The 65,926-nt window shown below is 41.7% G+C and overlaps 2 protein-coding genes across 4 annotated transcripts in view; both read right to left on the reverse strand.

Moving 5' to 3' along the window:
- Nucleotides 1–7,765, reverse strand: part of LDLRAP1 (low density lipoprotein receptor adaptor protein 1) — a 33,049-nt gene extending 25,284 nt beyond the window's left edge. The window contains exons 1-2 of one of the 3 annotated variants that reach the window (XM_026062474.1): nt 7,688–7,765; nt 2,774–2,964 (exon numbers count right to left, since the gene is read on the reverse strand). In XM_026062474.1, coding sequence (XP_025918259.1) covers nt 2,774–2,813 — 40 coding nt within the window. In that variant the 5' untranslated portion in view covers nt 2,814–2,964; nt 7,688–7,765. The remainder of the gene's footprint in view (nt 1–2,773; nt 2,965–7,687) is intronic. The other 2 variants (XM_026062473.1, XM_026062472.1) reach the window with 2 other exon arrangements.
- A 27,185-nt stretch (nt 7,766–34,950) lies between these two features.
- On the reverse strand, nt 34,951–58,706 carry MACO1 (macoilin 1). The gene is made up of 11 exons (XM_026062432.1): nt 58,699–58,706; nt 56,261–56,402; nt 55,431–55,557; nt 53,343–53,466; nt 50,890–51,068; nt 49,918–50,416; nt 40,721–40,879; nt 40,321–40,500; nt 39,380–39,500; nt 37,692–37,866; nt 34,951–36,569 (listed from the first exon to the last, which is right to left on the reverse strand). The coding sequence occupies exons 1-11, from the start codon at nt 58,704–58,706 to the stop codon at nt 36,367–36,369; spliced, it is 1,917 nt and encodes a 638-aa protein (XP_025918217.1). The 3' UTR covers nt 34,951–36,366.
- Between the last annotated feature and the right edge of the window lie 7,220 nt (nt 58,707–65,926).

The following is a 65,926-nucleotide window of genomic DNA, read 5'->3' on the forward strand; positions in this document are numbered from 1 at the left end:
TCCCCTGACTGCTAACCAGATTGGAGCAGCTCTTGAAGGAACCTGGTAAATAACAGCCTGCAGATATCGAAATGCTTGAAAACTCCTTGTGTCAGGAACAAATTTTAAATGTATGCATAGATCCAGCTCAGTACAGCAACTCACTTAAGCATCTGTGCTTATTTTTAAGCATATGCTTAGACCTAATTGAAGTCCAGGGTTTTAAGCACATCCTTAAATGTTTCAATAAATCATTGATGAAGCTCAGCTCCCACCCAGCAGCCCGCATTTCACTGGAGGGCTTCCCGCTTGCCAATATCTGATGAGCTAAGGCAGACACCTTTGCAATTAATTCATTGATAAAAGAGCCTGAGAGAGCTGCACAGCAGCTATTTGACRCACCAGTGATTTATTTTCCTCTTTCTGTGTTTTGCACCAGCATTGGCTAAACATATCGCCATGCTCTGGTTAGCTCGGGCAGCAGCTTCTGCACTTGCGTGCTGCCTCCTTCCCATCGTTTCCTCTGTAGCAATTTCACAAGCCGGTTACTGGTYGTTATCCCACCAGGGTAGGCGCCGGCTCACACGTGCTGCCTTCTCATCGCCGCGATCCTCCCCTGCTAGAGCGGCTCCTGCACGTCACTGACCTTTTTAGCTCCTTTCGAGGTGCGTTTCGTGCATCCCTGAGCGCAGGGGGTTGACGGTTTGGCCGCACAGGGCTCTTTCTCTGGCTGTTGCTGCAAAGAGCGTAAGCCCCAGCCGCGGCGTGTCTTCCCCTGCTGGTTTTTCCCCCAATGAACTCCCCAAATCAGTGTCAGTTTTCGCCTCACTTTGCCGACTGCGCTGTCTCAGGCACGTACATCTGCGTGGGAGTAGCCGAACGTATTTCTTGAAGTGTCACAGCAGTTGGCGAGCGAAAGACCGTGACAGCGTGGCAGCAGCCCGAGACAGAGCAGTAATCAAATCAAGGTCTCTAGCGTGACTGTGCCATCCCAGCCAGCCTCCCTGAAAGTCATAATTTGAGTTTAAAGTATCCCTGTAATAGTGAGAAATTACTGGTGTCATCTCTCCCCAGAAAGGCAGAGCCTCCAGCATCTTAAGATTGCAGCGCTGCGCTGATCTACCTGCTAACGCCCTGAGCAGCCCAGGCTGGAGGAGCTGCAGGCAGACGGGTCCTGCAGGCCAGGGAAGCAAAGTCAAATCTATTTATTTATGTCCGAGTGCTGAGGATATCGCAGCAGTGTTTTTTGGAAGACTTCTTGCTTTCTCGCTAGCTGCGAGCGCGGGGTGGCTGACCTCCCCAACCCCTGCCGTGCTCTGCTGATCACCACCCATCCATCTCCTCATTAATTGTCTTCACTCCTGACGAGCCACTAGCTCTTTCTGCACATACTTTTTCCAAGGTTATTTTCAGCTCTGCAGCGTCACCAAAATACACAAGTTTGTGTCTACAGTATTGCAGCAATGGGGCTGCTCTTCTCCAATATTCCTAATGTCATCTCTTCTGTCCAGAAAATACATGGGAATTGTCGCCAGCGCCACCTCTCCGAGGCTCCATTATTCTTGCCAACCATGGTGTTTGCATCCATGAATTGCAGTGAAACAAATGCGGCTTTTCACCAGTGAAACAATTGCCTTGTTTTGTAATGACGATGCTTTTTCCAGGCTGGATGGGCCATGGTCGAGTGAGCCATCCCAAATTTCTTTGGAACAGTCTTTGAGACACACACACAGCCCCAGACATAAGTTCACTGACAGTAATTATGCTTTACCACAAGGGTGGATGTTCATTTGCTCCCTTCCCTTTTTAATCCAGTCCGCGAACCTGTTCCTTTTTCACCACAGTCAGGACAGCGCATGCTCCTGAGGTTTTATTCATTCCTTCTATTGTCTTAGTATTTACAGCAAAGTGCATTTACAGCAAATTAGCATATCCAAGGCTGGTTAAAAGGTGATCACTAATGGAAATCTGAGCTCCTTCCACTCTGTTAAATCCTTCTGAGGTTTGCCTCATAATAAATCGGCGCATTCGCTGAGAAGGCCTGCGCCTAACAGTCTGTGTGATAAAAGACCAATTGCTGACATTTGCTGTTGTTTTCACTTCCTTTGACATTTCATTAAGGAGCAAATAACACCAGCAACTACAAATTTGCTCTCATTGACGTTTGTTGGCCATAATGTTGCGGGCTACCCTGATTAAGTGAGTAGCTAGCAAGGGAGATGTATCCCATTTCCAGGATGACAAAGCCGGTGCTAGCCCTCCGACAGCCGTGCAGTGTTTCCAGGCCTTGCAGAACAGCCGGAGCCGCTCACCTCTCTGCCTCCACTGTCCAGAAAAACCAGCCTGGCCAGAAAGTCTCCCTGCTGCTGCGTGCAGAGAGCCGGCAAGGCAGGATAGGGCTGCAGTAGGTTTGCGTTTGTGCGCTCAGTTTACCTCACCCTGCTCCCTCGGGTTTCACGGATTACAGTCCTGCCAGAAGGATTACACCTAACGATATCACCCTTAAGTAGCACTTTTCACGCAATGATCTCCAAGTGCTTTTACAAGCGTAAAAGAACTTGGCCTCATTGTACCCCACCGCTGCGGGGCTGAGCTGTAACTAACCCAGACCTCGGGGTGACATTTTATTCTATCAGTAACATTTCTAATTTATAGGAGTGCTTAAGACTTGAACTAATCCAATCATTACCACTTTGCTAATGAGTCAATTAACATGCCTTGAGATCTGTGGAGAAAGGGCATTATAAAAATACACAGTATAAGTGTTACAAAGCCAAACAATATCTGACTGTACCAGTATCCAGTCTGGAGCAACTGTTGATTGCAGCGTTCATATTTACCCCGTTCGGTCACTATGTGATCAGTCACTTCCTTCAGCTGCAGCAGTTGTGCTTTCGCCCACGACCATCTCGAGCATCTCTGTGCATCCACTCAACTCCAAGACACCCAGAATCAGCCCCGGTCGCTCCAGAAAGCGGTGTCAGGCTGAAGATTTAAAACAMAAGCTGCCATGAAACACACTCCTTTTGATAACAGCTGAATCGAGAGCTGCAGCGCTGGACAGATGGGGCTGGAGGACGGCACGCGTAGCCCAGCCTGGGGGCAGGGCCCATCTCTGGACGTGGGACCCGGAGAGCTGAGCACATCCCTGCCCACAGCCCGGGTCTCYGCATCTATTGGAGTATTTTGCCAGCTCTCGGTAAGGTTTTTAAGCATCCCCAAGAAGCTGCTCCTAGCCTGGAGCCACATCCCAGCCAGAAGCAACAGCCCTCTCTCCCTGGCTGAGAGATGCTCCATCTCCCCCGCCGGGACCCCGGCTGGCTGTGCTGCCCCTCGCCCCCAAGCAACGCCCGCAACCACAGCAGGAGCAAAGCCACAGCCRGCCTCACCTTCCCGCACGGATCCTGCGGCGTGGAGGGGAGCAGCCAGGCTCACACCTCCGTGATGGCAACTTAACACACTAACTACCCTCCCCAGCACTAGCAAGATCCTCACATGCTTTCCCCAAACATTATGACCTGGATTTTTTTTTTTTCTTTTGCTACCTCTTTAGTATCATGTTCTTGAGCTATTCTCACATCCTTGCAGCCTGGCTGCTTTTGCCCGGATCACAGATAAAATAAGGCAGACAGCTGATCACACTCAGCTGCCGATGCTGATGGAAAGAAGGCCCAGGGCAAGAAGCAGCAGCAGCTTCATCGCAATCAAGGCCCATCAGCCTCGCCACCATGCCCCACCAGCWGCGGCTGACGGGCCAGGGCCTGAACGCGGCGCACGTGCGGCAGGGGAGCTGCAGCTGCTTTTGAGAAGGCTGCACGGAGATGGGCACTGCCAGCGCTGCCGAGGCACACGGGCCATCTGCACGTGTCCTGCTTCCAGCGGTGCTCGCTGCCGGGCGCTACAGCGAAATCTCCTAATCCCTAGTAATTAGAGGCTGACTTAAACCTTGAAGCATAAGACTYAATGCCTCTTCCCAAATTTCATATATTAATTAGTCCAGTTCTGTACTCTCTCAGGCACCGAGAAGTAGATCTCACTCCTTTTTGGAGCTCTGCACGATTTTTGGGCTGAGCAGCGCCCTGCACAGGGCAGCCCACAGCTTAGCCTCTCTCCGTGGCCAGCGCTGGCATGCGTGGATAATTCTCCTAAAATCTGAGACTGAYGGAGCTCTCGTGCCTTGCCCTGGCAGCAAACTAACCTGTAAATGAGGCAGGAGCTCATTAGCAGAGCAACCTCCCTCCCTGTTGTGCTCGTGGTGGAGGCAGCAGATGCCTCGTACRCTCTGTCACTGAAACATGTCCCCCTTCTTCCGAGGGGGAAAAACGCTCCCTGACCAAGGAGGACGTTGAGCTGGGGATTGAGAAACTCCTCAGCTCAGCAGGAAGGGTGATGGATGGAAAATCCACATCAGCGTTGCTGTCGTCCAGGGAAATTGTTCTATTGCTTTTTCCAAGCGTGTGTRTGTGTGTTTGTGGTTTGCTTCCCTGCAGACTCGCTTTTCTTCCCAGAACTGCAGCAGGGAGAGATGCGTGTTTGCATACCCAACACGCCGTCTCCTCCTTCCTTCAGGTGGCACAATACTGCCGTGACTTCTGGTCCATACTACCAAAAACAAGTTTGCCATTGGACACTGGGGAGCAATCCGAGCCCTGGGGAGCAGATATTTTGGGGCCCTTTTGAGCCACGTCTAGCCGGTGGCCGGGAGCAGTCTCGGGAGAGGCTCGGGTGCTCCTTTCCCGTCCCACGTTGCTGCAGGGTCACATCTGCTCCTGCGCTCTGCAGCCYCCCGGGGAGTTTCCCACGTGAGCTCCCCGTTTCCCGGCCCACGAGCCAGGGAGCAGAYGCGGCAGCCGAAGCGCCGTCGGACTGAGCAGCATCGCTGTAACTCTTCCTCGGACACGCTCCCCCCGTGCACGGCCCCGCGCCGGCGCTGTCCCTTCCCCTTCGCGCTGGGGGGGATCGGGCCAAGGGCGCTCTGAGCAAACGCGTGCCCCCTCTCCGCGTCCCCGCGCGCAGACCGCCAGCACGCCGCACGGAAGGGGCCGCCCGGCTCCCGGTGCCCCCTGCAGCCCTTCTGACTGCTGCAGATGTCGACATCTGCTGCTAAACTCTGAGCTGGCATAAAGCGGCCAGAGATTTTGCCTCAAAAGCATGCAGAGCGGCAGCAGCACCCGCAGCAACCGCAGCGGGATTTGGCTCCCTCTCGCTGTGTGGCCTGAGCTCGTTATCTAGGCTCCCTCCGCAGCTAAGGGAGAGGTGCCATCTCCAGAGGGTGGACCAGCTCACGGAGGGGATGAACCGGCCTCTGGAGGGGCCCRGTCTTCTCCTGCTGACTGCGGACCGAGGCTGGGCCCTGAGCTCCGATGAGGTCTCGCTTGCAGAGGGCCGACGCAACAAGGTGCACCCCAGCTCCGCCTGCGTCGGTCCTGCACGAAACCGGGCAGCCAACTCCTAGCGTCTTCTGCTTGCCGTGGTTTGTCTGACCAAAGTGATTTGCCAAATGCAAATCTAATTYGTGAATAGTTTAGTTGCCTGGGATATGTCTTATTTGATGGTGAATTTATTATTCACTGAAAAGACTGCTCTGCTTTAAWGCAGGCGGAGGGGAAAARTTATYYCTTGTGCTACTTCTCCAGTGGCTTYGCTGGGTTCCAAGCATTTAGCAGGATAAAACCGCTRGGYACAAATTCTCCTGGTATATGCTGAGGACACAGCTGAGAGAGGAAGTTAGCTGATATTGATTTTAATTAAAGTTTCCCAGTGTAAAGACAGTGGGACCAGGCCCTCTTTGAGGAATTTAGTCACTTATTTACGGTAATTATACTTTACGTCACAAGCAATGCAGTCCTGGTCTTAGGCTTGTGTTAGACTGGATTAGTTTTAGTGACAGTGCTAGAGCTCTCAGATTGACACCAATATAACTTAGTTATATAATACATCAAAGATAAAAATACATCAGGCATAAAATATCAACTGTTAGAGGAAATAACCAGAGCACCCACACGTTTAATGCCTTCCGAAGAAGCGGGGAGAGAAATCACATTACTGTAACGCACGGAGTTCTGGGGCATCTTTTATCAGAGGATATCAAAGCACTTTACAAATCATTACTTATTTAAGCCTCGTCGCCTGCTGGTCACAAAAGAGGACGATGTTGGAAGCAGGGCATGGATCCAGGAGGCATCAACAGAGACAAGGAAATATTCAAACTAAAGAGTTTTCTAGTAGAAAATGCTGTCTCACCAAAATTGAGACATTTTGCAGGAGCATGTTGATTTCAATAAAGTTTCTGACAGAACAATTTCAAAGCAATTCCACATCAAAATGGGATCCTGTGCAGGGAACATCTGGGAGAGGTGCTGGAGCTTTTATTCCAGGATTAGCTTTACTGTGTCATGTGCATATTCCATTTAACAGCTGTGGCTGCCCTGAGCTAAGTGTTGCTTTTCAGCCTGCCTGTTCCTGAAACCGATCGTTCAGAGTATTTAATTCCGTGACTGGGGGGAGGCTGCTGTGAATTTTCAGCCTGATGTGAGAAAATAGATGGATTTTGCAATATCAGAATGCACCACCTGTTTGAGTAGATGCTCTCTCCTAAAACCTCCTCAAAGACTYCTGATTAACTCTCCAAGTCTCCGTACCCTGAGTGTGAAAGGTTAGTTGCTCAAAGGAAGACTCCAGAGTCTAATTCAAATAGTGAAAACTGAGATTCTGTTTCCAGTATCTAGCATCCATGTGCTGACAATTTGCTCCCTTAAACTGCTGTTTTCGAGGGCCTGAACCAATACCCAGACCTGTTCAAAGATAAGTGGATCGGGCACTTTGCAGAGGAAGAGGGGAGAAGGGATGGTACACAAAATGCAGTGGGGTTTCCCCCGAAATCAGGCCCGATCCATCAAGATTAGTTTGTTCCCACTGTCAACTCTAAACCATGCCACATACTTCTCATCCTGGGAATGCTTTACTTCTCCTTCCCTGATGTATTTGTGGCTTCTACTTGCAGCGAATATGGTTTGATTCTGTCTCTTCCTCTGCCAAAGGAGAAGCACAGCGCTTCCATCAGCCCTGCCTGAGCCGCGGACGGGGCTGCGGGGGGGTCCCTAAGCATCGGGTGATTTGTATTCAGCCCATGAGAGTTTTGCTAGATTAAGGACAGCAGAACGTGACTCAGGCTCTGACAGGCATGCGGCAGCGGATTAAAATTGGGCGGTCGGAGCTGCCACCGCACGCAGCCATCTGCCCTGCTCCTCCGACGGGGACTGCTGCCACCACCGAGACCATCTCATCCCCTTGTGCAAAAGCTCCTGAACTGCCCTAAATGAGACGTCCCTGCCTCTGGGTGGCAATGCCCCATTTGCAGGACGGGGCAGCAGGCCAGTGGCACTTCACAGCCCTTCGTTCGTCTGATTTTAATCCACCACCGCACATCTGGTCAGGGACCTCAGTGAGGCCAACATAAATCAGCAGTGTAAATTAGTGTGGTTCGCTGGAAGGGAGAGCGATGCTGTGCTGATTTACAGCAGCTGAAAGTGTCTGTTCTGCGAGTCTCGGTCCTATCAGGTGATGAAAACTCACTGCAATCAGCAGTGTAGCTGATTATCACCTTGACAGGCAAACAGCCTTTGTAATTGCTTAATTAGAGTCGAAAATGGTCAGGTGGAGACATGGGATAGCAGACACGGGATCTATTTCTGTCTCTGTCCCTTACCTGCAAGGTGATCTTGCTCAAGTCACTTGAACTGTTTGTTTTGCTGATGCTTGTTGAGCCTGCAAATATGAACATGCTGATAACAGTTCAGACTGAGCCGAAACATCAATCCTTTTCCCAAACTCAGTTCAGGTTCACGCAGGTTTTCAGTAATTTTTGAGAGGAGAAAAAAAAAAGACAACAGTCATTTCAGAATGTTTTTTTTCTTAAGGCTATTTAAGCTTTTTAACCCTTTAAAATTATTTACCAGTATCAAAGCAAAAAAACTTTTTGGGACAACTCTTTGAACTGCCCTGCTTAAATAAAACATCAAAATGAACTATGCTAGCATTAAAATCCCCCCACTCTTTCCAGCTGAAACTGTCCCCCTGGTTCGACCCAAGCGCAGAAGTATGGGGACAGGTACAGTGCGGACTGCTGCGATTTCGGGCTGCCCCTGCTCTGCCCCCTCCGAAGGCTGCGTGACGCTGTTTGGGTCAGGCCTCCTGGGACTGACTAATCGTTAGGGTTTGGCACCCTGATAACGTGGCCACGTACCTTGCGGTGGTGAATACACCCTGCAATGCACCGTGTTGATACAGCATTAGAAACCCGGGGCAGGACGCAGGGTTCAAAGCGCACGCCGCGCCTGGCAGAGCGGAACTGCAGGGCTGGCAGAGTGCAAGGGATGTCACAACATCACTAGTCATTTCTTCCTGTGTTTAGAAAGAATTGAATATAATGAGTGGTGACGAAGTCGTGTCTCAGTAATGGCTTACATACGTGCCCACGCACACGTACCCACCCATATATGCAACCCGCCAAGATCGCGCTGCGTCCAGCGCCCTTCCCTTCCAGAGGCAAATCTTCCTCTAGAAAATAGCCCCATCATGCAGAAGAGGATTTCTTAGGAAAGAGCTGGTGAAATACATCCCTTGATTTTTACATATTTACTTTTAAAAAGATTCCGTCCTCCTGCCATCTCCCAGAGCACATTCCTGGAAGAGTTTCCGTTCCCCTCATCTCGCATCCTTTTTCCGGTGGGGCAGCCCTGAGCAACATTTCGCTGCCAGGCTACAGCCGACCCAGATAAGGGATTTATAATGCAAATGCCAAAGGAGTTAATTGGAACTGTGTAAAAAGCCATGACTGCCTCATGCAATATTAGCACCCGGCTCAACTCAGTGTGTTCTCAATTATAACCATTTTTAAGTTTTTCCTTAAGAAAAGTCTGCATTGCCTCTTGTTTCTGCCCAGCAATACTGTCTCTGTCCTCTTGCTGGTTACGTTACTACATTTAAGATGCTGTTTCCCTCTCTCCAAGGTTTTTGCAGGGCTTTTCTTCCCCAGCTGCTTCCCCCGACAGCTAACTTCAACATCTTCAGCGCTCCACTGTCGGAGCGTCAGACTTTGCTATTGCTGGTGTTGCTTCAAGTTTGGGTTGTACCAGAACATCAAATTTAATGTGCAGTGAGGAACAAAATCATCGAGGCAGTGTGGACGTAAAACAACAGATGGGCAGGGCCTTGCTGCTCTGGCTGAGAAGATTTTGAAGCTAATAATAATTGTAAACACCTCTTTTCATCTTGTTTAATCCTTTTAATCTCCTTACCCTCCAGTCCAGCTTGTTGTTTTTCCTGTGTGCTGCGATCATTCCCTGCAGCCAGGACGTCTCTGTCAGACCTGCACGTGCTGCACGCTGCTTTTGGTGAGGTGTTCCCARCCATCCAGGCACAGGCTTTAATAGGGATTACTATCCTGACAAAATATCCTTCCTCCTTCCCGGGAAGAAAGGGCAGGCAGGGTTGCGGCAGTTTGAAAGATGCCAAGTTAAAAACAAAAAAAGAAACAAGCACTTCACGATGAGCGCATCAAGAGAACAGAGCGCAGGGGGCACATTTTATTCCCAGTTTTGCTCTGGATGTGCTTGGTAACGTTTGGAGTGACTGGTTCTTATGAGCCTTGGTGGTTTACACACGGCCCCTAGGGTTACGTTATCAAATTACAAGCTTTCATCTCCATTAAAGAATGAGGTTTCTAGATTTTTGTGGTTGAAAATAGGCTGAATAGAAGTTAAAAAATACAGAAGGCAAGCACAGAAACCTGATTTTTTTTAATCTTTAGACTCAGGGGAGGAGATGACTCCGGGTTTTTGAGCTTTTAATAGTAATACTGGAATCTGGTCACGTGGGTGGTGAGCTTGGCCCTCCAAAGGCTGAGTGCTCGGGTCTCAGCTGACCGCAAAGGGAACAGCAGGCACTAACCGTTCGGAGAAGTCAGGTCCTCTGTGAATCCTCTTCTGGAAAACAGCCTTGGCCTTTGCTGGCTTCTCATTTTTTTCACTGTTGCAAAACAAAATCGTTTTCTGATTTTAAAATGCTTTGAGAACCCTGTGTTAGACGTGCAGACCTCAGCAGCGATAACGAGACAAATTCTCCCTCCTCTCACCCTGAAGCAGTCTTGGCAATTGAACGAAGTGCCACAGACTCAGCCGGCAGCAAATTTAACCACTCTGCATCTGGGGTGCAGCATTAAGGGGACCAGGAGTTTGATCAAAAGATGCTCTTCAACCTAGGAGACAAAGGGATCATATCCAGTGACTGGAAGATGAAGCCGAACAAATTTGACTCAGGATAAGTTGTTATTTTGTTGGATTTTTTTCTTTTTTTAAGGATGAATCTAATTGGCCATTAGAACAATTTAYACAGGGTTGGGTTGGATCCTCTATCAGTAGAAAAAAATAAGCTAAGCCTGGATGTTCTGCTGAAAGGGGGAATTCATCCAGACAAGTCCTGTGGCTTGCACTACTCAGGAATTCAGTCTGACAATCCCAACCTTCCTTCTGACCTTTTATTTGCTAAACTGGCTGCCCACTGGGTTTCAGATTATTTAATGCCAGGTGCATCTGATAAATCAGTTTGTTCTGAGTCCAACTTCCTTTTCCTGTGGCTGCCGGTCTCCCAGCCATATGGCAGAGCTACACATCCGAACCGCTCCTCCAAGTCTGCTGCTGTCTGCATCGCCTTTACATCGTCTGCCTGAGTCAGCGTTGATCCATATTCCAGCTAGATGCTGAATGTCATTCTGCTCTTGTTTCTACTGAATCAACTATATTTCTTTAGAAATCTATTTACTTTGAACCCTGCTAAAAGGTATGATGAACCAGAATACAGGTATTGATAATTTTATGTTAATAACTTTAAGGAAGAAAGATAATTGTCTCTGAGCAAAGACAGAAGATGTTAGAATAATGATCTCCCTAGGGCAGGGATTATCATGTTTTTCATGAGCATCTTTGGCACAAGGGAGGGGTCCCAATTCTGGCTGGTCTGATAAAAGCTGCTCTGCTGAAAATGATAAACCCAGACTCTGGGCTTTCTCCTCCAGCTCAACAGGCATTTCACTAACCCCCAAAGGAAGCTGGACTGGGCTCTTGGAGGAACAAGTCCCGGCTGCTGCTTTTAGCTCTACCATGGCACTAAAGAGAGCAGCTATCCTGAGCACATCTGCAGAGTCCCATCCCGGGGCAGGCCCCGGCTCCCTGCAGACCTGGGGGACCTGCCACCCCGGATGGGGCCTCCCCGGGAGGTGCCTTCCCGGGCTCCCCCACAGGGAAGGGAGGATCTGCCACCCTCTAAGCTGTTTGGGGCACTGAATGCATGCGTTAAGCCCCGCTGCTATTTATGGTGCTGTCTCTAGGACAGATAATAATAATAATATCATCTGACAAGTGTGTGACCACTCCAACAGCAAATGTGGGTTTTGATTTGCAGCTTTAATTTGAGATTGGCTGGTTCCAAATGCTGGCTCTTTGCATTATGGTGTGCTAAGGCTGCCTGACTCAGACAGTTTGGGGATGCAGCAAGGCAGAGGAGAGCGGGAATGGATGAACGTGCGCTCCAGGGCCCTCCCCAGCCCTGCTCCTCACCTCCCGGCACGCCAGGTCCCTTCTGCTGCCTTTCTTGCGAGAACTCCCCACTGCAACCTCCATCCCACTGCGTGGGCTGCGCAGCTCCTGATCCACCAAAAGCAGATTATTTCTGCTGTACTGTACACAAAAGCTAGCTGTGTATTTATAAAACTCCATTACTGTTGCTACAAGCTCTGGATCCCCCTTTCCACCCCCCCATCCCCAGTCCCAGCTTTTCCACCACATCTGAGCAGAGAAGTAAGAGAGCAAAGGAAGGTTACCTGGAAAAAAGAAAAAAGGCAAGAGCCAAGGTGAGGCAGGAAGATGGCAGTCCCATAGCAACAAGAAGTTTTAATTAATCAGATGTAAATTGGGATGCAGTGTAAAGTAAGAACTATATTCAGCAGGGTGCTCATAGCTAGGAGAGGTGCACAGCTCTTCAGCAGTGTGTCTGGCTAAGGAGAGGAAAGAAGAAGGGATGCAGGAGCTGCGCCCTGGCTCTCTTCTCCTCTCTGTCCATCAGCCTTAGGCTGCAGGGGTGAATGGGTCATTGGCCACTCTCCAGCCCAGAAGATGTGTGATTACATAAGGTTTCTTTTTTTCTTTAATTAGAGAGCAGAACTGAATGGTTGGGCTGTCACTGCAGAAGAAGAGATAACATGTCACCTAGCTCAGGAATACAAAAAATACCTGACATCAGGTCCTCAGAGATCAAATGACTGTTTTGAGGAAAGAAGTGTGTAGTCCTATCTGCACCTGCATGTCCTCGCCAGCAATCTGAATCCATCAGCCAGTTTCACCCCTACTTGGCAGAGACAATGAGGTCCCAAAGACATTCAGTTCCTACAATTTTCATGCATCCTATTAGTGTCCCCCACTGAATGGGGTGAATTCACACTGCAATCATGTGAATTCACCTCTTCTTAGACACTAGAGAGTCATCAAGGCACAAGTCTGTAGGGAACCAGTCCCTCCATCTGTAGTATGACCTGGTGCCTTCAATGACACATTTGCTGTTCTATTTATTACCTGTGTCATCAAGCTTCTGCTCACGGTACATTTTCAGGACCTTTTTCCATACGACATRGCTGCTTTATCTTGTAAGGAATGCTTGGACTCTCACCTCAGGATGAGCTTAAACAGGGAGCGGAGAGAGGCGTGCATTGAACAGACCGACTAGGTTAGGGAGTACGCAATAACCCTGGTGACAACGGAGGGAGAGAGGCAGCTGCAGGAGGAACCATCTTCAGCAGTGCAGCTGGAGCAGGAGGAGGACATGGACATCTGCCTGCAGTGACACTGGCAAAACTGCCAAGCCTAAGCTGTACCTTAGTGTTCCCAAGTGGTGGAGTAACCCCCAAASCAGCGCAGCCGTGCTGGGAGATTTCCCAGCTGATCCTGGGGAAGAGGTACAGGGGCCCACTGGCAGGAGCCCTGCAGGCTTTTTTATCTAGACYGAGGGAACTCCCTTCTCCAAGTCTATTAGTAAGGTACCTTATGCTGGTGTTGCATAAAAATCAAAGCAGGCCTCACCATCTCTGGAAGAAGTGTCCTCAGTGTCCCCAGAGGAAGCCGGTGCTCTGCAGCAGGYGGCAAGAGCGCTTGAACTCCCTCTCTCCGAAGGCCTGTGTCATTTTATTGTTTCTGAATGTGGCACTTCCACTTGTCGGGAGCTGTAAGTTAGGCAATGTGGCTCCCTCCAGGCTGTCAAAACCCCCCGACCTGCCTGCCTGTTTGGGAAGATATCATAAAATATTGATTATTCTCAGCAAACTCTTGTCCTCCAGACATTTAGCAGCTCGCTTCCCACAGCCAACAGCAAAACAAAGCAACAGCAAAGCAAAAACCTCTGCTCCTGAGCAAATCCTTGCTGGGTAAATGGAAGTGCAGATAGATAGCTCAATGAATGCAAGAACAGGAAGGGCTTTGAAACACACAGGTCTGGGTGTTTTAATTTTAATGAGGAAAGAAATACAGCAACCAAGAAGCTTGTAGAGGCACTGGGCTGCTGACGGGGGGATGCAGTATTCACAGAGCAGCAAAGTACCTCATCGGTTTGAAAACAGGACCAGATAAAGTGCTGCTAACCCCGTGCATTAACCCCTGTCTGCACATTCTTTGCAGTATTACTGTTTGCATCAATTCCCTAATTGCTGGTTTGTGCGTAAAGCAAGGGATGCGCAGAGCTGGGCCATGTGTGCACAGGCGCTGACAGCTCAGCATTAGCCCCAGCTGCAGGAGGCCTTTTCTCTGTAAGCAGTCTGCATCCAACAGKGAGGGAAAGAGGCCATACAGCCCTTTTCCTGCCAGAGCCAGCCTGAAATGAAAGCATTGGGGCTGGCTTTAATGGGTTTGTCCAGCCGCTGATGTCTAGCATAAGGGCAGTTTCTTGGAGAGGTGCCTCTCCAGCCTTTTTTGCCACATCAAGAGTGACTGTGTCGCTGTCTGGCTCCTTTCCTTACAGGCTCCCTGGAGTATCCAACACCCACTCATGTAGACAGTAAAACTGAAGTGACTTGTCCTGGCCTGCCAGCCACCGGCTGAGAAAGTGTCTCCTGAATTGCATCTCCTGCTCTAACCCTTGGGCATTTTTACCTTCCCAGCTGCTTCTCACAGATCCGCCCTCAGKCACCATGTAAACCGGTCAGGAAGTCAGTCTAAACGCTTCAGAGAAGCCCAGCTTTGCTGAAAAAGGAGCTGGCTGAACGGTATCGTGGCCAGCATGAGCCATGGCACTGCAAACGAAGTGGATCCTTTCGCCTAGCCAGCTCTCACCCTTGCCTGAGCCGTCTTTGCAGCTGGGTGTGTGGCGCGCTCTGACTCACCTGATGCAGACTCTCCTCCTCCACACCCAGCAGTTGTGCTACTGGTGAACAGCTATGGTCGAGCAATTTATATTCCCCAGGGAATTTCAGAGCATCCCAATGAAGGTGGAGGAGGAAAAGTATCACTGCAAAACAGTCTCAGGAAAAAGAGCTCAAAGCACCTGCAAACAAGACAACAACACATTGCTCTGTTTCCTTTCTCAACTCTGCAAACTGCTATGTAAGAAATGCCTCCTTTATTTGGAAATGCTATTGTAAAATGGGTCCCAATGGTGTTTTGAAAGCTTGTGGCTTGGCTACAAGCAGGAGCATCAACAGAAGTTGTTGGGAATCCCAGACGGATAGAAAATGTGTCTGTTTCTGCCAAGGAGTTTTCTACGTGCTCTCTGCGTTAATCTTGTAGGAAGTGGCAGCGAGACAAGAGGAGAGCACGTTCAACGGGGGCCTGGCAAATCCACGGGGTGGTGTTTCTTCCTGCTCCAGCCCCATTTCTCTGCTGTGCAGCTTTTCATCTGCAAATTATCTGATGCTGCTGCCAAAAGGGAAACCCAAAATTCATGGCCAAGAGGACAAGCGGCAGCAGCAGAGAACTTGTTTCGCATCTGACTGCAGGAAGCAGCTGTGCCAGGCTCTGGGCTTTTTTCCCTGCTGCTTTGGAGACTCACGCTCCTGTGCTGCCTGGAGGAGTCAGGAGAGCCGTCCCGGCAGAGGTGTAAGAGGTGTTTAGTGCCCAGCCTCTTCCAGAGTGTGCTGACAATCAGTGCTAAAAGCAGGACCAGGGCATGGACCAGAAGCACAGACCAGGGTGAGCAGGAATGGGGAGAGGAAAATGGGTGGCAGCTCCTGAAAGGGGCACTGGCAGAGAGAAGGGCTTGTTCAGGCCCTTTTTAACAGCCAGTTCAGGAATCAGCTGTGGTTTTAGCAGCTGGTTCTACCTGACTGGACAGAACCACCCCCTGCACATCTCCTCCCACTTTGAAAAGTCCTTTAAGCTCCTCTGGAAACATCCCTCTCGGTCACTTTGGAGATTTAGCACGCAACTTTCAGGAAAGAGCAGCTGTGAGCCAGTAAAGGGACAGAGACCAAACTATAGCCCTTAATACCATCACAGGTTTCTATCCATCTGCAGTGCTACAGGTATCCTGCAGAAAGTATTTGGAGACATAGCACCTGGCCGAAAAGGCTCCCAAGCTAAATTCTTAGGTGTGATCATGACTAATAAATGATAAAGTGACGAAGAGAAGATGGTAGAAAGATGACAAAAGACCAAAGGAGACAGCAGTAACCCTGCCAAGTTGCTCAGCTCTGATGTAAGCTCATTTTGACAATTCAATTACAATGTGATGCTAATTACTGAGTTGATGGTATTGAGCATCAAGGCAGAAGGGCACTACAGGAAAGGGATACTGATAGAGGAGGGAGGCAGCAATAGCACTTCTCACCCAGAGAGATGCCAAACTGCATCAAGGGAACACTGAAAAGGAGGCAGCTCTGGGGTGGAGTGCAGCGGGGAACAGTAACATTAGATGACAGCTCAGAAAGGGAGCGATAATGAATGTGATAGTCATTTGAAACAGAGGCTGATCTTGCACAGGCAAAATGCAATTAGCCAGGAGAGTATTTCAGATCCGGGCCTGGCATGGATGTCTTTCCACTATCAGATCTTTAAAAGCCTGCAGCTGGTCATTTGCTCTTCTCCTCCCCAGTCTGGTTCCATCCAACTCCTGGATGAACGCAGTCACACACAAAGGTCAGGAACCAAACCTGGTCTCTGACAAGCTAAAAAAAGAACCAATAGACTTGTCCTTAATCAGGTGAAAGCCACTGAAGGGTTAAAGACACTCTGCTGTGTATCAAGTCCCATTGCTTCCYACAATACCCAGAACGGTGCCTTCCCTGAAAACAGGGTTACCAACACACTCAATTTGTCTAATTCCACACTTAAGATATGGCTTCTGAATCAAAGATGTGCTATTATCCACAAAGCAGCTTAAATTGTCCCTTAGATTTAAATACAGCCTGTTGCATAAAACATCTTTTTATCAATTTCACTTAGGGCTGACAAGCGCTCCCCCACGCACATCCTTTTAATAACGTCAGTGCGCTTCACAGAGCCCTTAAGTGCATTCCTTTGGGAAGCAAATACCCTTAAGGGCAGCTTTTGTCATTGTTCATTTTCTCCAGTTGCTGAAGAGGGATTGCACGGAGAAGTGCTCAGGCTCTTATTGCATCATGTCTCATTTCTGGAACGTGACTCCGAGTTCAGTTTCCAGGAGGTGGGTGGAGGGTGCCAGTCTAGAAGAAACATCCTTAGCTACCGTGTAGGGCATAAGAAGGGATATATATCTCTCCTCCTCCAGCCCACTGTCAGCCCAGTGTGAAATTCATGTCTGGTCGGCGTCCGATATTAGCAAGCAGAATTTAGAGTATTACCATGGTGAACAAAAACACGCAGAAAGCAGTGTGATTGGTGATGCCCCCAGCCCCTGAGAAAGCATGGAGAAGCAGGAAGGATTGAGCTTTCAGTGCAAAAACAAAGGGAAAGTTCAGAAAGCCAAGGAATTTAGGTGGCCTGGATCTATCCCACATGGATTACCTGATATCTAATAGCACAATTGTTTTACATGCAGCCTTTTCCCTCCTTGGGAGCATGGATTATGATCCCTCCTATTCAGCTGCTGACCTTCGCTAAGCTCATGCGACTCAAACACTTCTGAGATCTCTGAGCGTTTGACAAATCTGTTTGTCAATAGATTCAAAAGTTAGGTGGCCATTGTAAAAATCACCTTAGACTTTTTTCCTTAGGAAATGAGGATAAAGCTCTCGGGACCAGCAAGCCAGCCTTTGGGGCAGACTAGTTGTTACAGTTGCCCATCCTTGGCAGAGGGATACCACATTCCCATACCCCRCGCTGCAGCTGCTTTGGCTCTGCTAGTGCTGTGTTACTTATCAGACATCAAGTGATGTGCATTTTCCCAGAGCTAAAGAAGAGGATTGCACGGAGTTTTGAGATAGGTTGAAGAATCATTTGGGAATCAGTTGATTGTAGCACTTTAGCTCTTCAAGAGGAATCAAAGGGAGGAATAATACTGATTTTATCAAGTCCTGTAGGGAGAACTGGATGAAAGGAGTGTTACCTCACGGTTAGAGTGCTGGTCTGGGATTCAGGAAACTTTGGTTATATTTTGGCCTCTGCAGACTGGCTCGATGGATGGATAAGGGGTCAAAATGTTGGTCCTTCTCATTTTAGCTTCTCCATCTGCCAAATAGAGAGAACAAGACAAACAAACCAATGAAGAATGCTGCATAGGAGAGAGATTATTTGGTTAATTAATAAGGGGAAGAGTTCAAGGTACAGATTTTCATGACATTTTCTCTCAAGCCACACCACTCTCCTCACTGCCTGCTCGAATGCTGGGTCAGAAGCATACCCCAAACCTCACACTGCCAGCAGCTCAGCTCTGTGCAGATCTTCCTTCCTTGCACCAGCCCCAGCCTGGCTTTGTGAGCAGACTTGATCACAACATTACAGGCACTGACAGCAACTGAGGACCAGACAGAAAAGGCATCGCCCACTCAGGCTATTAAAAACTGCTTGCTGCTGGCACTGCAAACTTGTATGGCATCCGGACATTGAATTGGACTTACTTCTCAGCAGCTGCTCTACATTAAGGTTGGAGATAGAAGTGATAGGAAATACAGGAACTTTTTTTAAACTCAAATGAATGGAGGCACTTTTTTAAACTGATTATTTTTAAAAACCCATCAAAAATGTACCAGAAAATCTGTATTGCCTGCTGTTCAGTCAAATGGCTCCAGTCTTGTCATTAGCTGCTAAAACTTGGTTTATCAAAAAAACCCCCCAAAAACTGTGCATCTGTAGAGCAATTGCTTTCATATTAATGCCTGCAGGCTCCCTTGCCAGGGAGCTGCATRCTCCATCAATCTTTGACCATCTGTGCCCCCTTTGATGCTTTGGGTTTTTTTCTCCCTTTCCTGAGCTTCACCAAGCCTGACATTTGCTCTTTAGGATTAGGAGGTTGCTGTCTTCATCACCCTGGGAGAAGCGTCTTCACTCCAGAGCCTCCAAGCCCAACTGTCAGAACTACCTTAGCTTTAAAACTGGGAAAAGCACCGAGTGATGCATCTCCCACCTTGGGAACAGGACTAGCACTAACCTGGTTATCAGATTTGGAGGAAAAGCAGATGTGGAGTGCGAAGAGATTCTGGGGAGGAAAGTGGAGTGGGAGGAGGAGGAAGTTCTGAGGTCTGAGAGAAGGTGAAGAGGAGGATGATCAAGGGCTGGTCTGTGGAGCTGCTGCCAAGCCAGATTTCAGATAACTCTCTCCAGAGGCCCATGGCCATTTTAGGTATCAGACATCTGGCTATCCCCTTTAGAAGCAGATTCATATGAGCACTGTTCCATCAATATCCCCTCACTCACGTACAGTCTGGCGTGGTCTTGCTGTCTCATCACAGTGTATCTGCCAGGTAGAGCCCAGACCAGCTAAGAACACTGCTAGACTCAGTCAATGAAGCCCACTTACAAAGTCCTCCAGCCCAGGTGCCAAAGACTCCATGAAACCATCCTGTTCACCTGCCAGTCATGAAATACATTCGCAGTGAAAAGTCCAGTGAGCAGTGTCCCAGCTCTCTTTTGGATGGGGACTGAGGCTCGGCAGGGGAATCAGGCCAGCTTTGAGAAATCAATTTTTCATTCTCTTTTCCTTTATGAACAGAATTTCAAAGTCTCTGTGGGTGTCTCTCTGTTTTCTGCCACAGCCAATGCTGCCTGCCTTTCTCCTTCTTAAATCAGCACCCCCTGTTGATCACTCYAGAGGTGCAGAGTCAACACAGCAGGAGCATAAAACAGACAGATTGGGGTTAGCACCAGCTACAGTGGCTAAGTGGACTGACGGATGCTTTTAATAACTGCAAATGCTATTCTTAGTGCTGATGATTTAGCAGTTATCATAAGATACAGAGGGAATTAAAATGAACCCAAAGAGAGTACTTACTTTTCATCTATGCCTGCCTGCTGACTTGACTCTGGCTCGCRCTACTACTGCAGAGAGATATCATTGCCGTTCAGTGGAAGAATCAAAATCCACAATTGCTTGACYTAACAGGTGGAATATTGCAATCTTCCTTCTGCATGCGGTCATCAAAGGTCACTGAAAAACACTGCAAGATGTTACATTTTATTTTACATTTTGGCCTAGAATAAAACCTCCTCATCTCAGAAGCAAATGACACAAAACTCATGCTGAACTACATTATGCCATTAGTTGCTTGGTTAAAATGCATTTTTGAGTAACTTAATTTGAAAATGAATGATTTTTTCAAAGAAATTTTTTGCTGTGGGTTGCAGTGCTCCTTTTTATTTCAAAAGAGATTTTAAAGTCTATCATAAACAGTGGAGCAGCCACCAGGTCTGGGTGCAAAACACAGGAACACAATTCCCTTCATGCAAGCGTGAACTGCCTGAGAGCCGTTGCCCACTTCCCGGACCATGATTCTAGTCAACCTAGTGAAACTTGCTGTGTTCAGTGTTAGCAATTGGGGGTCTCCATGGAAATGCAGTAAGTCAGCAGAAATCCTCACACCGAAAAGTTTCAGTGAGTGGAGAGACTGGGTCTTAGGAATCTATCAAATTTTAACCTATTTCCACACGTTTTGAACGGCACAGGTCTGGTAAATCTATTTCTACTCGTCTCCTGAACATTGCAGAAATATCCATAAAGCCCTTGTCTTGTCTAGGTGGCTAGCAACATAGGTTTTTAAGCATGCATGGAACTATAGCAAAGACAACCCAAAAAGCGAGGGCCACAAAATCAAGAAATCAGGCAATTGCAAGAGAACAAATATGAAACAAGAGACTAATTGCAGGATCAAAACAAAGGAAATGCAACTCTGAAGGCAGAAAGAGTTTGCTTACAGGACAAGCGCAGCCAGAATAGGAGAAACTTTGTATTTCTGCTATTAACCCCTGTAAGAGTGCAGGACACATACTTGTAGATTATCACATTTCAGTGGTTCAGTAAATCCATCAGCTGATGCCCATCAGTGGTGCCCCAGTAAGTGCCAGAGTTCACATAGACCCATTTGCAAGATAACAGGACACAGATTGCAGTGAAAGAGGATCAAGCTATCACTCAGGAGGTGCAGAACCCATCTGCAGTCAGTTAAGGTGGCTCGGCTGACAGATGGTACCACACAACCAGYGAAATGCAATTGCCTTCAAGTATGTGCTTGCAGTCTGCGGATGCGACTATCTGAGGGCAGGCAAGCCAAGACTTAGCTACAATAGATTATTCTTTTAGATTCACCAGCGCTAGCTAATGTGCATTAAAACTACAAGTTCCTGGGGCAAATCAGGCAACAAAAGGTTTATTAAAATGAGGTGGGTTAAAAGGTCACCTTTTTTCTTCATGTAAATGACCGAAAGGGGCAGGGAGAAACCAGTTTCCAGGCATTTACTATTGTATTTTTCACTGCTCTACAATCATTTGAATTTTTGCATCATTAAATCATCATTGTTAATTCTTAAGACTACTGCTTGCCTCATTTCCTCTCTCATGCAAGATTCCAATTTATTCCATTCAAATCCTTGGAGATGGCTTCCTGCGTCCCTATTCTAACCCCTTTTAATGTTTAACTCTTCTCCTGATACACCTCAAACCTCCCAAGAAGCAGGGGTCACAAGACTTGCCTCCCACCCTATAAATCCCCAGCCCTTATATCTCTGGATGGGGAAGGAACAACCAATTCCCTCAGTCTCCAGCCTGCTCTTTCCTCGGCCTCCCGGGTTAGCTTCACCGAGTGCAGTCCCTGGTGCCCCTTCCCTGCTGCTTAGGCACAAATCTGATCTCTCAGCTGTAATAAGAGGAAGGCAAGTTTTGCACAGATTGTGGAATGCAGCCCCATTTCCTGTCCACTGGGGTATTTTGCCATTGTTTATTCTAAAGAGAAGGGAAATTGCATTTGGAGCATTGAAAACATCTTAAAAACGAGGTGACATTGTCGCTGCCGGTGCTTCCATGGCAACCTGCGTTTGTTTCTCAGAGCTGTTTCATAATAATTAATACACCACTTCCATTCACGCGGCCCATGTTCAGAGTGCATGGAACAGCCCCCACTGGGATTTTCCTGGGTCACATGAAATATTTATACCAAAGAATCAGAAGAACGAACTTTGCTGGTGTGTTCTGGCCACTGGGACAAAGCAGTGACACAGCAGACGTCAGATCCCCCCTCTGCTAGCCCAGCGAGCAGGGCGCATTTGCTGACAGCRACCGGGCAGAGCCTGCAGTGACGTCCCTCCCACGCAACGACAGGGCGGCCGGAGGAGCCACAGTCCCGTTGATCGCACCACGACGGAACAAGGCAGGGCTTGTTACGTGGTCACAGCAACGAACCCCTGGAGCCCGAGACTCTTCCCTGTACAGGGCACTGGCAAACGCAAGCTGCCCTAACTGGCATGCTGTGCTGGCATGTATCTAGACACGGCCAAGAGAGAGGGGGTTTGGGGAAGCACGCCAGCAAAATCCTTACGCGCAGAGTAATYTGCACMTCTTGCATGCTTTCCCTCCCTCCCYGCTGCAGGCTCTGGGGGAGCGCTCAGTTTAACGTGGGAGGGCACGGAGGAGAAGCAGATCAGAGATGTGGTTGCCTACCGTAGCAGCAATAAAGACAAAGCTGCGAGCGGAGCCTGCAGTCGTACTGCCTCTGGGCTACGATCCTGCCAGATCTCACAGGCTAGGAAGCAGGCTCCCAGCCTGCAGGACTTGGATAGGGATTACCAAGGACAACTCAGGCGCTGCAAACTGTGGCTAGAAAAGATTCGATAGGTACTACTTCACAGCCTTAGCCCCAGCACAAAGCCAAGGGGCATTCTGCTCCAGCAACTCCAGCCTTTCAGGGGAGGCATAAAACCAAATGGCTGGACCCAGTATAGCTATCAAATATCTAATGGCACTTTTCACAACAGGAGGAGGGTGAGCCTCAGGGTCCTGGCTGAATTCCAGGTTAGATAATTGCATTCTGCCAACCTTCATTCTCTCTGCAGCTTCAATTGGATAYGGGATTTGGAGGCTTTTCTCCACCGAGATGTTTTTTCTGGCCTTTTTTCCTGCTGACTAGACTCTTAAAAAAATAAAAGCAACACTCCACCCTCCCCATACCTTGTTGTGAAGACTGGCCTGCACTCCACCATSATCAGCCTGGGAAGAAAAATCTTTTCCACAAGCTCGGAAATGCACTTCACACGAGAAGTCACTCACATCTGAAGGCTGGTTCCCGCTGTGGCACTTGTCCACATCCCTCCATAAACGAGAGGCTCTGCTCTAGACAGCTTACAACTGCTGACCTATTTCACAGCTAAAATATTGAACCCCTTCACCAGGCACTGTAAAGATCCACAAGTGACAGATACTTTCCAAAGAGCCCAGCATTACAGATGGGCAAGTCAAGAACTCTGCTCTCCCTTGTTGACCCTTCTTCTGCTGAGTGAAACGTTCAAAGAGAGGATATTAAGTGATCAACAACTAGTGTAAATTAAGGTAGTGAGAGGGAGAGAAAGACAGCCTCCTGGAGCTGTGCCTTGGTATTATTTAAACAAGCTTGAGAGGCTTGATTGTAGGAGTAACTGAATAGGCACAGATACAGGCTGCTTCGCCCCGAGCTTGCTGTAGTCACAGCTACGAGGAAGAACTGCTCCAGCTACTAGAGTCAAACTGTTATTCACTGATAATGCTGTTGTAACTGAAACATTCCCATGTCCCTATGAATTATAGCAAAAAGAAGGTTGATAAATCTCAACTGGCTGAATATACACAACCCCCTGAAGTCCCAGACAGTGTCTGTTTGTTTTCTCACTGCTGTGGCTCCTTGTTTTCTAGTTGCTGCGGCTCCTGTTGTCAAAATCTGTCAGGAAATTTCTGTATATATTTAAGTACGATGGGAGCACGTGCAGCTTGGATTCCACTCAGTTCGCTTTCATTGGCTGCTTTGAAGCTGCAAAGCAAGGGGCCAAAATCCCAAGGGACTGGAGATGCTCCTTTGAGCCTGCCTACGAATATCAAAGAGATTAAATGAAGACATCCCAAAAAGCTGCAACAAATTGCACAGAGTCTCCATTAAGTGCAAGAGCCTTCCTGGCTCAAAAGCTTAATTTTTTTCCCCATTCTCCCCTGCCTAATGATCTCTCCCAATCCTTTATCAGATTGATATGGCCTGTTCCAGTGTCACAAGTCAAGAGAAATATCTCAGAAATCCTCATCCCCTTCCTCCTGGGGAACAGTGCTTTCATAACAAGCACTTCCAAAGCCTTTGTCAGTTCTGAATGGTAAGGTAACAGCTTTTATTTCTTCATGTCAGCAACTGCCCTTTCCAAGTCTGGTTTTACACACTGTCTGTCTTGTTTAGTATCAAGAAGGTTCATATGTCGTGTCCCTTATTCACTTGAGTTGTAGCCACACCAAAAAAGCATTTGGCTTCTCCCTTTTTTTTTTTTTTCTTTTTTTGTCTGGTCACCTCTGGCAGACACTCATATCTTGATGTTTCCTCTCTTATTAGGCTTCCTTTTGCAAAACGTACTAGTTTCATTCCTCTGATGAAGCAATGAATGAGGGAGTGTCTACAGGGACTTGCAACATTATTAATGACTAAAACCCAGTAGCTAAATGCAATGCTTTACTCAAAGAGGATTTTGTTTTGTTTTAAATTGTAAACTTAAACATCCGTTCTCCTAACAACTACAGAACTTGGCAGCACTGAAGCAACGCCCTTCCTAGGAGGCTCTCAAGGGTTTTTCTCAAGGTTGCACATTATCATCCTCATTTTAAATAGCAAAAAGTTCAAAGCACAGACAGGTTAAATGATTTGCCTGAAATCACAAAGGAAGCGAGTGCCAGGGTCGGGGAGAACTGAGGTCTATTCCCACCCTTAGCACTATCAATCACCATTTCAGGAAAATCAAAACATTAAGCCAGGTTCTTGATCTCCTTTACAATTAACTTTCAGTAGAAGAAAACAGTGAAAGCACAGGACTGAGAATTGAAACACTGTCACAGACTCTGGCTACGCTGCGGTTGACTTGCCCATACTAGATCAGATCAGAAAGGCTCAACAGCATGCCCTAAACCTAAAATTAATAGAGAAGCTAGTTCTTCAGCTGAAGCAATGGATGCCCATCCTTTTCAGAGAAGATTCCTGCTGGTGCCAATTACACTTGAATGTCCTATATGGACAACTGCACACATAGCTTTGGGGATGTCACTCGCCACCCCAGTAACACAGCAGGCTGGGCATTTGTACATGGATTATTACTGCGAGGTGCTTCTGACTGCAAGTCATTTCAGCACAGACCATGGGTTTAAAAACATAGCATCCGCTCATTTCCTTCCCATGTCCGCTGTGTGTTAGATCGAGGYCTCAGGAAGCTGCGTGCGTTGTAGTCCTTCAGGGACACTACTACAGAACCCCCTCACGCCGACATTCACTTTCAGGTAGGAATATACAGTGAGGCTGCCCACGCCTCATTCTAAGCAGCACAGTAACAGAGGTATTGCTCCCACCTAATTAAAAAGGGTGACCTTTCGGGTTGCAGCTGTCCTGTGGCAAAACAGCTCTTCCTCCAGGCTCGTTGTTTCGGATGGTCAGGCGGAGTGTGGTAGAGAGCACCAGTGCATATCACAAAGAGAAGGTAATTGTGCTTTCACCTGCTATTAGAGAAACAGGTTTTCTACTCAGGCTTGCAGATGACCTTTCCAATCAAACATTAACTTTGCAGCAAACAATCATTAGGGAGCATTTGCAGGCTTTAATAATTAATGCTTTTATTAATCCACTGACTCCACTTCAAGCAACAGGTCTCTCCAAAATTAATTCTGTTGCCATTTAGAGGAGAAAGAAATGAATGCCATTTCAAGGCAGAGAAGGARGGAGGGATTTAGATCCCACTGCTCTTTCTAAAGGTACTGGATCTGCTCCTAGAACTGTAATTATGTAACTTATTAACTGAACTGCCAAACATAAGGCTAAGCAATTTTTAAAGCCTGGGTTTTGAGAAACAGTATTACTAGCAGCCATGCAATCCAAAATCCAATCAAGAAAGATCACAAACTTTCAGTGGGCTGAAACTCCATCAGCTATTTATTGTCTGCAAAAAGCAAGGGAGACAAAAAGGTCCAGCTAAATAAACTAACTCCTTTAGAATGATCTGCTTCTTTAGAGAGAGAAACAACGAGCGTATGGAAACGTGCATCTTCAGTGCTGTGCTGCATAGAAAGCCCAGCTGGGAAGGAGCATCTTCAACCTGTCAAGCAGGATATCTCAGCTCAGTGATTGCTTGGCTTGCAGGACTTTGCAGCAGTGCTGAGAGTCCCGGGAATTTTCAAGGTCAAAACTAAGAACAACAGGGACCCCAAAGCATGACATTGCCCAGTTGGCAGTGTTGATTTTTAATCCCTGTCCAACAGCACTTTTAAGTGCTATCAGAACAAATAGTTGCTGTTTCACAAGCTGACCAGAGAGCCAACCAACAGCAGACGATGACTGTTTTAACTCTCCCTTCTGGGAATTAGRGAAGGGCARTAAGTTTTTAGCAGCCTCTGATTACCAGCATCATATGTGATTCCCTCTTCCTCTYCCAGAGGATGCCTATGAGCAGATCYTGATCCTCCCAGTAAGAGCTGGTTCAGGATCAAGTCAGTCAAGGCCCTTAGCAGCATCTCCTAGACCACAGGGCTAGAGTATAGCAGCATTTCCTGGGAAATGGCTAATCAAAGGTTTTATTCCTCTGTTCTTTAGGGAGGTGGCTGACTTAGCAAGCAAAAGTTCACACTGGGACCAGCGTCTCCTGATAGCTATTCATCTCTCAAAGGGCTCGGGAGCCCACAGAAGAAGCAGTTGCTGACTTACCTCCTGCTTCCTCGCTTTGAACCTTTCTGCTGGCTCCCATTTTCAAGGCACAAAGCTCCTGATGCAGCTCTTGAAGTCCACCATGACTCTGCCCATTTCCAATTGTTTGCCCTGTCTGTCATCATGTAGACCACCCTGTTACTTCAATGAATGTGATTTTCAAGTCACTTGTTTCTCCCACAAGACTTTTGACTCTTCCCTACACTTCCACCTGTAGAATGTCCTCCATGAGCCTGCAGATYTCTCATCCTTTAAATGCCTGGCACATTTCTTCCATGAGGCCTAAAGGAAACTCTCCAGTGAAAAGGAGGCTGAAGGATCCTGTTATCAGAAATGGAATCAATGGATTACTTCTAAAGCCTGAAATAGCAGCCTAATAATTTCTGGATGTTGTTGGAGAGTGCTGAAGTGTGTTAAAGAAAGCAAATTAATAAAATTTCCATCAGATATACAAGCTGGGAAGAACTCAACAGTATTTCTTACCTTTACTTTTCTTATGTCCTTGGATCACCAGCTACTTAAGAACGGGGCAGGCACACTATGGGAACAACTGGAATACAAAAAAATCGCAAAGCAAACTGTTAGCTACGGGGAGAAGGGAATCAATAGAGCTGCTTAACACAAGTTAAACTACTATTAAATATGCCACACTGAAAAAACAAACAAGTGATAAGAAGTCTCCTGTTTAATCCTTCTCCCTCCTATATCTTCCTATTATCTCTTCAGATTAATTTCTGTGGGGCAAGAAGTTGCCTTATAATTTCTTTGGGGAAAAAAAAAAAAAAAAAAAACTTTGTGCATCAAGTCACAGTGACAGGGCTAGGAGCAGAACAGAGTCTTGCTCAGGGCTTCACAAAGCTCTGCTTGAACCACTGGATAATGCTCCCTCTTGAGTGGTTTAGAACATGTGGGATAATTGAACAGACTCCCTCTGCAGCGACTAACTGTTGCCTTTGTGTTTGAATACTTGAAGAGCGTTTTGACTTTCTAAGTATYGCTGCCATTTCGAAACACAGCATGAGAATCAGACGGTTAATGTATTACTTCATGACATAAAATATAGTAAAACTCATGGTTTCAATTCCTCCAGCTTCTCCCCATCAATACCTAAGTGGGGATCCTGCTGTTTCTCCATTGCGTTACTACATTTCCTTCCTTTTTTCTTTAGCTATGGTAAATCAGAAACAAATTAAAAAAGAGGGACCAGAAGGCATCAGACTCTTTTGTTAATAATATGCATATATTTAAGTCTTTCTTCTGTTGATACTAAAATTTTCGGCTGTGGGTAAGATAAGACATAGGAGGAAGCCAAGTATTTTCTATCTCACAGAGAAATTCCCACCTGTAAACTATTGAATACACCTCTGTATCACTCTGTGTCAGAGTCCAGTGAAGTCCCCCTCAGTAATACTGAACATTTTAACAATGCTTTCAACATTTGAAGCAAAACCAAATATGGAGTGATCTTTAAAATATTTCCCTGAGTAGCCAAGAAACAAAAATCCCATTTTACAGATGGGTAAGCAAGTACAGAGAAGTTAAATAATTTCCTCCAGAATACATGAGGAAGATGGTGTTAAAGTTGGAGCTTTCCTGGTTCCTTGACATAATTCAAAATTGACCACGCCCTCTAAAGTGCAATGCTCAAAATAAGAGTTTTTGAGGCAAATCAGAGTAGAGTAGATGCTACAAAAACAAAGTTTTAATGACAAGACTATTGTCTGAGAAGAAACAATGTTAAACTGTTGTCAGTTAAGCCTTTCTGTTTTAACAAATATAACTAGTTTTGTTTTAAATAGACATTAAAACCAAGTAGTTCCACGAACACTGACCTGCAGAATCTGCATTCCTGTGGATATGGGTCTCCTGATTAACTTCAAAGTCTTAAGAAGACGTGACCTCTACAAAGARCTCTTCCTACAGCATCTAATGGTCTTCCTCTCCTCGGCTGAACTGCCTGTTCTCACAGYGCTTGTAGGAACTTGTATATCTTTAGCACTACTGATTTTCTGCCGAATTTAATTGAAACTGGTGAATTGTTTAAAAAATTAAGATGATGCACACAGACAGACGCACAGCAATTTACTGATATTTCCATATGAAGCCCAGGTAAAAGAGAATAGGAAATACACTTTCAAATTTCTGTGTTAGATATGCAAAATAAAGCCAGATCCCTCTAATGAATTTGCATATTTCTAGAGCATATGTAAGGCACCGATACTGCCACCCAAAAAAACAAGTTAAAAAGAGTATAATATATACAATTTTTTAAATGTAGTGGCGAAACATAGGTGAACAATGCTCAACTGAATTCAGCAAATTCAAACAGGTAGCTGTAAAAAAGTGTCCTTGTTAAATATTAAAGGGATCATCTATATCTGGTAAGCCAGCTGTCCACTGATGGAAAGAGTTTGAAGGTCTCACTCTGCTGCACGTGGGTTTGGAAAACTGCTATTGACGTGTAAAGATGCCATTGTGAATGGGCAGGTCCATTTTTATACTTTTATACTCACATTGATATACTGACTTCTTGGAGCAGAAGACATGAGTCTGTAGAACTAACAGCAGTTTAAGCCTGAATCTCTAGATCTTATTCAAATTCCCAGYTCTGCCAAGGACCTGCTGTGTGAATTTCAGCAAGTTAAATATCTTTTCCAAAGAGCTCATCTTCCATCTGGGCACTAAAATAAGCACTGAGATCCTCTGCAAATCTTGCCACAGCAGAGTGGTCTTTGAGGTGATGGAAGAGGGGGAAGAAAACCCAGCATATTTGCAACTTGTTACCCAAGTTGTAAAACGGGAATGCTACCATCTGTCTTGTTTGATTGCTTTCTCCCTCTTCTACCCCAAGGCCACTCAGCCTCTGGGTAAACTTTGGGGCAAAAAGACCTCCTCATTCCGTGTGTACATACAACTCTTAGCACAAAAGCGCTGATTGYGGTCCAGACTTGTAAGTACTGCTTATAGATTACTAATGTAAGTAATAAAAGGGAAGTTAAAAATAATTAAATGGCGGGGGAGGAAAAGCAGATTCATTCCATAATCCTCCTCATCTTAAAGGAATAACCTCCCCACCACTCCCACCCCCACTCAGGCTTGCTTTATAGCTGTGTAGTAATGTATGCTCTACACCCCAGACAATGAGACAAAACAAAAATTTTAAAGATGTAAGTGTGGAGTAATTGCATTTAAATTAGGAAGCCAAAGAAGTGACTTAATGCAGGTTACACTCAGTAAGTTCCAATGAACCCACAACAACAGGGTGTTAGTAGCACACACTGTAGCATTGGATTTTTTTTTTTCCAAATGTTAAAATTTGATATAAAGCATCCATTTGTCTAAAAGAGTATTTGTAACCTATACAGTATTTTTAATGTAGTGACTTTTGATGTTGGTCATCTTTACTATAAAAAACTTGAAAAAAGTAACTCATCTCAACAGAAATATAAAACAGTTCCTCCACACAAGTAAAGATGCATGCTGTATCCTTTTGCAAATAAAGGAGAATTTCAGCAACTTGGTTTTTAGCCCTAAGGAGTCAGACACTGGATCATAAACCAGACATTGGTCCAGGACTAAATATTGTCCACATGCATTTCTAAATAGTAGCTTTCTTTTGTGAAAGGTGACAGTTCTACGCTTTYGGATAGCAAAGACCTGATGGCTTGTAGGATTTAAAAAATAGCCACAGATCTTTGAAAGCTGCTTACTCTGTAAAGTCAGTGTTCCTGGGGGAAATGAGTTACTTGCAAACTGCAGCTGAAATGGGCAGAGATGCGCAGTAAATTCAGTTCATCAGGTAAGTACCATCATCACAGACAGAAGAAATGTGGAGTCTGTCTGACACCGTAGGTCTATACTGTGGAAAGTTTCCTGTATTTGCATCAAACTTCAACCAAGGATCTATATTGCTTCAGTTTCTGCAGCAGAAAAGCTTCTGGATATGGAAAAAAAGAAAAAATTCTTGTTTCCTATTGTTTGAATCTCTACATAGTCTTGTATGGAGAGAATGTTTATATATTGATTATACATCTGTTATCACAGAAATCAATGCGTTTCTCAGCTCCCTGGGCTTCCCATGATGAATTTCATATTCTTTCACATAACAGAGATGGAGAAATAACATTCAGATGTCTGTTTAAAAAAAATGAGGTTTTTTTCCAGTATTTTAGTCACTGAGTAATGTTCATGATTTGCTCTTTAATCAGGGTCTGGCCTACTTCAGGTATTCTGGGCCCTCTTGTGGTTATTTTAGAGAGGGAACAAAGTACATTTCCTTTCAGGAAGTTTCATTTTTAGAAAACTCATGAGACATTGTTCTATTCTATCAAATCTTGAGCAAATATTTTCATAATCATTGAAAACTGCTATGAACCACAACATTTAGTTTCAGATGCAGATGTAGTTGGGATTATTCAGGGGTATTTGGATTTTTCAGTTTAAACTACACTCCAGTAAAAGCCTTACTCCATTTAATATATATTTTTTCTTCATCAGAACAGTTCAACATTTTACAGGATTCTGCTTTAGGGCTGGCATATAATTAGGTTTCTTCGCAGATGAGGAAACTGAAAGAGACAGTTTAAAACACCTGGCTGCAGAAACTACTCAAAGCCAGAAATAAATTCTGCACCACCCTGATTAGCAACAGCCCTGTGTTAGCATTTCCAAACACCTGTTTGCCCTCTTTTTAAAAATAGATGAAACTACCTAGTTTTAAATGGCTATTTCCTCCTTACAGTATATAACATGCATGGATTTAACAGTATCAAAAAATTTAGAAACAGAACAAGTTGGGGGCAGGAAGAGAGAGGGGACAGCAGTATCCTTTCTCCTCTGTTTAGTTTAGAGATGAAAGCAGACGGTGCCAAGCAACATATTGTTGTCAGAGAACATCCATCTTTCTCAGGGATGCAGAGGAATCGTGTTTAAGGCCTAAGAACTACCCACAGTCACTGCATGTTCAATGCATGTATCAGCACTTCCTACAGACAAAAACGTGGTAGAAATGTATTCCCGTGAGTAATGAATGCATCCTACATAGTCACTTTGGTTTGCTTTCTGATACATGTGATTAAAGGCAGACTTCAAGCATAAATCTTCTCATGATAAAAATTACTTAAAATTATTCTATATGGCATTTAATTCTTATGGAGAAAAGAAAAAAAAACAAAAGCCATTTAAAAAAGGACATTAACAATAAGCAGATGTTTTGTAAATGACAATGCACCTGAAGAGGTTACAGAAAGTAGAAAGACTGCCCCAAAAGATAATTGGGAGACCAAATTGTTAAGTCAAGGTTAATGAAAGTTAGGATATAGTGGTAAATGTGTCAGGAAACAGACCGGATTAATTGAGAAATTATAGAGACAAAGATTGTAAAATGCTAGTTATTTCAGTTTTCTAAGAATCCTTTGGTTTTAGCGGCGTCTTAACTTGTCTTTAAACTGTTTGTTATGCATTTTCTGTAAGCACTGTCAGAATAGGACTTTGTCTGCAAAACGGAATGGCATGAAAGCAAAGGATAAGAAAACTCACCTGAAGCTGACACTTTCTATATGATCAGGGTACTGCATTGTGACCATATTTGTTAGATAAAGAAAGCTGTTAAGCTAAAGCTTTGGGGTAGAACAAGAAAGCCTGCATTCCTCAGAAAAACTGCGATATTCCTGGAGCATTTCCAAAACCGTAAAGAGAGCAGAATACACTTCTGCTAACTGCAGTTATTATTTTATTATAATTGAACCATTATTGTTCATACTAGCTAAATTTTGATGGGAAATAATTTCATGTTAACTATGTAAGACATACAGTTTAAAGATTTTCATTGTAAGCAATAAAAAGCAGAATTTTCTGAACCTGACAACATGCTCTGAAACAGCATAATTACCGTTCATAGGGATTATAGGTAAATGAGCCACTTACATTTGAACTTGATTGAAATTGATTCTCTTTTTCCTGCCTATTCCCCTTTATTAGAAATTATTTACTTGAATGTTTGTGTAGTAGTATTTTAGTGCATCACAGAAGCTGATTCAGTTAAGATACTGAGGCATCTCATATTTCATTTTTGTAATCTATTACATATTAACTTGCTGAAGGGCTACTTCTGACCTTGACTCCAGAAATTGCAATACAAGTAAAGGAAGCGTCTAGTATTAAGGAGATACATCTCCACAACACACCAAATCCTATGTGATGAACTGAAACTTCTGTAACAACTGAGCTTATGATTACAACTAGTAAGTCAAAAAAAAAACCAGAACCCCACACAACAACTTACTGCTGCAGATGATCAAGTTGCTGCGCTACAGCGGTGCTCAGGGCCGGGAGTACACAAACCTGCTCGCATGAGGTCAAATGCAGATCGGTTACTTTTGATAACAGTCTCTTTCCACTCTCAGATGCTAATCATGGAAACAGTCTTATTCTCAATAGCAGACACTACGGGTAAAGGAATCCAGGGTTAAGCTTGTTTTACAGTGTCTTCCATCAAATGTTATTGGAAGGAGTCTGATTTTTATTTCAAAGTGCAAAAGTTTCTTGCGCTGCATACAAACGCCACCAATAACAGCAGATTCAGAGTAGCTAGCTCCCAGTCACAAAAATGGTAGGACGAGGAAATGCTGAAAGGCACATATCTTCTGGCCTAAGAAACTGCCTTGGAGTCAGTTACTCCGGTGTGCGATTCCCATGCACTTAAGTCAGTGCTAGGATAAGCAAGCAACTTCCAAGTTTGCCTTAGCAATTAGGAAAACAAAAACAAACAAACAAAAAACAAACAAAAAAAMCCCCAATAAAACCAAAAGCTTGTTCTTCTCATTAAGCACTTTGGAGGAAATAGCTACTTTAAGGTAGATGCAAGTTCACCTGCTTTCCTACAGTGAAGTTTTGCATCTCCAGCTTTACTTCCAGCTGGCTGTAGAGGACATTTCAGTCAAAGCAGCAATTTTTACCTTCAAGAAATTATTTGATGAAGCAAGACTGAATTCAATATATGCAGTTAAGTCCTTCCTTCCCCTCACCATGAAATATGATAGAAGGGGAGCAGGGGTCGGTTAGGAAAGCTAGTTCATCTTAGCCCAGTTACAGAATGGAATTTATGAAAAAAAGGGCATTTCTTTAAATATTAAAAGTAAAATTACATAATATCTGCTCTATTAAAAATTTTAATGAGGATAAATCCTGAGGTGCTCAACAACATTACATATAAGTCTTGTCTTCTTGTTACCTGTTTTTCCTAGACTTATGTTGGCTGGAAAAAGTTTTGGATACTTCAGTTTTTCTTTAGCAGATCTCTCCACAGTACTTATTCGTCACGTGACATTTCTGAATTGACTATAGAAAAATCAAAATACTCTACATAAACCCTCTGCAGTCTTGCGTTTTAAGTTCCTCCTATATTAATCCTACACGTACAATTTACAATGAGTCATTAAAATATTTCCCATTTCAGACATTTAGATGTTTTAAGATCAAATGGTTGGCTGGTGCAAGTTATGAATGCTTAAATTATCTCATTCCATTTGCATCACTTATCCTGCAGAGAGGACTGGTGCCTGCAAACAGTTTCACCTTTTCTAGAGAACACAGCTGCTGCTGTGCTGCAGTGCAATTTGTTAAAATTGCAAACTTATCCATGCTATATTTTCAAATTTTCCTTTTGTTATAGAGTAATTGAGGTTGGAATTTCTTGGCACCTGAAACATTTTACCTGGAGGCCTAACTGCTGAGGGTCCGAGCAGAAGCAGAAGTAGGCAGAGAAGAACATCCAGGTTAGGACCAGCTATGGCAGTAGCCAAAGCCAGATGCACAAGACAGCTCACTTACCATGAAGAAGACAAATACAGACGCAGAATTGACAACGAAAATATTTTATAGAAGAAGCTGGAGAGGCTAAGAGAATTAAGCAGATGTATTGAAAACCAGGGACAAGTAGTTCTTTCTTTTTGCCTAGATAAGGACAATGCTAAAATCTCCAAAGTGTCCATCTTGGCTTTGCCTTTGCAGTAAAGAGAAGGGCTGGAAAGGAACAAAGGAACAGAGGCTAAACTTAAGGACATACTGTTGCGATTCTCAAGAAATTATACTTTTTTTTTTTTTTAAGCTCACAGATGGGGTTACTTGTTAAGTTTGTACACTGAATCAAAGAAGCATCTGTTCTTCCTTCTGTTTCACAAAAGTGAAGTTCTGCTGCAAAAGGGAAGACTTACCTGGAATAACAGAGAGAATACATACAAAAAGATAACAAATAAAATAACAAATACACAAAATGTATTCCTTACACCAGGCTAAATCAGGTCCGTTAAAAAGGCAAAAAAAATTTTTTTTTAATCTGCAAGAAAATGTTTATTCTTTGTAAACCCCACAGAAAAAAGAATGCAGCCAAGACCAAGTATTTAACGAAAATAGTGCCGAAGTAGGCAGCAAAATGGGGGAACCTCAACACAAAAAGTCAGTGACAGTATTTCATGTTTTGCACAAAGATGAAAAACCTATGACATTTCTGAGTAACACTTTTATGGTGACAATTACACAAGATGATTCAAAAATGCAAATGACAGCAACATGCACACCTGGCTAAAGCTAGAAGTTTTATCCCAAAAGAATATCTGTGATTAAAATGATGAATCTTTAATACTTTTATTGAATTGCGTGTCCTACTTCATTTTTTTTAAATGAGACATACGTGCCAATTAATATGAAACTTAAAAAAAAATTTTTTTCTTTTAAGAACCACCTTGTCCTTTCAGAGTCCACTGCATGTTTGCAAAATCATAATGTTGGGTTTTAACTCTGCTAGTTTTCAATACAATTTTGCATCCCACCCTTTCAATCCCCCCCTCCCCCCAAAATCTTAAACACTTCAGAAGTTGCCAGTGCAAACACTTTCTATCAATGTATAATATACATTTTAACTTAAACCTTTGTGCARTTTACGAGTTTCTTTTAAAACTCTTTAAAAACTCCTTGGCACGCTTGCTGAAAAATATTCAGCTCCATTTAAGCTGTCAAACACAAGGTGATATAAAATGTAAATCACAGTTGAATAAAATAAAAAACCCAGAACTGCAGCTTTTATTAGCCAGCTTTACAGTCTCTTGTATACAGTACATTGCACAGTTCCGCCTTCACAATAACGCTTCCTGTATTAATATTGTGCCTTCCACGATGCAGTATAATCAAGGCAAGTTACAGAACACTGCTGAGTTTATATCAAAATAAACATAAGATGTAACCTTGGTTTATAATGAACATCCAAATTACCATGTACAATTTGCAGTAGACTCTGTAATGAGCTTGATATATAAGCTAGATGACAGTGAAGGGGGAAAAATAGTTTAAACTATCAAGTTTCCTCTTGAAATGTCTTTTCCCAAGGCACTGTGAACAAGACTGTTAGCAATTCTCAATGACTAAAAACACCAATGGGAATATAAATATTTCACACAACAACCACCGTCACATCATCATCTATTCTCTTACTTATTCTTTCCCTTAAACAACGCCCCTGAAATTTGTTTGGTCCTTTGAGGGGTAACCAAATTATCTTCTGCAACATCACATATTTGTATTTAATACATCTATAAATCAAAGCTTTGTTAGATTATTTAACCCTTTCATTCTAAAAACTAAAAGTTTTTCCTCACTATTTCTTAATAACTCAGATTTGCAAATTCAACTTGATTAAAAAAAAAAAAAAAGAAAAAGAAAAGAAAGGGTTCAAAATCAAGCAAAGCCCTGTATTTTTCAAGAGGAAACCATGCAAGAGTACATAAAAAGGCAAAATTGGCTACTTGAAAACCAAGAATTGTTTTTAATGCATTGGCCAAGGAAAATAAATTGCAAAGTTCTGTGAGGTTTTCTAAAAATTTACAAGAAAAACCGATGGGAAGTTCTAGTCAATCCAGATGTTCTTTTTTCCTGTTTTAAATGACAACGAATACAGTCTCACACAATACAATTTCATCTTGACTGCAAGAGACACTCCTGTGTGATGCCTTCAGCATGACAAAATTACTGGGCAAAAAGAAAATTGGCATTCATTTCTTCAAGGGCTGATAAACAGAGGCATTGGGATCAAGTCCAGAAGGGCTGGTCTCCACAAATTTGGAAGAGTAATGTGGGGAAACAGGACTCAGAGTGCTGGTGGCTGCAGTGTATGTTATGCTGGGCATTACTGCCATAACTTCTGCTATCTTCTGTTTTAGGTCCTTGATTTCCTGATCTTTTTGAATGATTTGCCCTGAAACAGCAAATAGCAACACTTAAAACCAGTGGCATGTTTTCACCCTCCACCAATTGCCCAGTGATCAGAACTGTTGAAGTGAAACACCCAGAAGAGTTTCAGCTTTCTAAGACACCAGTAACAGCGCAATCCACCAACTTCCCGTTTACGCTGATGAACTGTGTTTAATTACCTCTAGTTACCAACTACACATACCACTTCTATTAGATTTTGCACTGTTTGAATTCACAGCTGCACTGTACCAAAAGATTATTTTTACAGCTCAATTTTTTTCTGCACTTTTCAGTTCACATTTTACAAGCACCTTGCAGGAGCACAAGTGTTTGCTTACTAAATGTGTTACTTATTTTTTAAAGCTGYCCTATTCTCATTGGTTTTCTAAATCCCCTTTGCGTACACTTACAAAATCATCATCATAATCTACGAAACTAGGTAAAGAGAAATTCCAATAAAATTAAAACAAAATAAAAATTCTTTCTCTAATCAAAGTTTCCTGCAACCAAGCAAACTTCTACAAGGAAGTTAAACAGACACTAAGTCAATAAGTTATTTAATTCTGCTTCATGGTTTGCACAGCTGAATAAAGGACAGTCTGGGCATGATTTTATCCTGGCTTAATGCTCCCTCTGGTGGCTGCAACAGCAGCTCAACAGGGACAGCAGCATCAGCTCCTTACCTCACCAATTTGAGGTTTAAAACAAGGGTTTTTTATATTTTTAATTACTTCAGGGGTATCATAATGCTATTATGATTACGACTCAAGGACAGGGGCTTAAAATATGGCAACTCTTATTACATATTCTAACTCTTTTTTCAAAAAAAGCTCTCCAGCTTTAGGGTAACAGCTTGTAAAAATGCAGATCATCATCATAAATTCAGTTAAATATCAAGATGTGGGTATATTGTCTTCAGATCAATAACTTGGGGAAATCAGGCTGATCAGCGGAAGTGTTTAGGCTCACATTCACAAAGGACAAAAAATCCCACCGAAACCTGAAATGCTTTGGTGAGTTGAGGCTGTAACCCACTGCCACGTACGTTAAAAGGCAGGGTATTCTTTATGTCATATTCCACCRTTTCAGTCAGTACCACCAGTTGAATTAAACTACCGCACATTACCTTGGGCAATCTCAAGCTGCCGTTTTGCATCTCCTAATGCAGAGAACAGATCCAGCTTGATTCTTGTCTCTGCACTCAGGCTATTCTCTAAGTGCTGTGTTTTATCCTGCATGGCTGAAAGTGCTGACATTAACACCTCCGTATCCTTCTCATTTTCCTTGTACTTCCGCAGTTCCTGTAGGAGTAATTAGGACAAATGTTATTCACATAGACTTTACACATGAGATATACTGAGAAGTCTTTCCCTTTCCCCACAGCATGCCACTGGGCCTGGTATTAATGCTGTAAAATTAAAATGATGGTTAATTAAGGACACTGTAATATTACTGCCAGTAATTATACATGACCATCATACAAGTGATTAAAKCCATATTGTACAAAGTATAATTACAGTGCAGTGAGCAAATATATTTGCTCTGCTTCTCAGCTCTCTATCATCGGTATCATTGGAGACCCTCCTTCTAAAGATCCTCCTCGTCACTTCCAAGTGCCATCTAAGAAGCTGTACAGTGCTCATTTGGCACAGCTCTGGCACACAAAAACACTTCCCACAAGCAAAACGGCTATACTGGGGACTGATCTTTCGCTAGACAGTTTAAAGTGATACAAAATAAACACTGCATTTTAAGCTATTACAATTGTTTGATGAGAGGGATTTCTTTATCCCAGAATACTTCCCACACTGAACCTGACTGTGCTGCAAATCTAGAAATGTAAAACAGAGAAAAGGAGGGGGTGAATATTTTGTACATAGAAGACAAAGTCACATTGTGGTTGGGATGTATGTACTACCATTTCAGCTGACTAACAAAAAGAGAAATACTATAAGAAAAAACAGTTCTATAGTTTTAAATCAAGAAACAATAAGATTGTGGAGGAAATACTAATACCTATAACAAAAATAGCTTTTCTAACAGTGTAAAAATTATAACAAAAAAGCTTGATTACGGATGGCTGTAGTTATATTGAAAGGTACACATTCTCAGCGGATAAACTGAACTAGTTTTCATGGGTCTGGTAAATCCAGGAACGGCAAGGTTGCATATGTTATTTGAAAACAAGTTCACAGTAACATAAGGTGGATTTTAAAGAGCCTCTAAAAAACCAGAAGACTTAAAAAGTGTATGTATTCTCAAAGCTAAGGAACTAACATGCAAATTCTCAGTTGACAGTCTGAGTACATCTTTAGGAATAGACATTTTAAAGGAATAAAGTCAACTTCAACTCACACATTTAAGCTTTTAACCTCAAATACACCAGACAGGGCGTCTGTGGAAAATCTACCACAACGTACTTTCAATACTCAAGCACTTTCACCAAAAAAATACATCTGGCCAGTGAGTAAAATGTTGAGAAAGCAATCTTGTTCTTAACAGTAAAATTTATATGGATGCAGACTGGCAACAAGCTTCTTACATAAGAAAAAAGGTAATTGAGGGGATTATATTCTCCTCAGTTTATCCAGACCATTACTTTATAAAAAATTAGTAGTCATTAAATAAGTGGTGGGGAGCTGAGACTATTAGCCTTTCTCATACCCACATTCTTACAAAGCCTGATGCAAGACAAACATCTGAACAGCCCAATTCTTGAAGGTGTTGATTGCCTCTTATGTAGATCCACCAATTTCAGAGGGTTGCAAGCACTCATTGCGATGCCAGTCCAAGCCCTTGGTGCTTTCTCATTACCTGCACTTTCATTTCTAGTTCTCGCATCTGATCTTCTTTCAGCTTTATGTCAATTGTTARCTTCTTGCACTCTGTCTCCAGCTCTCGGATGCGATTCCGTAAAGTTTCAGTACATTCTCCCCTRCAAAAGAAATATTAAAAGAAAAGAAGGTGAAATAAGAATGAGGCTGTCAATCCTGAATTGTTTATATCATGAAAATTAATATAAATATTGAAGGATAAAAGAGGAAGCTAACTTTGTTCTTTTCAGGAAAAGAATTTACCTTATGGCAGCAATACCAAAAGCTGCAAAAAGTTACCCAATGCTATGCCTCAGTATTAGGAAATTTGGAATATTCATGAAATAGGGAGAACAGAAAAGCAGAAATAATTATCTTTAGACACTTGGAGCACTGCAGATTAAAGCCATCTACACTCATGCCATGCTTTCATCTTGAAAGGTTTTCCAACTATACACCTACAGTGCTGCTGAAACACTACTGTGCTGAGCCCTGGTAGTTGGTGGTCAGAGCAGAATACTTTTGAGATGTGAGGTAAAGATGGTATTTTGGCCAAGGTCACTGTACGAAACCTCAATTCAGAGCTCCCCTGAAAGGGGATGTTCCTCTTTTTAACTGGAGCACCCATACATGGTACAGCATCTCTGTGCTAGTACAATCAATGAACGGCAGATAATACAGAACATAGTCATCACCCTGTAAATTTAATGTATATGAGCACTGAGACTCAACTTCATGGAAAGAGATCTCCCACTGCTCAGACACAAATAAACCTGCATAAACTAAGGTTCCGTACTGCAATACATATCATATACAGACTGCTCCTTTATGCAGAGAAGGGGGGGAAAAAGCAAAAAACAACAACAAAAAAACCAGAATGAGTTTTAGTGGCAACGGCTACATTTCAGGAGTAGAGCTTGCTTTTGGGGTAGAACCAAGTACCTTGTAGCAGCAAATGCAACAGCACGTGCAGCAGTTGCTTCTTCCAATTTCTTTCTTTTCTTTTCTTCCATTAATTGTTTTTCTACAAAGGCTCGTGCTTCTTGCTCTGCCTTTAGTTTCTTCTCCAACTGGCTGATCATTTGTTTGTCCTTTTGTTTCATTTGTACAGCATTGTGTAATCTGGAAAGTAACAGGTACAGGTTTTAACAGAGGACTTGACCATTTAAAAAAACAAAACAAAACAAACTAAATAGATTGCTGTCACTGTATTGGTCCCAAACGGGTCTGGCCGGATCTGCAGGCACAYGCCTCAAACTTTGTAGAATCTTGACACAGTATTTCCCTTTACCAGACTACAATTGTTACTAACTAAATTACGCAGTTTTGTAGAAATACATACTTGTTCTGAAGCAGTTCATTTTCTTGCCGGAGCTGTCCTATTTCAGACCGAATTCCCCGTTCTGTGTTAGTCAGAGAACTGATCTGGCTACGTAGCTCCTGTTCGATCTGCCTGCTTGCTTGCAGGTCAGCCTTTAACTTTTTAATATCTTGTTCCAATCTAAAAAAGAAGCAGCATTTTAAAAGACAATTTCTTTTCAACTCTATTCCCAATTACCCAAAGGTTCAATATTTTTCTATAAAAATAAATACAGAATAAACATCATACCATCTGCTCTTTTAATATTTATAATCCCTGTCTAGCCTTGCCCTCTTTCACATACCACACCGGCATTCCTTCCTATGTTACGTGATCTAACTTTTCAGCAAGGATCTTCTATTCTATTCTTCTATAAACCGCTGGTGTCATAGGTGTGCGGTGAACAACAGTAAGCGTCTGCTTTGACAATGTTCCGCACAGCCCACTGTCAAGACACAAGTCATACACCGTCAGGCACAGAGTATTATTCTGATGTTTATTTTGAAGGAAAACAAACACACACACACACACACACACACACCCCTCATAACTATAAATATATAGCTATATATGTATAGCTACACAACACTTTACAATCTCCCAGGGGCATTTTGTTTTCCTCCAAGTACTGCAGAGTTGTAATACAAATCCTATGGAATCATATTTTTTCCTCTTGAAGCAGAAACGAAACAGATAAGCCTGAGAAGTTGCAAACACTGACAGGTGCACATATGAACCAATTTTACCTTTCTCAACAAATTCAGAGTTGAATTTGTTAGTAATAGGTAAGCTATAGAGCACACTGCTGAATTCTCACCTAAATGTTTTTTTTTCCTTGAAGTATATGATCTGCATGTTGAATGAACAGTGCATATTAAGTCATTCACAGTTGATGAGTCAGGAAATTTAGTTTTAATTTCTCCTAAACAGATACCATCTGCTATACACTTAATTATAGCCTTAAAAAGTTCTTGAAGACTCAGGCAAGCTTATTAATTAAAACATTTTCAACCAAAATTGATTAAAGTAAAACACAAGTTTCTAAAGAGAGACATGCAGCTCATCTTCATTTTTTCCCCATAGTTTCAAAACACACCATAAGTGAATAAGTCAATCATCTTTTATAAGCACTGTGTTATATACTCATTTATATGAAAGCAAATATGACTCTCAGTCATTCACATGCAATTCTCATTTGCTCAATCAGTTATTGATTTACAAGTTTTTAAGTATTCAAAAAGTAGTTAAAGATGTTTCTTTATTTCCTAAGGTTCCATATAAAATTAACAAAAGCTGAACATCAAGATTTGGGGGAAAATAGTCACAAAGGCCAAAAAGAAAACAAGAGTGAACTAATCTTATTGACATTCAGTACTGCAGATTAAAGAAAATAGCTATTCGTCCTCATAATGAGGCACTTAACTCTTCTGGACTTAAATGTAGGAAAATCTCAACCTAAAACGCTGGTATGAAATGTAGTGACACAAGGCGTAAGAACATTCTGAGTGAGCGAGTGAGTGAGTGAGTGAATGAAGAGGTTAAACATGGAATCATGAAACCTAGTCGYGTATGTACTCATGTACATGCTACTTTATTTCATAAAAGCACGTCCACAAAGAAGCTGGAACTGAGCCAAAGGGGTCTGCCGGGTAAATTAACAGCAAGAAACAGCCCACAAGGTGCGTGGTCTACCATACACTCATACAAGTGCCATTCAAATGCTCAGATCCCACTTTCTACAGCTGTGCTAAACTGTCTTCCTAGTTGTATTTGAACTGCTCTATTGGTAAGATGAATTTATTTTAATATAGTATAAATTGTGGCCAAATGTATTTGTAAAAAYGCCATTTAATTCTTGTACCTAGTAGACAAATAACAGTACTTAGGAAATACACATTTCATATTGAAGACGGCAAATCATTTCAACCCCTTGTACCCTTTTGGGGGAAGAAAAGGGTTTGCAAACCTAACCAAAGGTCATTTGACCATGTAATGGTTGCATTCAAAACAAAAATGGAAAAAACACCAGCAGATAATACTAGGTATGTTCTTCTCACTAYGCTCCGTGACAGAACTGAACAGTGGCTAGGTGACAATATAACAGTTCAATTTCATTTTCCAGTAAGCAGTAACCAAATATTTTGGAAAAAGCAAACTTATTAATCAAAGAATGAAAGATGCTTAGAAAGCATTAACAGACTACTGTATGCTAATAGTTGACTGGTCTTAATGTAGGTTTTTATAAACCTTAAGAATGGCTGGTAGGAAAACGTAAAGGAAGAGACTGTGCACATAATAAATCACATACACTTTACATTGACAAGTCTACATAAATAATTTCAATATACCTCTCTACAATAAAGTGATAATTGTGAAAATAAGACAGCTTAAAGCAGCAGAACAGTCTTCTCTCTATACCTGAGACTATGCCAAGCTTGCTCCAATAAGAGATACTGTGCTTTATTTTGGGTATTTATTAATTCAAAAAAAAAGAGAAGCTCTGATCAGGTAAAGCCCAAACAAATCAGAGGTGCTGGCACAAGACAAGCTGAATTAGCATTTTTGGCAACAGAGCGTTGGCATTAGTTCCAACTTCTTAAGCCATCTGGTTCGTGGCATTCCTGCTGCTTTCAACGAAAGCTCTGTACCAGCAGCGCTCACGGGGCTGGTTCCGACGGCGCCATGGAGAAAGCTGAAGCCTGCGTGATCCGTAGAGCRCACATGACTGCGAGCAGAAGAAAGGAATAAGCCACAATAACGAAAGATGCTTACTTTCCCAGCCAGGAGGAAATATTGGAGGCTGTGAGCTGCAACCTTCCTTTTTATACTCAACAGAGGTAAAAATGTCCAACCAGGGCTGTGTACATGAAWTTTGTGAGAAGCAGGAAGTATTATAAACTTATGACACACAACTCAAACAGATCCTGCCTGAACACACAGCCAAAGCCTCATGGGGTCCTCACCATCGCTCGGTGTTTCAGGAGGCTGTCCTTTTCTGAACTTTTTTTTTTTTTTTTTTTCTTTAATAGCTAGAGATTTAAGGATCTTAACTTTTAAAGCATGCTTCAAGCCTAAAATATTCTTCCTTTTACTCTGAAGGACCACAGGGGATCTGCAGTAATACTTGCAGGAAACAGAGCTATCTGCCATTCAGTAAGTCTTTCACCGTAAATCAAAGTCAAGATTAAACTTAAAAACACTGATGAAACTCTGGGTGCTTCAGTTGTCTATGGAAGATCAGCAAATCTTCCTACCCACACTACTAAAACATATCCAAATAGGCTATGTACCAATAGGATATTCCTGTTTATGAGCAGATGATGCTGTTAGCCTGCAGCCCCTTAAATTTACTACACTTTGCAGTGAGGAGTTCCCTGTTCTTAGAAACTGCTTCTCTGCAAGCAGAAACAAATCCAGCAAAGACAGAAACATAACTACTGACCCTCCAAAAAAAATCTAAAGAGCCTAACGAACTTTCAGTTGGGTCGGTCCCAAAACGTTCCTATATAAACATGCAAGTAGCAGAGCTCCAATGGACAATGCAAAAATCTTGCACCAGCAGCACGTTTTAGAATTAAATTAGATTACAAACTCCTATCCTCAYGTAGGACATGAAGTGTTCTGTATGCCATATTCACTTATTTAACACTAGAATCTTAGTGAYTGACACTAAGTCACATTAAAAATGGCGTGTGTAAAGTGGGAACTACATTCTCTTTGTATCCATTAAAGGGCAAAGACTCCAATTTACCAGGCGAGCTCGCAGTAGGCTCAGGTATGAAAGAGTGACAACCCAACATGTTCCACTTACTCTAATCAAAAGATTGCAATACTTCTGTGTAAGAAAAGCTTACACACATCCGAATTGTTCAGATCACCATGTAGTTAAAAGTTTTGTAATGAAAGTTAGGAACTTGCGAAAGCTGTGGAGAGTATTCTTTTATGAAACAACCCCTCCTATCGGTACTGATGATCTAACCTAAAGATAAACAGTCCAAAGATACAATTACATATTTGAGACATGATCAAACTACATACAGTGCATGATCAACTACTGTAGTGCAATTCCAAAAGGGCCAGAACAGAATTAATACAGAGAAAAATAATCTCTTTCAAGTCAGCGGYGGACAAAACCATAGGAAATTTATCTATTGATAAATTGACGAGCTTGTTCAGAAATTATTTTTAAAGTAACATTTCACCAGATTTCAATTACTCCTTTTCATTATGCTGTAGTCTCTGCTATAGCCTTAAATACCACAGCAGGAGTTTTCTGCAAAAAAATACTCCTTACTATCTAAAATAAGTTAGGAAGCTAACAATCTGAAGGAGAAACAGTCACTCTTAGTACATTAGTGATACCACAGAAGGTGGAAATAATTAGTGTCAGATGGGCAGAAGTTTACATTAAAACCTTCCAATCTCTCTCTGCAGGTAACATCAAGTTTTAGGAAAGCAAAAGTAAGGTGTGGTAGACTATCCCTTGTTCCACAGATATTTTCCTTATTCCAATTGCCGGAAGAAATCAAAGCTGTCTGTGAGAATAATTAGTACATACGACAGCTTGTTTCAACACCTTGTGTGCCAAAAGGCAAGATTTCTGTGGATACAAACAGTTTTGCCAAGCTGCACTGCCAGCTTTTTTTTTTTTTTTTTTTTTTAGGGTACAAATAGCTGGAAGCAGGACATGATTATTGCTATATAATACATAATACAAAGAAGGAAAATTTCTGCTATGATTACAGCTTGGGCTTGTTTCATACATCAGGTCCCTAAAACATGAACAAAACCTGCTGCATTTCAGAGCTGACAGTGAAACAATAACAAGGAGTTAACTTGCTCTGGTAGCTCCTGGTGAGCAACATTAAAACGATACCAAATTTATGACTCCAGTGGCCCAATTATGTGAGGTTGGGAAATGAGCAGTTTGCCTGACAGCTGAGATGCCATGATTAAGCGCTTGACAAACAAACAGAGCCCAACTCAGCATCCATCCCAAGCAGCTACTGGTTCCACCTGTAGGAACAAACTAACAAAAACCCAAGGTATAGAGATCGTTTCAAGGCTCATCAGCAGGGACAGAGCCTCTTGCATCCCTCTTCTCTAGCTATCAGGACGGCAATAACAAAACATATTGACTGAAATGCACAGAAATGGGGATCAGCAACTTCCTCTCCAGAAAACTAAACACACAAGGATAGTTAAAAATAGTAAAGACTGTCAAAATGCATTTCACGGGCAGTGTTTTCCTTTCACCTCAGAAAAGCTAAGTATTTAAAGATACTTCTGAAATACTACCTAAACACACATGTACTAACCATTTACCAGGCAGAATAAAAAGAAAAAAAAAAATCCTTTCTTCAATTAAGTTTATATAATATTACTCTTAAATTATGTAGCAGTACCCTTTTAGATATAATGTGTTACATAACTATTTAAGAAAAAAAGTTAACAAGCACAKAAGACTGCTTTGTTCTCAAAAAAACCCCAATCTTTAATTGTCTCAAATAACCGCTGTTAATCCTTAGTCTCTAGCAGTCATAAGGCATACTTTACATTTAATACTGGTTAGTCAGCTCAGGGAAATCATTTGTGAACACAAAAGGAAAGCAGCTTGGCTTTGACATCCTACAGTGAATCTGCTGGACAAGAAGTTATAAAAAGCATCTTTATTTGGAGGCTGAGCAGATCAGATCTGGAAGAGACAGGACTTCACACTGCCCTTTTCAGAGTGCAGCCTCAGTGCAGCCTCAAAGTGTAATAATGGGGATGACTAATAGCACTGGAAGTAGAGAAGACAATGAACAAGTGTTTTGCAACCCAGAGACAGCATAAATGACAAGTAAAGAAAGTAAATATGAAGTTTAAATGCATTCCATCCCATCCAGTTTGTCAGATAAGTTYATGCTTTCCGAAACAGCTGTTTTGGTGTGCGCATTTAGAAACGCAAATCTTTTGGTGTAGGAGTTATGTACTCAGTCAGAATAGAAGCAAGACTTCATGAATGATTTCAATTATCTACATTTATAAGAAACAGTGTGAGCAGCAACACGCAGGAAGTTAGTGTTTTAAGTGCTCGTGGCCTGCCTGCACGGGGAAATCAGTGCACAATAAGCAGCTACATGAATTTACAGCACAACAGCTACATCGCACCCACACACCAYGTACAAACTCGCAACAAACAACAGAGTGAAGTGGCTTAATTCACTTTCAGAGCAGAGGAAGGCGATGTYGCATAACAGCGCTCAGAGTACATTAGCCGTCTACCCAGAGAATTAGAGGAGCTAGGATTCTGTAAGGGTGCATCCTAGTTTATTACACACTAATTTCTGTATTAGAAACCTCCCAGCTGTACAATTACAACGACCACCTGATCTAAGCTCTGAAGAACAAGGCTTCCTACATCTGAGAAATAGCATATAGGTTTTAATCTATGCATTGAGATTTCTAAAACACACAAGGTTTAAATCCGATTGCTTATCGGAGCTACGTGGAACAAAACTCTTGGTCTGGCAGGTCATCCTATGAAGCGCTTCCCTTCTCTTTTCTGAGGACTTATGAACAACCCAATGTTCAACTGCAGAACTGCAACAATGGCAAACTGATCCGTTCTCTTCTCCAGCGAGCAAATAAGTCAGCTAAAGAGAACAGAGATGCCCATCTGAAACTAGCAACATACAAAAAAGCGCAGTCCTGTATGAGATTATTTAGATGCAGCTTTGCTGGAGAAAGGGCCATCTGCACCCTATTAGTCTAGACAGAATTTGATTCACAGGTGAGATTAACTAGCTGGTTTCTTATTTGCTTCATGCAAGTCTTCTACAGACATTAGGTATCAATTAGCCTGGATATTTAATTGCCAGAGGTATGTCAGAGGAGAAAATAATGTTTTTATTGAAGTAATTGTACTCACATAGCACAAATCCTCAGAGACAGACCAGATTCAAAAGTCCAATTATCAAAAGGGACTGCAAGGAAAGTGAGCTTGATCTGCCACTTAAGTTAGGCAACAAGGATTTGCTGAAACACGGTCAATGAGTGTTCAGTACATGAGAAAAAGGGAGACAGATGCTAGGAGTGGTAGGAAAACACTTAATTGTGCAACAGTTTTGTTGTAGACCTATCTCTATCCCCATTTTGAATAGTTACACACTATTTTCTTACACGTACTTGTTTTGATAACAAATGACAACAATGTTTGTCTCAGGACTCATGTTTAGCATACAGAGTGTTTGCAGCAGGTGCTATCCTTAAAAGACTAAAAACTGCCAGAGAGACATTCTTTAAAAGGAGAAAGCTATAAAGTTAGTACGTGGTGGGATAAGGTGTCCCTTTATACAGGTTGACTTCTAACACTAGCCTACTCTTGCCTCTTTTTTTTTTTTTTTGGAAAATTTGTTCTGATGAACTGAACCCCAGATGTCCCTGCAAATGCAGTAACAGCATGTTTCTTTGACTCACCTATACCAATTTCAAAACAGAGTTTGCTACACTTGAAACACAACTGTAATAGTGGTCATCTAATCCCCCCTCCTCCCCTTTTACAAAAAAAAACAAAACCACCCACATTTTTTTCCTCAGTATGTTTCAATTTCAAAACTGCAGACCCCCAGTTGCTATTAGTTTGCRAAGAACTTCCTGATCATTGTTAATAATTTGGAAGTAGGACTCAATAAGTAATGCATTTTTACTTTCTTATGATAGTAACTGCCTTAGGATTGTTATCCGATTAAAAAAAATAAGGTAAAACATGAATGACAGGAAAACACCTGCAATGATTACTCCGTTCTGATGAGCCTCATGCTCTGAAACAATTTTACCTAATTACCCTAGAACTATGATGGGAAAAGCAATCCCCTGGAATGACATTGGAATAGGTAACTGTATTAAAAAAAAAANAAAAAAAAAAAAGAACAAACAAAAACAAACAAGCAAACAAATCACCATCAATACCCCCAAAATTTCAGTTTTGCTGTTAGCTGCTATGGTAGTGTAGAAAATAGGATTTTCAGAGATGATTGTATTCCATTTTCCACACACACCTCCAGTGCTATCCTGAAGCACTCTTCAGAAAATGCTATTGTCATACTATACCGGGGATACAATTGCTATCTATAAATAGACTTCAGAAGATGGCGTAAAGACATCAGAGAGGAAAGATATTTAAGTCTTGGTTAAGCCAAAAAGATGAACAAGTGCTTGCAAATAAAATCAAGTCAGAAATTAAAACCTGTTAAAACCATCTGAATGGCAGGTCCAAGAATCCAGCTGATTTTAACTAGAATTTGAAAAACTATTAAAGATTACGCAAGATTGTGCCTATAATAGCAGGAGACCTGGCACAGCGACTATGAACAATTCTTTTCGTGCTAGATCCTCTTGCAGAATGATTTCATCCTTTGGGCACGCACAGGAAACACTCCAGTCCACTTGCTACAAGAGTTTGCAGCATCTATCCTGTGTCCCTTGTGATAGTGCTGTAAGTACTTAGCTGCTTTTCATAAATACATCTGTATTTAACRTTCAGATAAGCATATGCAAAGATGTGACCTTTCCAATCTTGACAGGGATTTAATTTAGCTGCCTTGTGAACTATGACTTGTACTTAAACTAACAAGGTAGCAGGTATGCAAGCAGGAACCTATCCTTCTGATTAGGGGTTAAGTAGCAGCTGATACCTTGCATCCATTTTTGTAAATTGAGAATTAAAACAAAAACCAAACATTTCAGAGAGAGGAAAATAAATAATCAAACAAACAAACAACCCCCAAACTTTTCAGGCACCATCAAGCCCTACTGAATTCCCTGGAGTTGTAAAGACCACCCAAAGGAAGAGCTTGTCAAGAACACATTCACTGAGCTCAGCAGCAATAGTACTCCATACTTTTCTCGTGTCTTCTATCAAATAATTGTCAAAGCTATTTATTAGGCCTCACAACACCCCTGTGAGGTAGGTAAGTACTGTATTCTGAGGTAGAAAGTAAGCAACTTGCTCAAGGTTGCATACCAGAGGCAAAAAATCAGGACTAGAAACCAAAAGACCCAGCTGCTAGTTATCTTATCCCATCACTAGACCATTCTGTTTTCTTTATGGGATCATAAGTTGCATTTTTCTAAGAAAAAAAATTGATGTAACGAAATCAAGAGAGGCAGTCGCACAATGCTCATATCAAACTTACCTTACCAATGCATCTGGTTTGCTTAGCTGGTTATTAGGAATACAATTTTCCATTAAGTCCTTATGTGTGCTTGGGCTCTTGCTAGCACACTTCTGTTTTTTCTCATTTTTAGTAGATGAGGAAGGGATGCTCCCATTAGTTGCGCTGTGACTGCGAGGCGAGGAGTTCACAACTCCACTGACGTTTTTGTAATTTTTGGATGAGGCAGTGCATGAGTCCTCTTTTAAGAGGTTTTCTGTACTTCCTACAAGATCATTATTTAATCTTTTACTATTGATATGGTTTTCCATGTATTCAATTTCTTGTATTTTAGAGTCTACAGGTTGCAAAATATTGTTATTTATTCCAAGGTTGTGTTTCTTTGCATCCTTGTCCTTTTCTTTCCCTTTTTCTCTATATTCTAGCTCTGGCAATGTTGCAGATAATTTTTTATTGGCTGGAATGCCTCCATTGTGCTGCAAAAGTATTGAGGAATCCATATCAGATAATCCTTTGGCTGCTGCAATACCAAAAATAAGAAAATACTTAGTTTATTAAATCAATCAATACTGTGACATACAAAGAAGAATCAGTAAGTACGCATCAATCATTTCTACAGAAAACAATAATAATTAGAATATATCTTAATTTAGGAAAAAAAAAAATCAGAAGTCATGTGGTATTTTAAGACTAGTTTTCTTATTACAGGCAGGACACAGTAACCAARGGATTTAGTAATAAATACGTCTTCATAGAGCACTAATTGACTACATTAATGCAGTTGCTAATGAGACTAAACAGAGAAGGCAATTCATTACTACTGTCATATTAAACCATGCCCAAAATAAAAATATTTTCAGCTCCTCTGTTCCAAAGCTCACAATACTTTAGCCAAAACAACACAGACTAGTAAAGCTCTTCCTTAGCAGGCATTTTATTTTTTTTTTAAATTGCAGATGACAGCAAACACATTAAGTAATAAGGATAACTTGCCTTCCTCTGCCTCCCTCTCTTGCCTTTGTAGCATCTGCTGTTCTGGGGGCAGAGCTTGCTGGAGAAGCTGCATGTAGAATTCGTTCTCTTTCTGCACTTCTTTTTGTTTTCTTAAACGCATTTTGTAGCTGACGTAACTTTTAAAGCCAAAGCCCAAAGTCACAACAGGGTAGCCAATACTAGGAAAACAAAATAAAAAAAACTTTATTAACCAAAGTGTAACCATATTAGAAAACTAATAAAATGTATAGCTGTAAATACATCTGGCTTACAAGTTTTCATAAAAAGTGATACAAAAGATGTTTTTTGCTGCATTCTACAGTTTTAAAACGTAGGGATTTCTTTATCATGATAAAAYTACAGCTATAATTCATTACAGACAGCAATTAACTGTATCATAAATTAAAGGATTTTGACAATGCAATTGCACTATGCATAGCAAAGGCAGCTTTTAGACAAGCACCAGACTAGGAATTATGCATCTTCTAAAGAGATAACAGCCAACTACAACAGAGGTTCCCCAAGCTTTATTCCTGGAGAGCCATGTAATATTTGTGACGTTAAGCTGAGAGATGAGTAACAAAATCCATCTGGAACAGCGAAAGGAGAAACAGATCCTTAGTCCCTTCTCTTCACACCCCTCAGAACTTATGAGCATCTCTCTTCACTACCACTCTTTAAAGCAGGGAAAAAACAATGGTTCTGCAAAATCCTGCCTCTGCAACAGGCCCTGCAACATCTTCTCACTGAGGCACAGACTAAAGAACAAGAGTTGGAGAAGCAGCTGAAACATGCAGCTTCAGGGCTGCTGCATTTCTGGGGGGGACCAAAGCTGTCAGCCAGAGCGCGCTGCCCTCGCCCAGACCCGGCACAGCTGGAAGTGACCCCGGAGTTCCAGCCTCAATAACCAGTTGCCTCTGTTGAGGATGGTGCAATTAAGACATATTTTGTGGGTGACAAACAGCCTTTGGAAACTCCTGGTTTAGAAGACTGACCTTGAAGCTGCAAGTGAACAACTTCTAAACTTAGTTCTCCTACTTATCTTTCTGACAAATATGATATGCAGAATTTTGCTTCCAACCGGACTCAGCTGCTCCATTTGGTGGCAGGCATGACAGAAGCATAACAGAACTTTTGAATTAGCTTTCTCATAGAGCACCTTCATTGTGCAGAATTTAAGTATTCATATTACCTTGAGGCAACTGCAGCGATACAGAATGCTAGTAAATCATGCTAGTATATTTATTAACAAGGATACTCAATAAACAGGCAAATGTACTTTTATAAAAATAAATGCACTTTTGGCAAATATTTTAAGAAAGCACAGTGAAATTACATTTTAAACATTAAAGGTACCCTAGATCAGGGGAAAACTCAGATGCAAACTGTATTAACCATTAAAGTCTTCTCATTCTTTGCTTAGTGATAGCACTGTGCAAATTGGGGTTCTAAATATGCTACCAGAATGCAAGAATCATTTGCATACGCATCTGACATTATCTTTGCCAATGCTTCTTTTGTCATACTGCGCAAAGCCAGCTGTAGCTACAATTCTAAAACTCTGATGACAAGCTGAAATGTTTGTATCCGATTCAGCAGCAGAAAGACCTTTCTTCACAGCTCCTAAGTGCTTTTGTAATCTATTATAGAATTTAATTAGTGTTTAAGGGATCTATCACACAATGTAGACACTATAAAGTGACAGATGTCTAATTTACTCAAGACTGTATCACAGGGAACTGGACCAAATGACTCCATGAAAAGCAGGACCCATTTTAAACCTACCCTGATCAACACATGCTACACTCAAAACTCGCTGAATAAAAGTGTATTTCTTCCAGATACAGATATTTTGTAGTTAAGTCTTTTGCCTGAACTCACTCTTAGTACTTCCAAAGAAGTAGTGTTATAACGTCTTTCRTTTTCTATCATGGTTTTCAACCTGAAGCTTTTTCACATCCTATAGCGAATTATGAAATCAGTCACGAGAATCCTTCTATTTTGGAGGGGAAGAAGAGGAGTCCTTTGTTACAGAAAAGAAAATCTTTATAAGCAATGATTATTTTTTCCCCCTCAAAAGAGAAAAGTAATTTCATCCATTAACATCTTAACAGAACACAAATTATTAGTGAAAATATTTTTATGCTACTTTTACCATCCAGTCATTATGTAAATAAAGAATTTATAAGTTGATGAAAAGAACTTTCCAGAAATGCTACGAATATCCATGTTCCAAAAACTTCAATTCCCTACAGCTCACAAGCACTGTATCTCCAGAAAGGTTGCACCTGGTTACTGTTTAGCATACATTTTGCATGGAATATTTAATGTCAGGTAGGGACAGGGTGGGGGGAAAAACCAACCAGCCAAACCTTCAACCAAAATAAAAAGCCCTAAATATTTATTTATCTGGTGATATAAATGATAATAAGAAAGAGGGGAAATCTACTTACCAGTGTGCTGCAAAAGGACGACAAAGGTCTACATGGAAGTTTTTTAAATCTTTAAATCTAATCGCTGCTTCAATATAAACAAAAAGTATCCACAGTGATACTGTTGGTAAACACACCCCCCTCTCTATTGAAAGAAGAGAAAGAAAAAAAAAAAAAAGAGAGAAGCCTGAGTAATATATTAGAAGAAGCAGATACTTTTAAGTTATTTTTAAAAGATTCCACAAGTCAAAGGAAATTTTCAGTCAGACATGTATGGAATTGTAAGAGTTTTTACAGAATAAAGTATCTAGGATGTCCTATTTAAGAACAGCTCTAAACTTTTCTCTCATTATCTTGCTTTTGCAAGGCACCAATGAAAAATAACAGATGCACAGCTAACAAAATAACTTGGCACAAAACCCTATACAGAGAAGGAACACAAATGGAAGAGACTGCAGAAGATGAGGTAATGTTAGAGCTTGTGATCTTTGAATCAGAAGTGGTAAGCTTGGACTCCTTTTTCTCTCCAAGTTAGGTATATATTAGTGCCAGATGTGAGCAAATCAGCTGAGAAAACATAAATGAGTAAGCACAGAACTAGTTACTCCATATACAGTAATGCAGACAACCGTCTCTGACAAACTCTACAACAGGGGAACATTCAGGACGCTGTACGGATTTCTCTCTCTAACACTACTGATGAGAATGTAAAATAGTGGCCACACAAAAGTAAGGTGTTAATCCTCTTGGTCAATGGAAAACTGGTGTTATACTGTGGTCTTCTGAATAGTTTCCCTGTGCATAAATGAGAAACTTATAACAGGAACACTCAGCTTACAGGAACTGGGAAGGAAGGGAAGAAAAAAATCATAAACTGCAAAGTTGTAACTAGTTGTGACTACATACCACCTAAAAAGGACATAACTTTCTCAAAAAAAAAAAGTCAAGAGCAAGTTCCCATCAACTTAGATGAGCATTTAAAAAGCTGAGTTCCCCAGGTTGTAGTGAATTAAAATATTAAAAGAGCTCACTAGCTAAAGTTAGAACTGTCCCATCAGGTTTTTGCTTTGGGTTTCTAAACATTAACTCTGAGAGGAACAACTTCAGACAATACTTTAACATCTTAATAGAGTCATAAAAATAGCTCCAGATTTTTTACATATTTTAAATTGAGCAGCAACTGGTTCACAGTCTCTTCCATTGGCTCCCACATTGCCATTATTATAAATGACTAATTGTCAGAAAGATGACTACTTTTACCAGTAAGCTGAGAAATGATCCATGCTATCTTGCAAATTCTTATGAGCTGATTGCAAGTCTAACACAAAATATTACAAAAGCCCAAGATCCCAAGGACCTGGGTAGGGAAAAATACCTTTAAAAATGTTCAAGTTTTATTGCTAAAATTTTTGAGCGAGGAAAGACAAGTGTATAACCCATGTCAAGTCTTAAAGCTCATACAAACTAAAAAACCAAAAAACCCCAATCCCCAGCCAAAAACTCCCAAACCATATGATTTACTTAAAAAAAGAATTCTAAGCATATTAAAAAAAAGAATTTTCCATACATGTCTCAAACTGTTGGGGCAGCCACTACTGCAACCGCAGCAAGTTAGTAACAAACAATTGATATTATCAGCCTTTGTGCTCAGAAACAGAATCAATTGGCACACAGACTTTACTAATAAATATTTAAACTATAAATACGATAATAGTATTTTGCTCTTTCAATAATAAGCCAATTTTAACAAGTTAGTCAAGTAGAAGGAATAGCATAACATTGTTTCACCAAACTTTTTGTATGTACTCAGTATTTCTTGAATGGCTGCAGAGTATTTTGAGGTCAGGCAGATATTCTTTAGTGTCCTGGAATTCCTATTTATACACTTTCAGTTCCATTAATTAACCCTTTATGATTACAACAAGATTCACTCAGAGATGTATCAAGTGCAAATCAGCATACTAAGGATAGCATAAAAACATTGTATTTAATCTGTAACAAAGTACCTTAAAACATATGCAACAAACAAAAGAGGGTTTCTGCATATTACTAAAAATTGTAAGATATATATTCAAATCAGTAAGTTGTAATTAAAGAAGAGTGACCTACCTGTGTGCCAGACATACTGTACCCATACATACGTGCTGGCAGCAAAAAACAGCCATTGTATTGGTATGAAGAGCAGACATATTATATTTGATGTGAACGCTACACAAACAAAAAATACTGAAAAGGCCTAAAAGAAAGGAGGGGAGGGGAGGAGAGAGAAGAGTGTTTCAGTTTATTCCAGCACATAATACCACTTTATTTATTAATGGTGACACTACAGCAATTTCAGGTTAGAAAGGCTAAGTGTTAGTTATTATCAGGACAAAGAAATGGAGCAGTCTAACCAGTCAAAGTACAGACATATCCAATTAAGAGAGAAAGCGTGCAACTCAGGAATATTTGGCCCTGCCCACTCTTCCAGTGAGTCTCAAAACAGCTGTATTTATCCCTTATTATTTTGAAGACTTTCATTTACACTGCTGATGTAGTATTATCATAACTATATTATTTCTTCGGACAAAAAAAAATCAGCACTGTCATTTACTTTCAGAAAGAGTAGTAAATACTTAAAACAGGCAAGCATATCCATATTACACTCTTATAACTCTCTTATTTAGGGATCTAAACTAATTCACTAGTCACAGGAATTCAAGTGTTATTTGCCTATGGTGAAAAACTTGATAGCTATATAGTTCACTTCCATTTGCCAAAGATTAAATAGGTAGTCTAACTTAAGCCAAGATCCCATATTAGCCACCTAGTCACTTGAAAATTCCTCTTCTTGAGAAGACGATCAGCAGAACTACTAAATTAGCTGTAGAAGATGCTATATGCCATAAAACATTGCAGGATTTTTCTACAAAGGACTGGTGATTTTAGGTTATACATACCAAACCCTGGTATCTGAAGGAATCGTAAACGCTCCTGATGAAGAGCCAGAATGGCCACAGATATTCAAATCTGAACTCCAGGACAAAATCTGCCAACAGTACTAGTGCCCACACTACTAGGAACTTTAGATACAGAAAGGTACTGCAAAGAAAAAAGAAAGGTAGCATTAGGTCTGTATTTCTGATAGAGACATGGAAACCATATGAACTTTTTTTTAATGCAGGAATAAAAGTATAGAAAACTAATGTAGGTAAGAAAGTTTCATGCAAAATGATTTTACAAAATAGGGAGTTTTATTATATGAAAATTGGGACTGGTCTAACGGAGTTAACTATATTCAATTCCCCCCCCCCTTTTTTTTTTTTTAAGTGTCAAAGAAACAGAAAGCTTTCTGCTCTTACAAGACATTCAGTGACAATCTCCATTTAGCTCTGCACCATATTTTTACAAGTGAAGTTTTGCAAACAGGTATGTTGTCGCAGCTGAAATGCTTCTCTTCTGGTTTACATTCTCATATTTGGAGCTCAGAAATTTCTATATTCCCCTGACAAACAGGCTACAGATATTCAGTCATTTTCCACATTTATTTAAACACAGACAAACCGCAACACCAATAAATCCAAACATATTTTGAGCCTACAACTACAGCAATAAGGAAGAGTGGTTTGATCCTGAGATGTGAAGGAGTTGTTTTTGAAGATATCCATTTTAAAATAGATACATCCATTTTAAATAATAGGAAAACAGAGGCACATGTTATTTGAGGCCAGACAGTCTAACTCTTTTTTCTGATTATTTCAAAGCCACAGTCCCTTATTCCTAGTCCTGCATTTTGAACCACTGACAATCCTTCTCGACTACAGAGCTTAAAATATTTTGAGATAATCACTGATTGATACAGTAGCACTTGASAGAATAGATCAATCTGTTTTGTTGCAGAGGAGGAAGCAAAAACCCTCTTGTCCCAAAACCCAGCACCTGGAGATCTAGTATGTTGCTCCAATTCCCCAAAATGCAACCACCTTGTTGCGCTGTATTGTTGTATATAACAAGGGTGTTTGTTTTTGTTTTTTAATTAAGGGCAGTTTTTCCTATTAGTAACTTCTTTTTCCTCCTGTATCATACTGCCAGCACCATCAGTGGAACTTTGCCCTGGGATGTTTACTGATAAGTTGCCAAGAATTAGTACGTACAAAGCCAGGCAGGGCTGGCTCAAGTTTCTGCACTGTTCACAGACATGTGGCTTATTGGCAAAGTTGTTCAGAGCTTCATAAAAGACACAAAATAAAAAACTTGTATGAAGAGTGTTACAAACAAGCAAAGGTTTATAAGCAATCGAACTACAACTCATCAAATTTATTAAGAGTCAACGGTAGGCAGTAAGCTTTCTACTTCCCATCAGATAGAACACTGCTCCGTTTAATTGAGGTGCCACAAGGTACCTATCTCAAGATGATGAAGCAAATTATCACAGAAAGAGAAGTCATTATTACATTCTTTTAAAGTTTATTTTTATTGGTTTTACTACTAAACAATGACACATATTTTTGCTCTGTGCATAATGTAAAGCTATTCTAAGCGTCTCCTATTAGGAAGCCCTTAAATTAGATCTAGTCTTCTCTATGTCCAAAACCTCTCCAATCTGCAAGTATTTCAGTTATCCTTCAAGTGACAGTGCTTAAGTTTCAAACCTTAGGCAGTCATAGAACAAATCACAGCGCACAGATGAAGTAGCAATTTATTTATCGTCTGTCAAACACAAGAAAACGCTTGCAAACTGTTAAACAATAATGATTTTCTCATTTTGTATGTTTGTACCTGTGAAGTTCTTATTTCATATATGGTATTACAAAAAAAAATAAAACTCTCTATCCACTACAGAAATTTTAAAAATATTCTCTACGCCACTGGTTGGAGATGCATGCAATACGGCTGAGTAGGCATGCAACAGCAGATTGCTTCAAGCTCCAGAGCCATCACTTCATAACCCTGGGGATCGATATAAAATGAAAAAAGTGCCAGAAAGATACACATCCGCAACTGGATTTTTGCGAAATATCACTCAAATTACTTGCAACATCAGGTCAGCTTCCAAACCACAAGACTGGGAGAACACCAGCCCTCCACTTTGATTTCCTGTCAAGGTTGGGCTCTCACAGTTAATCAGATGTGCTGTGAAAGTTACATTTATGGACTTTCAGGACCGTACGTTTTCACTCAACAAAGGAGTTTTTGCTTAGCTACTCTAACTTACAGTATGTCATCAGACCCTCCCCTAAAAGCCCARTTTTGCAAAGGTACTCACTGTGATTAATGCTCACTAATATACTCGCATGAGTACATGCTTTAAATCACTATGAACTAAAGAAAGGCTTTACTAAAAATACGTTCTGTGATCTAAGAAACAAGTAAGCAAATATTCCTACAGTTAACCCACCTCTGCATTCCCCCCACCCACTTTTGGATTGAAAGCATTTTCTCCATTTATAGTAGACCCTGAAAAACACTATTCTGCATCTGCAGTTTAACATAATAGGACTGAAAAAATACATATTCAAATAAACTTAAGAACTTCCTACAATATCTTTAATGGAAACAAAATTAATGACACATCCACCTTGAAAAATTAAGGCAGTAATGTCCTCAGCTATGTAGTCAAAAACTACTCTTAGGAAACAATGAACTACAGAATAAGGATTAAAAAAAAACCTAAACGGCAACATTTGTCCTAGTCACTTATGCTCATATATGCTGCTATATTCTCTTTACTTAAGTTCTAAATCCTTAATGAAAATCTGTAAGAAGCAGCTGCATTCAGCTACCTCTGAGAACACCTAGGCATAAACGGCAACAGACGCTGGGTTCTGTAGTCACAACCACGTTCATTTTGACCATGCCGTTGAATTGCACACGTGTGGCTCTAACAGTTGATAAAAACATACAAAGGCATTGCATCGAGGCAATCATTATTCTCTGTTTAGCTGGAAAAGYAGTTATATTGTGTGGGCACTTTTTCCTGGGTTAAAGTTATGGCTATTGTGTACTTTTTTGCTACTAAAATACATAAAGAGGATACATTTTTCTTAACAAGAATTGTCAGAACTAAAGCTTTTCAACTGTAAAATGCTACTCTAAAGCATTTGCTGAATAAGAGTTTTGCAATACAGACATTAAAGTAATTTCTAATACTAAATTCATATCAAATCTGAATACCATGCTGACTTTTCTTACCTTTTAAAGTGGAATTGTAACAATTCAAAATATGTAATAAGGTTTTCACAACAAAATTAAAGAGCCTGCTTCTCAGTCATCTGAATGACTCAAAAGCAATTAAGAATTTCTTGAATATAAGACTAAGACACAAGAAAGTTATTTCCTTTTATAAAGGACTTCATCTACTTACACTGGCCTCAACAGTAGTTTACCGTTGTGTAATATATTCTACGTATGCGTTCAGCTGCACAAGACCACACTTATACCCACACACTTAAATAAAATATTTTAGAAGATATTCACTCAGACTACACTTCATCAGTTGGTTTTGGACATCAACACTCCCCCCCTCAGCATTAAAGGCTGCATACAGAGGACTGCATCAATGTCAGAGGCTGCAGCCTAGCATAGCTAAACACTCAGCCCTAGCTTTAAAATCGATATTGGTAGCAACCTACTGACATCAGCTCCCTGCTCAGAATGGACAGGTTTTACCAACTGTGCTGAGCTTCCACGCTGCTACGGTTACACAGCTAGATTAACACTAGCTCGGCTGTCTTTGCAGTACACTGCAGTCTGCAGATGGCAATGATCCTTAGTAGGAGGAAGAAAGGAATGCAGATCTTGATTTCCCTTATTCCATACAGGTATGCTGCACACCAAGATTTACTGTTCCTGACAAGTACTATTGTCTAATGCACAGTTTATAAGTTAATTTACAAATGTTTAGTGAACATGCACCCTTCAGTGAATGCTTAAATTAGCTATACCTGCAAGAGGTCCAGCCAGAATTAAACCCAAAAGAAAAACAGGCTAACAGACCTCTTGTTTGACAGGCTAACCACTATCCTATTATCTTGCTTCATATGACAGACTGTTCAAATAATATTAAATGAATGGAGTTACTAATAAAATTTAGCAGTAGCCCTCCTCCCTTTCTCTGCTTCGTACTAGTCACTTTTACTTCGTCTTTACTCTTCAAGCTCTTGATTCCTTCTAGACACTATTCTTCTCCTCAGTGCTCTCCTGTTGTTATCTAGTCACCGTCCCCACTGCGCCTCCCCTCCAGCACGCTCAGACAGCCGACTCTCCCTTAGAATCCAGCACCAGCCATTAGTTGTCTATGAACCTCTGAAATTCATTAATCTTTCTAGGCACATCCACACACTTCTCCCATTTTGATAGCTGCTGTGTCAGTATCCTCACTTAGAGATAATATTCACTAGACAGAAGTGCTTTCTAACCTGAGTAGCCCTTATAGTAGAAATGCTCAAATATATTCCACGGTACACATTTTAATACAGAGTTTGTTCTCAGTACAGGAGGAAGAAGATCATATGCCTAAACTGGTTGCAGGGAGATAACCTAAATTTTAGGCATGTAATTTTCTGGTCTGATACACATCAAAAAAAGCTGACTTCAGTGATCTGCCTAAGGTTTAAGAAGGGCAGGTCTTTCCCTATAAAAACTGGCATATGTATATAATCTTGTAGGGTAATATAGGATGGAGGGAGGAAGGAAAAAAACCCACCACATTCATGAAAGAAGTAGGGTACAGAACTGGAAGGACTAGTGATTAGACTATAGTACTGCAAGTCCTGTGAAACATCAGTTGATTGCTAATGTATACTGAACTTAAAGATTTATTCATAATTCCACAGTGACTGCGCTCCTCCTTTGAGTTTTCAAACAATTCATTTTCCTCCTTAATCTTCCTCCCCCTACCCCTCCTCCCCAAGTACCAGATGCCATTTCCTTTCTTTTTTTTTTTTTTCCCTTTGGTTTGTTCTTTGTTCTCTTTTTACTGCCCTGTACAATCAGATACTGTGCTTGCTGGAAGGTAAAGCATTCAAAAATATCACTGGAAAAAACAATCATGTACCCAACATCTAAATTGGTAGCAAATTAAGCCCCCATTCTATCCCTTTATTATCAGCAAGTTCCACAGGCTGCAAAGTGAATCTTCACAGAATTGAGGGTATGTTTCATTTTGCAGCCTGACTCACACAATACAACGGAGGGGAAGGCATCTGGAGTCTGGCAGGGCGCCAAATGAAGAGGTAGGCTTTAAAAAGGTGAAGTTTAGCATGCATGTGAAATCACTGAAGAGTCAACAATCAAAATCTCAAGGTTATCCAACCAATGCCAGACAGAATATTTGGGATGCTTAGAGAATATCAGTAGAGATCTTCAAATGAAAAAGCATTATAAATACATAGATTTGTGTGCACTTATTTGTATGTGTTTGCATACACATAAGAGTAATATTAGCAGATATAAAAGTAGTACAGAAGGAAGACAGCAAGTGTGCAAGAGCGAAAACATGACTGCTGGGATGTGGTATGCATACTGGAAACTATTATGTGAAATACTTGCCAAGCGCATTTTCAAAAAGGAAGAGAAATTTAAAGAATCCCAGGAAACCTCCCTTACTGCTTATTCAGAAGGGAAGACAAAACAGAAAAACTATACATCTCTTACAGTAATTCTGGAAGCAAGTGTAATAGAGGCATATAATCAGCAATCAGTATTGTAGCACTGAAACAAGAGAAACTGTTAGACCACTATGGTAACTCAGCTGACAATACCAGAGTCCAGAACACATAAAATAAAGCAAGGGGAACTGCAGTGTGCAGGGGAATGAAAGCCACTGGCAGAGAGAAGCAATATTACATGTACCATTGGGGCTGACATAGTAGAACACATTTGAATTTAAGCTAAATTAGATTTGAGACCTGAATTTAACTTAAGGTCATAAAAGGTAGTACTGTTGGTTTGTTAGAGACCTCCAGGGTAGTTCAAGAAAAGTGTTTTTCCCCGTATCGGAAGCTATAAAGAAAACACCAGAATAAATCAGTAGGAAGAATCATTATGGATTTAAAAAAAAAGAAACAAACAAAAAAAAGCCTAAAAAGAGGCCACATTCCTGGAGTTAGCACGAATTGTTTTTTCCTTACAGTTTATTCAGCTGTCAGCAGAGTGAAAAACACGATCCTTGGAAATAAGCCATATCAGAATTTAGGTGGCACACAGAATCAAATGAGCATCTTAGCAAAGGGATCATGATACCAAGAAATGCTGCCCAGTATATTAGATGCCCAGGGCCACAGATTGCCTCTCTTCCATGATGGGGGGATCTCAGTAACCACTTGGAGATTACAGACACATACACATTCTCCACGGTATTTATTTGGCTGCAATCCCAGGTAATGCCTGCGATAAAGGGAAATATATAGGACTAAAAAAATCCTAATACTAAAGGAACATAAAGTGTTTAAGTACTGCTGTCAGGAAATCTGTGATATATAGCAGAAGTCAGCTGACATGGAAATTAAGCCAATTGCAATGACTGCATGGGGAATTCATCTCAAAACTTAATCAGCTGCAAAACTGGTATCAAGTGCCAATGTGATTGAGTAGAGCCAAAACAAGCAGCCTCAACAATAAAGCCGAAGGATTTTAAATACGTCAGTGAAGACTACTATGAACAAGCAGTAACAAGTAAACTTTAATTGCTTAGGTTTAACAGATGCAATGAATACTTCAATTAACAATTAAGGTTTTAATACATGYACAACATCGAAGGTATAAGTTGTTAATCATTCAAGCATTATAAAATAATGGCAACAGATATCTTAAAAAGTATAAAGACAAAGTTTTAAACATACACTATGGAAACAACAACAGATCTTGTGATTCCTTCCATCAGTTTGTTGGTTTTGGAGATTTATTGGAAACACAGTTATGCTTTAATTATAATAATGTTCTTTCCAAAGGTACTGTAAGCACTTCTAAATAGTAAGAGTCTTTATCATGTTTGCACATAATATTAGATTCATCAAGTTTTCACAGTACTTTAACAGCCAGGTAGCAATAATCATTTTAAGCTGCGATACTGCACCATTGGCATCCAGGGCTTCACTTGCAGTACACAAGAGCAAAGCTGCTAATGGCAGTGCTGGCATGCCATATTATGCAGCACTTAAATACAGCCTGAAGTGGCTTAAAACTTAGACGGGGAGCAAGACTAAACTGAAAGGAAAGAAGGGGGAAAAAAAGGCAAAAAACAGATAGAAGAAAAGACAGCAGGAGGAAAAAACAGTATAAAGAGGAGCAGGGAGGGCAGCTGTTGAAAATTTCATGGGGGGGTGGGGGGAAGATTGGTCAGGAATAACTTTGAAATTTTTTGAAAGGCTGAAGCCAAACAGTCTGTTTAATTTAGGGAATGAATACTGGAGAAAGTACTGTAAGCAGTATAGCTGCATAATTTCAGGTTAGAAAGATTGTAAACCTTTAGAAGAACTTGTTGAAAAGGACGCTGCAGAAGTTGGTAAAAAAAGCAATACTCAGGGAGACAGCATATTCACATTTTTCAATGCAACCCAAGATTTTACATTTCTAACAACCTGTTCTGTGATTATAAGCTGCTCTTCTGTCATTTATCATAAGCTGTTTCAGATTTACACATGTAGTGAATCCCCACCCTCGGAGTCTTGCTCTAGGACAATTCTTTCATTCCTCCGAATGTTCCAAAACACTTCAGCTTTGCAAATCTCAACTATGTTCACACGTAGTTATTTCTGACAGCTGTGACTACCTCTGCATTGAAAGATTGGAGAGGGAATGAGGATGGGAAGATTGGTCCTAGTTTAAAAAGCAAACAAAAAATCCTAGAAGAGTTAAGTATATCAACCATGCTATTTGTTTAGCTTAGCTGCTTTGTTTATACCACTATGATATTACCTACCGATAACTGCATTTACTGGGTTTGTGTAAGCTGATGGTCACAATTAAGATAAGTTGAGTAAATAACTATAGTAATTAGAAGAATTTAGAAATCCATACAGTTATATGAGAAGCTACCTGTGTATAATCATAACCTACCAAATTATGCAGCGGTGGAAGAAAGGAGAAGGGCAGCAAAAGACACAAGAGAAGAGACCACAACCCCTATAAAAGTTATTTTCTCTCCGGTTAGATTTACGAAGAGGCAAGCCTTCATGCTAGTTTCTCTTTTCTTTCTGTGGGACAGTAATTTGAAATTGCTGACTACTCTTGCTTATCAGAATGCTGTGTGAAACAAAGGCTAAAACCCCTATTTCTGAAAAAAAGCTTTCCATGAGAAATTACTACAAGAAGCCTCATGTCTCTATTAGTCGTACATGCAGCTACAACTGTTGTACATGCAACTTCAACCACATTCACCTGATGTTCTTCTCATCTTTTTCTTTTATCCTCGCCTTCTCTCACCACCTCTCCAGGCAGTCAGCTCAAAGGTAATGTAATTTTAAATGTCTTTTCAAAAGCAAGCAAGTATATAAGGAATTGCTTACATTTAAATTATTTTCAGGAAACTAGTCATCTCAAATATTAGCTTCGAAGCAACAGATGGTATTGTTTTAACATTCCAAACACCATTTTCTCAAAAACTGGGACTCTAAAGCAACAAGATACTCTCTATTCTCAAGCAGAGATTCATTATAACTAGGATAAGCTGTGCTTTGTTACAATTTTGTTATAATCAAAGCTCACTATTAACTAGTTTCCTTATGTAAAGCCAACATCTGCATTATATATATTTCCTCAAGTCTTTAGTCACTGCACATATAAACCTCAATTGAAACTATGGACAGAAAGGGGACGTTATCCTTACTATAACTTTCAAAAGTCAGTTGTATAGCCTCTCCCACAATGAACTCCTCTTTAATCAAAAATACACAATTATTGTATTTGATATCAAATTTGGTATACTTACATACTCAAGGAATGGAAAGCTCTAAAATACTCTATATAAAGTTTGAAATATACCCACATGAAACAAATGATTAGGCAGCTATTTGTGTTTTGGTGTCTCCTGCCTGTAAAAAACCGCAAAGTATGCATGTATTTTAAGGTACAGGTATATCTCATGCCTAAGAACGTGTATATCATTTCCACTACGATTTTCTTTACGAAGGGAATTATTCTAAGCCAGCATCACCTAATAATCAAGTCAGAACTGAGGAATTACACGGAATACAGATCTCTCAGGAAAAGTTACCTACTTTCACGATTTCAGCAGCCTGTCTCGGGTCACGGGTCAGCGGCCGGCCCGGCACCCGCGGGGTTTCCGCCGCAAGGCCGCCCGTGCCGCCGCCCGGCGTCCATTGCTCAGGCGGGCCCTTCGCGCCCCTCGCGTGCCTCCGCCGCGAAGCCACGGCGCAGAGCAGGTGCCACCTCCACCGCCACGTGGAAACCAACTCGCTGGCCCCGGGCGCCAGCGGCTGCCCGCGCCTCGCCTCGCCTCACCGCTTCACCTCCTCCGGTAACGCTCTCCGCCCCGCCGGGGTGGGGGGGAAACTCCCTCGGGCACCACCCCGCGCCGGAGCCGGGCAGGCGGCGGGCGGGGAGGCGCCCGGCAGCTCCTCGCCCGCTCCCTCCGGGCGGCGCCGGCAGCACCTTGGCCAGCAGCC

The sequence above is a fragment of the Apteryx rowi genome, unplaced genomic scaffold (assembly GCF_003343035.1).
Source record: "Apteryx rowi isolate R43461 unplaced genomic scaffold, aptRow1 scaffold_190, whole genome shotgun sequence".
Classification (NCBI taxonomy): Eukaryota; Metazoa; Chordata; class Aves; order Apterygiformes; family Apterygidae; genus Apteryx; species Apteryx rowi.